The following is a 54886-nucleotide window of genomic DNA, read 5'->3' as shown; positions in this document are numbered from 1 at the left end:
TTGTGATTTAGATTAAGTAACGTATGTAACACCCAAAAGTGCTAAAGCCAAAAAGGGTTCGAGTATACTCACAGTGATTGATGAATTGAAGGGAGCACTTGAGAGTAGGGTTAGCCTGAATAGTTCGATAGCATAACGATAAGCAACGCGTAAAACGGAAAAACAAGTGTCGGTGGGTCGGACAGCTGGTCGATCGGACGGTTGTCCGATCGAATGACTTGACCGTTCGGATTGGTATTCCGTTCGGACAGCCTGTCCGGTCGGTCGTAGGCCGATCGGATGGTTGTTCGAGTGGATTGTTTCTTCCTTTGAGAAGGATGTGTTTGCGTATGATGGTTTTGACTTTTGAAGTTTTCATTGTAGCATTTTGAAAACAGTGAAGTATCTTTACCTTTCAGGTCGATCGATCGGACGGCCCGTTCGATCTGTCAGCTAACCGACCGGTTAGGTACTTCAGCAGGCAAGTTCTTAGCAGGGTGTCACCTGATCGGACGGCTGTTCGATCGGGTGGCACTCCTAGTGCATTGAACACGTTGGAAATCGACTAAGTGTTGAAGCATAGTATCTCATGATCCGAATAGTAATTCAAATCGGACGATAGTCCGATCGAACAGCAGTTCGTTCAATACTAGACTTCATGGAGTTGTTCAAGTGTGGGTGTCACACCCCTGATTTCCACGTGTCACCGGTGGGCCCGGTGGGGGTTCCGTGACATAGTTGATATCGTCATAGTCAAACATACAATATATAAATGCACAGCGGAAGCAAAGAAAGATTTATTTCAACTTAATAATATTGTAATATCCAAGTATCACAAAATAGTCGAAATAGATCCACAGGCGGATCCAAACAAAAAGGAAACTTTATTTCAACAGACTTCATGCATCCTAAGCTTGCGAGACTTCTACGGATGCTAAGGAGTGGCCAGCCTATTACGCGTAGTACCTGCACTTAGCCTTTTTGGAAAATACGTCAGTTTACACTGGTAAATACAATTTAACTGACTCATTTTGAAAATGTTTAAAATTGATTTTAAATGCCCGTGGCACAAACCTTTTTATAACTTGGGATAATTATTTGCTTAATAATCTTGTAAAAGAATTACATGTCTGTTATGCGTTCAGTTGCCCGGGTCGTGCCGGGTTAAAGATTAATAGACACACCACTTAATATAATTCCGCCGCGAGACTTCTCTCGACCGATGATTATACTTTATTGAAATGCACTACGGGTGTACGCCTACACCCGTGTGCTAAGGTCGTGGCCATTCTTTGAATGATGCCAAGGATATCCGAGACATGGTCATTAAACCCCCAAAGGCGTTAAACAAACAAAACATCATTTTTAAACAGGTTAACTTGACAACACTTAGCCACCAACTGGTTAAGGTCAATTCCCCGACCAAGCGGTATTTTATATACCGTACCCCAAGCCCGTATAGGGAAAATAAGTTAAACGTATTTACCTGAGCAAAGTATAAATCAAATATAGCGAGTGCACGTAGCTTTTACTGGGCTCCTAGATCTGGAAATTAAGGTTTTAATAACCTATTAGAATCCTAACGGGTCTTAAGCTTAGACCGGTTAGTTTTATATAAAGATTACGGTTTTAAACGCACGATAGGGCGAAGACCGTTTTAGAATGTGGTTTTGACCCAACAAGCTTGCATGCTTGTTTAATATGGGTAACATAATCACATTCTGGATTTTGAGACCGAAAAGATATGGTTTGACCCGTTTCGGCTAAAATGGGTAAACTAGTTACATAAGCCGATCCGAACGCGTAAAGTGCGTAACGAGTAACCATAAGAGTCAAATACAAGTTCCTGAAGTTAATATGCCTAAAATATGTTGTGATATCAGAATGATACCTTCCATTATGCCCCAAATGGTTTTAAACCAAAACTATGCCTCATAAGGGCATTTTGGTCATTTTATAAGGTGTAAAAGAGTTTTAAATAATAACCTGAGTTACAGGTCTGATTAAATTAGTAAATATGCTCAATTTACTAAGTCATAACAGTAGGGTATCTAACATATATGAAATTTATAACTTATAACCATACTATGCTCCGTAGGGGCATTTTGGTAATTTCACATATGCTTAAAGGGTCAAAACTGATCTTCTGAGTTGAAAACATTAGCCTACTGTTAAAATATAAAAATCTTACTGAGTACATCAATAGGTTTTAACCCCATATGCTTAGCAAGGTTCTAGTGCATACTTATGTGCTAAAAACGCTTAAAAAGGCGATTTGGAGCCATTTCCGGTTTTCTGTAAAAAGCTGATATTTTTAATATTCCAGCAGACTCAAAATAATTTATTTAACATAACAAATCAGTAGAAAAAGGTTTGGGGTCAAAAGGATTTATAAAACTCATTTTATGGCTTAAAAGGACAAAACCGGCATAAACCGAATTAATCTTAGAACACTAAGTTATGCTCAGCCTAAAAAAAAAAAAATCTCCAAAAATCCCAAAATATTATTTTATAACAGTAGGTATAAGGTTTTGTATAAAAATTGGGTTTAGATAGGCTATATGCAATTTACGCCATTTAATTACTAAAGAAGCTTTAATTTACGCTAATGAGCATAACTCTTAATCTACACCTCAAACTGATCTCAAATTTTAGGTGCAAGTTTATAAATTAGTAGCTAAGGTGTCTACACTTTTATATTTTCAAAAATCACATTTTAAGGTCAAATGGGCATAATGGTCAACATATAAGCGATTAACGGAAACATGCATGTGAAAAGGATGTCTAATGAACCAATTTGTATAATCTCAGAGAGTTATACTAAACATGTAAATAGGTCCAAAAGAAGCTCTAAGGCAATCCTAAACTTGGCTTAAACGGGTCAGAACTGATAGTCAAAGCAATAGTCAAACTTTGCGACTTTCGGTTCCAAACCGAGCCTAAACTGGAAATTGTCGAGTTGAACATGTTGAGACATGTTCTTACATTAATTACCAAGTTATTTTAATGATCAAACAGGTTGCATGTATCCTACATTGCTAATTACGCATTAATTTGAAAATAAGCATTCTGTTGACTTTTTAAGATGTGCTTTGACTCGACAATTAACATAGTTAGAGTGGGAATCTGGAAATACCCTTTTAAGGGTTTGTTACCCACATAATTACCTACTTATAGGTATTTTTAATTCGAGATATTAGTGAGTAATTATTGACTAATCTCGAAGTCAAACCTTAATTACGACGGTTTGACTTTTAGCTAATTAACTAAGCTAAAACGAATTTAGAAGGGTTAAGGACACTTACAAGAGTCCTAATTAGGATTAGGGACCACTAAGAGGCTTGCTTGCTGTCCAGAGAGCTCCAGAAAATAAGTTGTGAACTTTTGCAAGTGAGTGTTCAAATGGTTACAACTTCAAGTCCCTTATATAGTAATCTTAGATGATTTAGATGACGCCACAAAGGCCTATGCATGTCCCCGGATCATCACATCTGTCCCTAATGCATGAAAACCAATTTGCACAGCCCCTGGTATCCATTTACAGGCCCTTAAGTCGGTTAACAGACCTGCAACTGGCATCTGCAGGTTTTCTGTCGCTGGCATCCTGATGCGGCCCGTGTAAGGTCATAGGGGACCTTTACGCGGGTCGCCTGGACCTGCAGAACCTGCCAAACAAGTTTCAAAGGTTGCATTTTCGGTCCCTGGTCCTTTGTAACGTGGTTTTAAGTCCTTAAATTGCATTTCTAGCCTTCTAACTTGATTTTTAAGGGCCTTGGGACTTTTACTAACTTGGTTAAGTCCTTGACTAACCTTGTAACCACTCATAAGGCCTTAGAATTCAACGTTGACGCTTTTAACCCCTCGTACACGAATTTGATCATAACTTTCTCATACGATAACGAAACTTCATGAAATTTTAACCACATATTCTAGTGAGTATATTTTATCGTTACAAAGCATCGGGTCTGCCCAAAGGTCACTCAGAGGTATACTTTGCACATGTTGACACATTTAGCCCCTGTAGTTTGTAATTCCTCACTTTCTTTCATATTTAGCTTCGTATGATTCATGATTTATTCGTTTGAAGGTATAAACATTGTGTGGGGATATTTTTGAATATATTTATCCATTATTGACACTTTGGACCCTTATATTCACATAGTTTCCCCGTTTGTCAATTTTAGTCCCTCTAAAGTATTCTTTCACACGTTCAGAGCTCATGACACGTGTTCATACATTATTGGACATAAATTTTCAAGGTGTTAAATCCTCACCCCCTTAAAAGAAATCTCGTCCTCGAGATTTAAGGGAAAAATTGAGGGTATTTTTCTTGCATTGTGGACTCTAACTCCCACGTATATTCAGGACCTCTACGGGCATCCCATTTCACTTTGACAATAGGCACAAGCTTCCTTCGAAGCCTTTTTACCTGTCGATCCTCAATCGACACAGGTTTCTCTACAAATTTTAAGCTCTCGTCTATATGCACATCTGTGTGTGGTATGACTAGCGATTCATCAGCTAGACATTTCTTCAGATTGCAGACGTGAAATACGTTATGAATACCATTGAGCTCTTCGGGTAAGTTTAACTTATAAGCCACTGATCCTACACATTCGATGATCTCGAATGGTCCTATATACCTTGGGCTTAACTTACCTTTCTTACCGAATCGCATCACCCCTTTCTAAGGTGATACTTTAAGCAAAACTTTATCGCCAACCTCAAACTTGAGAGGTTTTCGCCTTTTATCCGCATAGCTCTTCTGCCTATCTCGAGCAGCTTTTAGGCGATCGCGGATCTGGACAATCTTGTCCGTTGTCTCGAAGACTATGTCAGGACCTGATAATTGAGTATCCCCTACTTCTGCCCAACAGATGGGCGTTCTGCACTTCCTACCATATAATGCCTCAAAAGGTGCAGCCTGAATGCTGGTATGGTAGCTATTGTTGTAGGAGAATTCGACCAATGGTAGATGCCTGTCCCAACTACCACCTAGATCAATTACACATGCTCGCAGCATGTCTTCCAACGTTTGAATAGTACGCTCACTCTGCCCATCTGTCTGCGGATGGTAAGCTGTACTAAAATTCAGTTGCGTACCCAGAGACTGTTGAAAACTCTTCCAAAAATGAGATGTGTATCTTGTATCCCTGTCAGAGATAATAGATACTGGTACGCCATGCAAGGATACAATCTTATCCACGTACAGTTGGGCTAACATGTCAGAGCTGAAGGTCTCTTTAATGGGTAGGAAATGTGCTGACTTAGTCAGTCTATCAACTATGACCCATATAGTATCATTTCCTTTCTTCATCTTTGGCAACTTGGTGATGAAATCCATCGTCACCATTTCCCATTTCCAAGTGGAAATCTCAGGCTATTGTAGCAAACCTGACGGCTTCTGATGTTCAGCTTTAACTTGAGCACATGTCAAGCATTTAGCTACATAAGCAGCTATAGACTTTTTCAAGCCTATCCACCAATAGTTTGCCTTTAAATCCTGGTACATCTTATCAGCTCCAGGATGAACGGAATACTTGGAATTGTGGGCTTCCTTGAGGATAACATCCCGAAGTCCTCCATATACGGGAACCCATATTCGTCCATTCAATCTCAACATTCCGTCCTTATCGTAGGTCAATTGTTCTTCAGTCACTCCTAATTTTTCCTCAGGATAGTTAGCTTCCAACACAGCTTCCTTTTGTGCAGCTAACAACCTTTCATTCAAATTGTTCTTGATTTTAATGCTCTTGGCATTGATCCTTATCGGCTTCACTCTCTCCTTTCTACTTAAGGCATCAGCGACTACGTTTGCCTTTCCCGGATGGTATCTTATTTCACAGTCATAATCGTTCAGAGTTTCCATCCATCGTCGCTGCCTCATATTTAAATCCTTCTGATTGAACAAGTGCTGAAGACTCTTGTGATCAGAGTAAATCACACACTTAGTCCCATATAGATAATGCCTCCAAAGCTTAAGTGCAAATACAACGACACCCAATTCCAAGTCATGGGTGGTGTAATTCTTCTCGTGTACCTTTAGCTGACGTGAAGCATAGGCAATGACCTTGCGTTTTTGCATTAATACACAACCCATTCCGGTGTGTGATGCATCACAATACACCACAAATTCTTCAATACCTTCAGGTAGAGTCAACACTGGAGCGTTACTCAACTTCTGCTTTAAGGTATCAAAAGATTCTTGCTGCTTAGGCCCCCAATCTAACTTAATATTCTTACGTGTTAACGAAGTTAAGGGCGCAGCAATCCTTGAAAAATTTTCAATAAATCGCCTATAGTATCCTGCCAAACCTAGGAAGCTACGAATCTCTGTGGGCGTCTTTGGCTCTTGCCAGTTCATAATAGCTTCTATCTTTGCGGGATCCACTTGAATTCCACGTTCACTCACAACATGTCCAAGGAACTGGACTTCTCGAAGCCAAAATTCACACTTTGAAAACTTGGCATAGAGCTTCTCTTGATGAAGCAGCTTAAGAATGCATCGAAGATGCTTCTCGTGGTCAGCCTGGCTCTTTGAGTAGATGAGGATGTCATCGATGAAGACGATGACAAATTTATCCAGATAAGGTTTGCATACGCGATTCATGAGATCCATGAACGCGGCAGGTGCGTTAGTGAGCCCAAAAGGCATCACTAGGAACTCGTAATGACCATAACGAGTCCTAAACGCGGTCTTGTGCACATCTTCATCCTTGACCTTCAATTGATGATAGCCTGACCTGAGATCTATTTTGGAAAAGTAGCTTGCTCCTGGTAACTGGTCAAACAGATCGTCGATCCTGGGCAAAGGATATCTTTTCTTGATAGTAACCTTATTAAGCTCACGGTAATCAATGTAAAGACGCATTGATCCATCCTTTTTTCTTGACGAACAAGATTGGTGCTCCCCATGGAGACGAACTAGGTCTAATAAAACCTTTAGCTAGCAAATCATCTAGCTGCGTTCTTAATTCCTTCATCTCTGTTGGTGCTAACCTATAAGGTGCTCTAGCAACAGGTGCAGCTCCGGGGATGATGTCGATTCTGAACTCTACTTGTCTATCTGGTGGCAAACCAGGTAGCTCTTCCGGAAAAACTTCGGGGTATTCAGAAATGATTGGACTATCTTCAATCTTGGGTTTCTGTTCATCAACAGTCACTTGTGCCATATAAATGACACAGCCCTTTCTTAAACATTTAGATGCTTTGAGCATAGACACCTGCTCGGGTAATCCATGCTGAGTGTCTCCCTGAATGGTGAGTGGCTCACCAGATGGAGTCTTGATCACTATCTGCTTCTTGTTGCACATAATCTAGGCTTGGTTATACGATAACCAATCCATACCTATTACTATATCAAAGCCTGCTAGCGTAAAGGGTAACAAGGATAAAGGAAAAGAGTGGTTCCTAACGGATAGGACACATCCATCTAATACAGTCGAAACTGTTTCTTTGATCCATCAGCTAATTCCACTTCATATTTCATACTTAGGGTTTTAACAGGTAATTTCAATAATTCACAGAACTTATTAACTACAAAAGATTTATCCGCCCCAGAATCAAATAATACTCTCGCGAAGACATCATTAATGAGAAAAGTACCTGTTATGACATTGTCATCCTGAATAGCTTCCTTCGCATCCATGCGGAAGACCCTTGCATTGGTCTTCTTTCCCTCTTCAGCCTTCTTCGCAAGTTTCGGGCAGTTAGGCCTAAGATGCCCCTTCTGTAACACCTCGAAATTTTGTGTCCAATAATGTGTTGACACGTGTCATGAGTTTACACGTGGTATTAAATACTAAATAAAGGACTAAAGATAACAAACCTTGAAAGTATGTAAATTCGAGGGTTAAAAATGTCAACGAGGGGTAAATATACTGTATAGTAACCCTAAATGATGCTCGTACCTTCAAAAGGATAAATCATGGGTCGTACGGAATGAAATACGGAAGAAAGTGAGAGATTACAAACTACAGGGGTTAATTGTGTCAACATGTTTAAGTTATACCTCTGAGTGACCCTTTAACATACCCGAGGCTTTGTAACAGTAAATTACGCTCACTAGAATATATGATATAAATCTCACGAAGTTCCGCGTTAAAACGAGAAAGTTATGATCAATTCCGTATGCAAGGGGTTAGAAGCGTCAACAATAAAAGTTAAGGCTTTTCGGATAGTAATTAAACTAACCGGGGACTTAACGGCACGGGTAAAAGTCACGAGGCCCTTATTCGTAAATAATCGAGGCCCAAATCGCAAAGTTACCCCTTCGAAACCGAAAGGTCAGGTCAATGATTACAAAAGATTTGAAAATCTTGGAAATCAAACCTCAGGCGGGCCGCGTTAATGAAACGAGTGAGCAATGCGGGCCGCGCGCCATATAAAGATACGGTTCCTGACATAAGGATTCAGGCGGCCCGCGTGAGCCTAACCTGATCCTTAATGCGGGCCGCGTTGAGGTGCCAGATGCAGAAAACATCACAGATTCATTGTTTGAGCTTGTAACCGACCTTGGATGCATTAATTGAAGCATGGGCGCCCCCTACATGTCCCCTAACACTCAGGGACAGCTGCTGATCATCCATGAGCAATTATAGGTTGAGTTGTAATGATCTTGTGCACCATTTTTCACTATAAAAGGCAATGTAGTGCACCATTGTTCAACACACCTCAAACCTGCTTTCTTGATCATTCCTGAAGCTCAAAAGCATTCTTCTAACATCTCTGGTCGTGCACCAAGCTTCTGTAAGTATGCATAACCCTTCGTGGCTTAGTTTTCCATAGTTTTAGCTTAAAAGTCAATCTGTCGTAATTAACGATTGACTTTACGATAAATCACAAATGGTCCAGTGGTTTGTCGAATCAAAGGTAGTTATATGTTGGTAATCATGTGGGCTTTAAACCCCTAAAAGGGCACCCTCTGATTCCCACTCTAACTAGTCCGAATGTCGAGTCAAACGTGCTTAGAAAAAGTCAACAGAAATGCTATTTTACGATTTTATGCATAATCAGTAATGTAGATGGTGTGTAACCTGTTTTAACACTCATAAAACATGATAACAAGTATATTAACTAGTCTAAGCTTGTTTGATCCGACCATTTACTGTTTTGACCCGGTTCGGAGCCGAAAGTCGCAAAACTTTGACTTTTGCTTTGACTTCAGTTCCGACCCGTTAAAGTATGATTAAGATATGCTATAGGACTCTCTTAGGACCAGGTTACATGATGGTATAACCCTCTGTGACCGGTTCGTTGTTTGTCCGAGTCTTTTACACCTTTCCGTTAAAAGCTTAAAAGTTGACCGTAACGCCCTTTTCAATTTAAAACGAGAATTTCAGACATGTGAAAGGACCATAACCTTAGTTACTGATTTCTAAGCATGTCCCTGAACTTTCACGACAATCCGAGGTCCAGAATAGAAGTTATGCTAAATAGCGCAATTACGAAAACTTTAGTAATTAAATAGCGCAATTAGCATAACGCCTATCTAAACCCAGATTTCGACACCAAACCTTTTACACACTGATGTAATATAATATTTTGGGATTTTTAAAGATTTTTAATTATTTTTAACCTGCTCATAACCTACGGTTATGGCATCGGTTCGGTAATTACCGAATATACCCTTTTCGGACATAACTTGAGTTCTACAAGGTCTTTTGACCCGATTCCAGTTGCTACTAATTTTAAATAATAAATAGAGTATTTTGGACTTTATAAACTGTTCGGAAAACTCAGATTTCCTGTAGAACTCATAAACCTCTTTTTAAATCTTTAAAACGACCGAAATACCCCTACGGGGCATATAATTAACTTAAACTCATTACGGGCATTATGGAAGGTATCCTACTGATACCACAACTTCTTTAAAGCATACTGACTTAGGAAATTTGTGTAGGACTCTTGCGGTTACCCGTTACGCCTTTTGCGCGCACGGTTCGGCTTATGGAACTAGTTTACATAAACTAGCCGAAACGGGTCAAACCTTATTGTTTTGACCTCAAAATCCAGAGTGTGGTTATTATACCCATATAAAACAAGTCTTCAAACTTGTTGGGTCCAAATCACATTCCACTCCCGGTTCTCGCCTTTCACGCGATTAAACCGTAATTATCCTTTGAAACTAACCGGTCTAAGCTACGGCTAAATTAAAGACCCGTTAGGATTCTAATAGGTTATTTTAAACCTCCGTTCTAGAATAGGAGACCAGTAAAAGATATTTGCACTTATTCGATTAAGGATTTATACTTGCAAAGGTAAATACTTTTAACTTATTTTCCGTTATACGGGCTTGGGTTACGGTATATAAAATACCGCTTGATCGGGCATCAAATCTTCCATTGTTTGGTGGTTAATTGAATAATTTGATCGGCTCGTTTAAACAGTTTTGTTTACTTAAACGCCTTTGGGGGGTTAATGACCATGTCCCGGATATCCCTGACAGCATTTTACGAAATGGCCACGACCTAAGCGCGGAGTGTAGGCGTACACTCGTCAGTGCATAAATAGTTGATGTGGTGTGTCTATTGATCTTTAACCCGGTACGTCCGGGCTACTGAACGCTTAAGGAACATGTAATTCATTCACAAGATTATAAATTTAAATAATTCTCCCAAGTTATAAAGAGTTTGTGCCTTGTGCATTCAAATCAATTTTTATTAAACCTTTTACAAAAAGTGTCAGTTGAACGTATTTACCAGTGTAAACTGATGTATTTTCCCAAAAAGATTAAATGCAGGTACTAAGCGTAATTGGCTGGATATTTCTCCTTAGCATCAATAAAGAGTCTCGCAAGCTTAAGATGCCTACGTCTGTTGAACAATACTTATATTATTATTTTTGATCCCCTGTGGATTATATTTCAACGATTGTGATACTTTGATGTTACATTCAATGGTTGGAATATATTTATCTTTATGCTTCCGCTGTGCATTCACATATTGTGTGGTTTGACTATATTGTTGCCAACTACGTCACGGTAATCCCCCACTGGGCCCACCGGTGAGACACGTGGAAATCGGGGTGTGACAGGTTGGTATCAGAGCCAACGTTGAGTGAATTAAACACTAGTCTTTTATGTTTAATCTCAATGACACAATTGCACATATTCGAGTCTAGACAAGAACATAGGACAAATTCGAATTGTTATTCCAGTTTGTCTTTTATTGTTTATTGTGATTTAAAGTTTTGAAAGCAGGAAATATGCCACCAGCAATTAGAAGAGGAAGAGGAGGAAGAGGCAAAGGGACGATCACTACTCACAATGATCACGAGGCCGGACCTTCGAACATGCGAGCTCCTTCCGGTACAAGGAGTGAAGAACCTCAGAGACGTAGAAGAAACCTCTTTGAGCCAGCAAGACATTCTACCTCGCACAGTTCGACACCTTCATACCGTCACTCTTTTGGACCAAATTTGGAAAACGATCCCAGTAACCCTCAACTTTCGTTTATACCTCTCCAGCGATCTGCTTCGCACCGTTCCTATGGAGATCCTACTCCTTTCTTTCAAGGCCGATTTAACCCGGCTGATTATGTCCAAGAGCCAATAGGCTATAACCCTTTAGGGCCTGAAGACCATTTCTCCGAAGATAACGCGGTAGATATGGATGAAGACACGGATCCCATAGAACCTGCAAGAGGTACTCCCAACCATCCTATCGAGATCTCTGATGGGTCATCCTTCCATGGAACACCCTATCAAGGTCCCGACAGCTACCAGGCGAGGTTTGACCAGTGTGATTGGTACTTCACACCCTCTCACCACTTTTCACCTCACCAGCAGCAACAGCAACAGGATCCTTCCGAGGATTCGTGATTTGTGGCAATTACGCCACCACCTCCACCACCACCAGTTCAGCAAGCACCTCCAGATCCGCCAAGGCGTAGGAGATCAGGCGCGCGGATGTCCACCCGAGGAGGGGAATTCCATTTCAGCACCCCTCGCCACTCGAGTGCAAGTCACTTTCCGCCAGTGCCTGAAGAACCACAGTTAGGGGAGCCTTCGGGTCACCCTGCAGAGGTGAATTCTGCACCAGTTGCACTACCTCCGCCACCTTTCGGCTATGACAATCCGATACCAGCGTACGGCGGTTCCACCGCGTACAATCCGTTTGAACAGCCGACTCACACGCACTACAAGTATAACTACGACGCCGATCCATACGTAGTAGCAGCTAATTACAATGCCCTCCATGGAACCTCTTGGAGACCAGATTACTCAGCTCATGGGTATCCAATACCTCCTAGACCTCCGGTTCAACAACCGTCGCAGCAGCCACGTTTTTCTCCACCGGAGCAAGAAGAAATCCTCCACCGTCTAAACCGTGTGGAACGAGACTTCGAACAAGAACGTAAGAGTAATCGTGGATTCCTTAAAGGCCTAGCAAACCTACTAAAAGGAAGGAAGAAACGAGATCGTTAGTCTCCTTATGTACTGTTGTATTTACTATTACAGTCTAGTCCCTGCGTGGACATTTATCGTGTTTAGTCCCTGCGTGGACAATTGCATTTCAGTCCCTGCGTGGACTTATCTTTTAGTCCCTGCGCGGACATCTATCTTTGTATTTTGTCCCTGCGTGGACTTGTTTTCTACAAACCTCTGCGTAGGTATTTACTTATTTAAAAAGTCTCGTTTAGGGCAGCGTGTAATCCTTATTATGATTAATGGAATGTTAAGTTATAAATTTCATTTTGTTATTATTATTATATGAAATAAATCAAAAATCATTCCTTTTAAATTAATCTGCCTAAATAAATAATCTTAATGGTGAAACCTAGCCAGGTGTCATTATAAGACCCGACCAATATGGTAAGACCTGATTAAAAGATTCAGATTTCCAGTTAACCTCTGTAAACATGTTAACGTTCTTGGCAGATGTGGTTCGTTAAAATCGCACGCGTCATTCTTATATGAGAATCCTTCTAAGGATTCCAAGGCCCAAATTAATGATTTGTAAATCATGGGTTAAATCGTCAATGAAGATGATCATTAGTTAAACATCCATTAGCGATGTAGTGCCTACGGGCCAAACCTATTAAATATCCATTAGTGATGTAATGCCTACGGGCCATATTTATTGTCATATAAGACAAAATATAGTTGTAGTCTATGACTCCCTGTCAGAAGAAGTAAAAGGACTACGGTTCAAACCTTCATGCCTCGATTCTCTGTAATCCCGGCTTATATTATAGGACGTCCCTGTGACTAGGCTTGTGCGCCACTAACTATATTATTGTAAATAGGATAAGTTGTATTCAAATCCTAAATAAAGTGAGTAACAAATTAACCCGATATGGTCTATGTTTACCATGGTTAATGAATTGCCATAAAAGACAATTCCATAATACACTCCTAAATAAAACATTGTCATTTTCTTCTATAGCAGATTCGAGATACAATGGCTGAACCAAGTGGAGTTAATAGTCATTCGAAGGAAGATGGAAATGATAACGCCCAGATTCATCTAACGGGCGCGGAATTGAAAGCTCTAGTCGACGGCGCTGTTAAGGCAGCCTTGGATCGACAGTATGAAGAATACACCGAGTCCCGGAGCAGAACCTTATCTACACCACACTCAAAGCCAAAAACCCACTCAAGATCTCACAGCAAACCACCCTCGACTCCGTCTAAGCCTAAAAAGGACGATGATAAGCACTCATCTAATGAAAACAGTGTCTGTCCTAAAGAAAAAGTGTTTACTGATGCATCTCGCGCCAGGGGTTGCACCTACAAGTATTTCGTATCTTGCAAACCCCAAGATTTCACTGGGGAGAAGGGCGCGGTAGATTGTATGACTTGGTTAGACGAGATGGACACCGTTGTGGACATCAGTGGTTGTGCAGAAAGAGATGTGGTGAAGTTTGTTTCGCAGTCATTCAAGGGCGAAGCCCTGGCATGGTGGAGATCATTGGTTCAGGCCTCGGGGAAGACTGTTTTGTACAGCATGACGTGGGAGGAATTTATTACTCTCATCAAGGAAAATTACTGCCCTCAACATGAGGTTGAAAAGATCAAGTCCGACTTCCTATCGTTGGTTATGACAAACCTTGACTGTCAAGCTTACCTCACGAGCTTCAACACAATGTCCCGGTTGGTTCCGTATCTGGTAACCCCGGAACCAAAGAGAATAGCTCGTTTTATCAGTGCTTTAGCCCCCGAGATAAAGGCAAGCGTAAAGGCCTCTCGGCCAGCTACCTTTAGATCTGTAGCTGACATATCTTTGTCCCTCACTCTGGATGCGGTCCGACAAAGATCGCTGAGGAACAAAGAAGCTGAGAAGAGAAAACGTGAAGATGATAATTCACGAAGATCGAGCAAGAAGCACCGTGGAAACGGTGACAACAAGAAGGGGTCTGAGTCAAGGAGAGATGGGCCTCAGTCTGGTGAGAAGCCCAAGTGCAAGATTTGCAAGAAACAACACTTTGGAAAGTGCAGACTCGAATCAAACTCGCAGACTCAGTCAAAGTCATTTGCTTGCGGGATATGCAAGTCCAAAGACCACAAAACCTTGGATTGCAAAAAGCTGAAGGATGCAACCTGCTACAGTTGCAATGAGAAGGGGCACATTAAAACCAACTGCCCTAAATACGCCAAGAAGCCTGAAGAGGCCAAGAAGACCAATGCAAGAGTCTTCAGAATGGATGCGAAAGAAGTTGTGCTAGACGACAACGTGATCACAGGTACTTTCCTTGTAAATGATGTCATTGCAAGAGTACTTTTTGATTCAGGCGCTGATAAGTCTTTCGTAGATCATAAATTTTGCAAATTGCTGAATATGCCTGTCAAAACCTTGAGTATAAACTATGAGGTAGAGTTAGCAGATGGCACCATAGAAACCGTCTCTACTGTATTAGATGGATGTGTGATAGCCATTAAGAACCACTCTTTTCCTCTATCTCTACTTCCCTTTAAATTAGCCGGTTTTGATATAGTATTGGGTATGGACTGGTTAGCTCATAACCAGGCCCAAATCGTCTGCAACAGAAAACAAGTGGTGATAAAGAGTCCGTCTGGTGAATCGCTTACCATTCGGGGAGATACCCAGTATGGACTGCCTGAGCAAGTGACTATGCTCAAGGCTTCAAAATGTTTAAAGAAGGGTTGTGTCATCTACATGGCACAAGTGATTATTGATGAGCCTAAACCTAAGATAGAAGACATCCCCGTCATTTCGGAATACCCAGAAGTTTTCCCTGAAGATCTACCTGGTTTTCCACCAGATAGGCAAGTGGAATTCAGGATTGATATCATCCCTGGAGCAGCACCTATTGCTAGAGCACCTTACAGGTTAGCACCAACCGAAATGAAGGAATTAAGGACACAACTGGATGAACTGCTAGCTAAAGGTTTCATTAAACCTAGTTCGTCTCCTTGGGGAGCACCTGTCTTGTTTGTCAAAAAGAAGGATGGATCGATGCGTCTGTGCATCGATTATCGCGAGCTTAATAAAGTCACGATAAAGAATAGGTATCCTTTACCCAGGATCGACGATTTGTTCGATCAGTTACAAGGGGCAAGTTATTTCTCAAAGATTGACTTAAGGTCAGGCTACCACCAACTGAAGGTCAGGGATGAAGACGTACATAAAACCACATTTAGGACTCGTTATGGTCATTATGAGTTCCTAGTGATGCCTTTTGGGCTCACTAATGCACCGGCCGCATTCATGGATCTCATGAATCGCGTTTGCAAGCCGTACTTAGACAAATTCGTCATCGTTTTCATCGACGATATTCTTATCTACTCAAAGAATCAAGCTGACCATGAGAAACACCTTCGCTGTATTCTCAAACTCCTGCATCATGAGAAACTCTATGCCAAATTCTCTAAGTGTGAATTCTGGCTTCGAGAAGTCCAATTCCTTGGACATATGGTTAGCGAGCGTGGTATCCAAGTGGATCCCGCTAAAGTGGAAGCTGTCATGAATTGGCAAGAGCCAAAGACGCCTACAGAGATTCGTAGTTTCCTGGGGTTAGCAGGATATTACAGGCGCTTCATCGAAAATTTTTCAAGGATTGCTGCGCCCCTAACTTCCTTGACCAAGAAGAAAGTAAAGTTCGTTTGGGGCCCTAAGCAGCAAGAGTCCTTTGATATTCTGAAGCAAAAGTTGAGCAACACTCCTGTACTGACATTGCCTGAAGGTACCGAAGAGTTCGTAGTTTACTGCGATGCATCACACACTGGCATGGGATGTGTGCTTATGCAGAAAGGCAAGGTTATTGCCTATGCTTCAAGACAGTTAAAGGTGCATGAAAAGAATTACACCACCCATGACTTGGAGTTGGGTGCCGTTGTGTTTGCACTAAAACTGTGGAGGCATTATCTGTATGGTATCAAGTTTGTGATCTATTCTGATCATAAGAGCCTACAACATCTGTTTAATCAGAAGGATTTAAACATGAGGCAGCGCCGTTGGATGGAGACTTTAAATGATTATGATTGTGAAATCAGATATCATCCCGGCAAGGCGAATGTAGGCGCTGATGCCTTGAGTCGAAAGGAAAGGGTGAAACCCATTCGAATCAATGCCAAGAGCATTGAAGTGAAGAACAGTTTAATTGAAAGGTTGTTAGCTGCGCAGAGGGAAGCTGTGTTGGAAGCTAACTATCCCAACGAAAAGCTAGGAGTAACTGAGGAGCAGTTATCTCTTGGCAAGGATGGAATTCTAAGATTGAATGGACGAATATGGGTTCCAATTTATGGAGGACTATGAGATGTTATCCTCCAGGAAGCCCATAGTTCCAAATATTTCGTTCATCCTGGAGCGGATAAGATGTACCAGGATCTAAAGGCAAATTATTGGTGGATAGGCTTGAAAAAGTCTGTAGCCGCTTATGTAGCCAAATGCTTGACTTGTGCGCAAGTCAAAGCTGAGCATCGAAAGCCGTCAGGCTTGCTACAACAGCCTGAACTTCCCGAATGGAAGTGGGAAATGGTAACTATGGATTTTATTACCAAGTTACCCAAGACGAGAAAAGGAAATGATACAATATGGGTTATAGTTGATAGACTGACTAAGTCAGCACATTTCTTACCCATCAAGGAGACTTATAGCTCCGACATGTTGGCCCAGTTATACGTTGATAAGATTGTAGCCTTACATGGCATACCTGTGTCTATTATCTCTGACAGAGATACTAGATACACGTCACATTTTTGGAAAAGTTTCCAGCAATCTTTGGGCACACGTTTGAATTTTAGTACGCTTTACCATCCTCAGACAGACGGTCAGAGTGAGCGTACTATTCAGACATTGGAAGACATGCTACGTGCATGTGCGATCGATTTGGGTGGTAGTTGGGATAAGAACCTACCATTAATCGAATTTTCCTACAACAATAGCTACCATACCAGCATTAAGGCTGCGCCCTTCGAGGCATTATACGGTAGAAAGTGTAGATCGCCCGTTTGTTGGGCGGAAATTGGAGATGTCCAATTATCAGGACCAAAGATAGTCTTCGAAACGACGGACAAGATTGTCCAGATTCGAGACCGTCTCAAGGCTGCCCGAGATAGGCAGAAAAGTTACGCAGATCCAAAACGTAAAGATTTTCACTTCGAAGTAGGTGATAAAGTGTTGCTAAAAGTATCACCCTGGAAGGGAGTGATGCGATTCGGTAAGAAAGGCAAATTGAGCCCGAGATATATTGGACCATTCAAAGTAATCGAACGTGTCGGATCGGTTGCCTAAAAGTTAAACTTACCGGAGGAGCTCAGTGGAATTCACAATGTGTTCCACATCTGCAATCTAAAGAAGTGCTTCGCTGATGAATCACTAGTAATACCACATACAGATGTGCACATAGATAAGAGCTTAAAATTTGTGGAAAAACCTGTGTCGATTGAAGATCGACAGGTAAAGAAGCTTCGAAGGAAGCATGTATGATGTGTGTAAAATGCAACATATAAATTACATCAAATAAGGCATAAAACTAACCCTTTTTAAGTACTAATGTTGGAAAAAGAGTGTTTTTGTCTTCCTTTTGTATTTTCAGGATGAAATGAGCTCAAATTCACAAAAGAAGCAAAAAGACAGCTAATTCTAACATAAATACAAGAAAAGGAATAAAAGTAGACTGCCCGAACCCTCAACGGCATCCTCCCAAGCGAAGAAGAGAAAACAGAAGCCTGAACACGCCCCGTGCTCAGCCAGCACGGGGCCGTGCCCAAGAAGCAGCAGAAAAGACAAACCTGTAGAAGCTTCTATTGCCCACCACGGGGCCGTGTCCAGTGAGCACGGGGGCGTGGCGAAAGTACAGCAGGCGCATTAATTGTAATTGCGAATTACAATTAATGAAGAGAGAGAGTGTCAGACGGGCACGGGGGCGTGTCCAGCGGACACGGGGCCGTGCCCAGCCTTCTGTTCAGCCTATAAATAGGAGTGCTTGGTTTCATTCCAATCCATCCCTTGGCACACCACCTCTCTCACACTTCATCCACCACCCACCACCACCATAACACCATCATCCACCACCATCATCCATTGTCCATCGTAGAGTGTGTGAGTCGTCTCGGGATCCAAGATTGATAGTAAGAGTTCTTGACAATCAAGGCCATGTTTGCCTAAGTCTCTTACATCACTTGGTGAAGACAAGTGTTTAGTATAATACTTTTTATTTTTAATCTTTTGCACTTTTTATTTGGTTTTGTATTAATGACTTTAATAACTAGTTGCTTATGTTGAAGGTGATCTTTCCTTATCGTTTGTCCGTGGTGTCTTGGCATTATTTTACTGTCTATGTAAAATAAAAGATTTTCACCATTCATATCTCCACGGTCTATATGGAGGTATGTTGGCTACCTGGTCGGGGGTTAAGGGAACGGTTTGGTAAGGGTCTTGCCCTTGTTCAGCGTTTAGAGGTCCTGCAAGGGACCTGGGTCAAATTTAGTAGGATCTCCTTCAATGCCCATAGGTATTGGATGGCGGGGATCCAAACTCTTTGACCCCTTCATAAGTTAACTACTATTAATACTATAACCCGGCTATTTACGACTGTATCCCTGCTGACTCAGACTACTTAGCCGAGGGTAACGTCACAGCCAAAAGCGGGGCCTACCACAATTTGCATTAATAACTTAATTCATTATCTTCCAATAATCCAACCCTTTAGGATTGTATCCTTGCTGACTCAAACTACTGGGTTGAGGGTAACGTCGCCTTCAAAAGAGGGGCCTACTACAATAACTAAGATAATATCTTAAACAAGTGCAAAAGTGCGAAAATAATCAAAGGTTATACTAATACACGAGTCGGATCCAAGTGATTCATCTTGTCTATCTGTTTTTATTTTATTTTTATTTTTCAGCATTTAGTTAGTTTTTATTTTCTTAGTTTAAAAACATTTTTCTAACTTTTTGATTTGATTAGACGTTGAGGATAAACCGGTACTAAAAGCTCTTGTGTCCTTGGACGACCTCGGTATCTTACCAACACTATACTACGTCCACGATGGGTGCACTTGCCCATATGTGTGTTTAGTGTTAGTAAATATCGTGTTTTATAAATTTAAAACTTGGCTAAAGGTGTAAAAAGGGCTTAATAATATATCTAAATTATATACACACTACACACGCATCAAGTTTTTGGCGCCGTTGCCGGGGACACAAGGATTTTAAGAAAGCTTAAAATCGACGGCCTAATCATTTTTTCAAAACCTTTTTAAAACGCGCGCAATTTTTTCTGCATTTTAGATTAGTTTGCATTTACAGTAGCCTGAACACGGGGCCGTGCTCACTGAACACGCCCCCGTGCTGCATATTTTTAGTTAGATACCCAGATACAGAGTCTGAACACGGGGCCGTGCTCACTGAACACGCCCCCATGCTCAACGTGACCTGTAACTTTTATTAAAACGCCCAGATACAGACCCTGAACACGGGGCCGTGTTCACCCAACACGGGGCCGTGTCCAGCTTCTGTTTCCGTCTTTATTTTTGTTTTCTGGTCCCGAGACTCAGTTGTGGTCTGCTGAGTGATTCTTATGGATCAATACTCAGGAGGTTACAACTGCACCTATGATGAGGATGGTTATAGGGGTAATTATTGCACTAATTGTCGTAACGCACGCTCGGTTCAATATAATAAATCATATCAACCATCCAATTCATACAACTATTATGAGGAGCCCAGGTACGAGCCATCAACTTCATACACATCCTATGAAGACCAAAGGTATGAACCTCCTTCCTCATACTCATATTTTGATGAACCAAGGTATGAGCCTTCATACTCATACTTTGAAGATTCAAGATATGAGCCACCACCTTCATACACTTATTATGAGAAACCATGGCGTGAACAACCCACCTCATATGAGTACTATGAAGAACAAAGTTTCGACCCTTACCCATCATATACTTACAATGAAGAACAATGGTGTGAACCATCTACTTCATATGAGTACTATGAGGAGCCAAGGATCGAACAACCGGATTCAAGCCTTGAGGATCCCAATTCTTTTTCTCTCACCGAAGTGACCAATAGGATATTAGAACACATTAAAACTATCAAACGTTACATGAAAGAATCTCGCGCAAGGGAAGAGGAATCCCGCGCAAGAGAAGAATTAAATTGTAATAATAACATAGAGATAGTTGAAAATGTAAAAATGGAAGAACAAGAAAGTGAAAAACCGACACATGAGTTAAACAATGCAAAAGGTGAGTCCAATAACGTTAAATTACAAGAAGAGTCTAATTTTGAAGAAATTAATCTCTTGTCACCTACTTTCGAAAATCATTGTTTAGTAACCCCTCATGCCAAGTTTTTAAAAGAGTTAAACACTAGTGCTAAAATCAAAGAAGTAGTGAGTGTTAAGTTAACTAATGATCAAACTTCGCTAATAAAAGAAGATCCTTTTGAAATTAACATTACACCGGTTCCATGTTTCTTTCAAAATTCATTTATTAGTAATATCACCATTGATAAAGATCTTTGTGTTAACATAATGCCTAACTATATTTTTGAAAAATTAAGTATTAGTGACTTTACTCCACTTCAAATACCCATTTTTCTATCCGATCGAAAAGTGATAAAATCAATCGGTGTAGTTGAAGATGTTTTGGTTCAAACAAATCAAATGGTAATCCCAACCGACTTTGTCATCCTTGATGACACTCCTCTAGTCTTGGGAAAACCTTTTGTACAAACTCATAAGGCTTTGAAAAACCGGAAATTCAACAATCTACCTCTTCAGTTAGGGGCATTCAAAAGGAGCATAGATCTTGAGCGTTCAATGAAGTATCCTTTTGGCAATAATGACCCCCTAATTGAAGATGAAGCTGAACCACCCGATACGACTAAAGAAGATGACCACTTTGTCGAAGAAGAGATCGCCATAGAACAAACCTTTAAGGTTCTTGATCTAGATGAGCCACAAAATAAGGTGTCTTCTAAAGACCCACCCATTGAGCTCAAAGAACTTCCTAAAGGTTTGGAATATGCTTTTCTAGACAAAGATGGTGGTTTACCTGTAATTATTTCTTCTAAGTTAAGTAACATAGAAAAAGAGAAATTAGTTAATCTACTTAAAAAACACAAAAACGCGATTGCTTGGAAGCTTGTAGATATTAAAGGAATAAGTCCTTCCATGTGCACGCACAAAATTTTAATGAATGATGACTACAAAACAGTAATTCAACCACAACGAAGAGTGAATCCTAATGTTCAAGAAGTGGTTAAAAATGAAGTCATCAAGCTACTTGACGCCGGACTAATCTACCCTATCTCCGATAGTCCGTGGGTAAGTCCCGTCCAAGTAGTCCCAAAGAAAGGAGGTATGACGGTAATAACTAATGAGAAAAACGAATTAATACCAACAAGAACCGTCACAGGATGGAGAGTTTGTATAGACTATAGGCGATTAAATGAAGCAACAAGGAAAGACCACTTTCCTTTGCCTTTCATTGATCAAATGTTAGAACGACTATCCGATCATAAATTTTATTGTTTCTTAGATGGTTTTTCAGGTTACTTTCAAATACCGATAGCACCAGAAGACCAAGAGAAAACAACTTTCACATGCCCCTACGGAACTTTCGCATATCGACGCATGCCATTCGGTCTATGTAATGCACCTGCAACATTCCAACGTTGTATGGTAGCCATTTTCCATGATATGATAGAAAAGACAATGGAAGTCTTCATGGATGACTTTTCCATCTTTGGAGACTCATATGACCAATGCCTCGATAATCTTGAACGAATGCTATCCCGATGTGAGGAAACTAACCTCGCCCTTAACTGGGAAAAATGCCATTTCATGGTAACAGAGGGAATAGTACTCGGTCACAAAATCTCAAGCGAAGGAATGGAAGTTGATCGAGCAAAAATAGAAACTATTTCTCGATTACCTCCACCATCCTCCGTAAGAGAAATCAGAAGTTTCTTAGGGCATGCCGGATTTTATAGAAGGTTTATCAAGGACTTTTCAAAAATTTCAAGACCTCTAACAAAATTACTTGAAAAAGATGCACCTTTCATCTTTGACAAGGAATGCAATCAAGCATTTCTAACCCTCAAAGAAATGCTAGTCAATGCACCTATCATGATAGCGCCCGATTGGAAATTTCCTTTCGAAATCATGTGTGATGCAAGTGACTTTGCCGTTGGAGCAGTCTTGGGACAAAGAAAAGAAAAGCATTTCCACCCAATCTATTATGCTAGTAAAACGCTTAATGATGCACAAGAAAATTATACAACTACAGAAAAAGAATTACTAGCAGTGGTGTTTGCTTTTGATAAATTCCGTTCTTATCTTGTTCTTTCTAAAACTGTAGTCTATACAGACCATGCAGCTATCAGGTACCTCTTCAAGAAACAAGACGCAAAACCCCGTTTGATCAGATGGATTCTACTCCTCCAAGAATTCGACATCGAAATCAAGGACAAAAGAGGAGCAGAAAACACTGCTGCAGATCATCTCTCACGCCTAGAAGACCCAGCTTTGGAAGCGACCAGGGACGAGCAAATCAACGAGAAATTTCCCACCGAGTCCTTGGAGATGATGGAGAGTAGACAAGAGCCATGGTATGCCGACTATGCTAATTATCTGGCTAGCGGTATAGTCACCAGAGGATGGCCGCATCATCAAAGAAAGAAATTCTTTGCTGATGTAAAGCATTACTTTTGGGAAGACTCTTATCTTTTCAAAATATGTGCCGACCAGCTCATCCGAAGGTGTGTCCATGGTAATGAAGCACGAAGAATTCTCCGTCATTGTCATGAAGGTCTATACGGAGGACATCATGGTGCCGCGAGTACCGCACGAAAGGTATTTGATTCAGGGTTTTCTTGGCCAACCATTTACAAGGATGCACAAAACCTTGTAAAGACATGTGATGCTTGCCAAAGATCAGGTAATATTTCTTCCAAAAACGAAATGCCTCAAAATGGCATTCTCGTTTGTGAAATCTTTGATGTGTGGGGACTTGATTTCATGGGACCTTTCCCACCGTCAAAAGGAAACAAATATATACTTGTGGCAGTCGATTATTTGTCTAAATGGGCGGAGGCCGAAGCTCTTCCAACAAATGATGGAAGAGTAGTGGTAAAATTTCTGAAAAAAATATTTTCTCGTTTCGGGACACCAAAAGCTTTGATAAGTGATAGAGGTACTCATTTTTGCAATCATCAACTCGAAAAAATATTAACAAGGTATGGGGTCTATCACCGGGTATCAACAGCGTATCACCCTCAAACAAATGGGCAATCCGAAGTGACTAATCGAGGTTTAAAACGAATGCTTGAAAAAACCGTAGGACTAAATAAAAAGGAATGGGCCGACAAATTAGACGATGCTTTTTGGGCCTTTCGAACTGCTTATAAAACCACTATAGGCACGACCCCATATAAGCTCGTCTATGGAAAAAGTTGTCACTTGCCAATAGAAATAGCTCACAGAGCCTACTGGGCAATAAAAAATGTAAACTTAGACTTAGAAACTGCCGGTAAAAATCGATTCTGTCAAATGAATGAATTAGACAAACTAAGGAATTATGCATATTCTAACTCCGAAATTTATAAGGAAAGAATGAAAAATTTACATGATAAATATATTAAGTCTAATGAATTTCGGGTAGGAGATCAAGTTCTATTGTTTAATTCACGACTTCGATTATTTCCTGGTAAACTAAAATCTAGGTGGTCAGGACCTTTTTCCGTCACCCATGTTTTTTCCTCACGGTGCAGTAGAAATTAAAGCTCGAAATGGGATACCATTTAAAGTTAATGGCGAACGGCTAAAACTCTACCGAGGGTCCATTGAGGATGAGGAAGAGAAGATCTCGCTTCAAACGGTTAACGAATAAACTTAACATCATACCCGACATGTTACGAACAGGCAAGTGTACGTCAAAAACCGGTAAGTCTTCTAACCATTTTCGGAAAAAGGGGCATGCACACGAGCACAAAAAAAAATTAACTTTGCTCGGCACGAGGCCGTGTCCGCTGGACACGGGGCCGTGTCGAGACGACTGTCCGGATAAAACCCTCTTTTCATAACAGTTACCTCATTCCACACGCCCCGTTTCGCCGAAAACTCTCTGGTTCCAGGCGATTTTCAGCAAATTTCCGACGTCACTACCACGTTTAACAACATCAAGGTATGATTCTATCATCTTTAGTAGTTAGATTAATTACTTGCATGTAGTTAAAACATCAAAAATTGGGGAAAAATCTAGGGTTCTTCATGTTCATCCGGATCGAACTTCAAATTTTTGATGCAATCTGTTAGTAGTAGTTTAGATTAGTGTAGTAGAAAGTAAATAAACATGTATTGTTGATAGATTCGTTCGATTTCCTATTAAAACCCCAAACCCTTGTTTTGAACCGAAAAAGACGAAATTGGAAGGGTAAACGGTTTGTTTTGGGAAAAACGACACTTAGGGTTTCATTTTCGGGGGAAACCGCAACTATTGGGCTAAAAATTTTCAGGTTTTCGGAACCGGGACGAAAAATGAAGTTTTTAGGTTACAGACGCCTGGACACGGGGCCGTGTCCACTGAACACGGGGCCGTGTCCAGCCAACTATTTGCAGTTTCTTTAAAAATTTCTTTGTTTCGTACTAACTTTTGGTGTATTCTTTCAGATGTCAAAGTTCACAAGGTTCAACGCAAGCGAACTCGATGCTAGGGCGCGATATGAAATACTCCAAACAAGACCCGAGGAGTACCCTAGGCGAGCATGTACGGACTTGTTAACCATGGTGAACCAACTAGACCGATTCAACAACATCGTGACAGGGCCACTAGCAGTTGCATTGAACACTCGGCTTCGGTCGGTGCATCAATGCACAACGGAGTTTTACAGTACTTTCGCTTTCAATTCGAGGTGTGCCCCATTTGACAATGAAGGGGTCGCATTTCGGTGTGGCGGGACAAAGTACTCAATCTCCATGGCACAGTTTGGATCTATAATAGGACTATACGGTGAAGAGGAATCGGGAAATGAGGAAAACACTGGGGGATTACGAGACTTGGACGAGACCGAACGACAAGCCGCATGGGCTCAAATCGGTGAAGGATTCTACAACCCTAGCAGCACTAAGAGTACCAAACTGAAGGACCCGCTATACCGCTACATTCACAGGCTCCTCACCTACTCGCTGAACCAGCGTCACGACAGTAGTGGCGTTGTGGGGTTGAAAGATTTGGTTGTCCTTCACTGCATCCACAACCGGAAGCCTCTCGATGTTCCATATCTCCTGTTGCGAAACATGCATCTCAATCGCCTTGCTCGAGCTCCAACACCTATCTTCTTTGGGGGATGGGTGTACCGTCTTTTCAAGCACTTCACGAACATTCCAAGGTCCTTTGAAAGAAGTCCGTGGTCGGGACGAGTTGACTACCACATTTGTCGAGCCATGAACTTGCTTTATGAGGCGGAAGACGGGACCGTGAGCTTCCAAAGAACGCAAGGCTATGCATGGAACTCACAGGAGGCCCTAGTTCTTCATGCACCACCTCCCCAATACCAGTACCAACCCCATGGCGATCCGGGTCAATCCTCCTCACAAGGAGGCGGTTTTCCTAACTTTCAAAGTTTACATGATCTTTTGCAGGAAAACCTCATGTGTACCAGGAACACCTACAATCTCGCCAACAACACATACCACCGGGTCGGAGCTATTGAGCGCAACATCAACGATATACAAGATGATATCGGTAGCATCCGGGAGTATAAGGCGGGGCATGGGGGTGGAGGTGAGGATAGCGATGAAGACATGGAGTAGGAGGCTTGAAGGAACAAGGAGCGGGTTGGTGGTGAGCCCACAGGTTTAAGTACCCTTTTCTATCGAACAATTTATGGCCTGCGTGCCACTTGTTGAACAATTTACTTTCCTGAACTACTTTTTATTTCCGTTTTATTTTTCTACTTTATGCTTGGAGACAATTAACTGTGGTAATGTAGTATGTTTTATGTTTGCTTGGTGTGGTATTGAGTGATGAAACAGGTACAATGCAAGGGTTAGAGTGCTAAACCTTAGCACTTACAGGCCCAAAATGGAAAAACCGGGAGACGAAACCTGTTTTTCAGGCTCACAGACTTTCCACACGGGGACGTGTCCAGCCGACACGCCCCCGTGTTCATCTCCCAGACCTGCTGTTTGGTTACTGACCTGCAATTATTTGCCAGACACGGGGCCGTGTCTAACCAACACGCCCCCGTGTTCACCTTCTGTAAGTTTTCGATACTGGCAATTCACCACAGGGTCGTGTCCAGCGAACACGGGGCCGTGTCCAGACTGCCAGTAACATAAATCTTTGCTTTTTAACACCACATTACACATCCAATCAACCTAAAAATTTATTTTTGGGACACATTGAGGACAATGTGTAATTTAAGTGTGGGGGGGAAGCTAACACTTTGAAATTTTGCAAGTCCTAACAACAAGCCTTACACAAAACTCTATTGGAACCGCTAAACACCCCAAATTTTTTCAAAAAAAAAATTTCATTTTTTTTCTTTTTACTTGTCTAAAGTTTAAGTTAGGAAATCCCAAGATTAATAAGGTTATATTTTTATAAAATTTACAACCGAGAGCGTCGTGATAACAAGAACCAACATAAGAAAATTATGAAACGGCATATCAAGTCTAGTTAAAATTCGATTATATATACTTGATCACATTAAAAACCCATTCCCACAAAAGTGAGTTTTGAGCCTTTATAGAGCATACAAATTTACATCTTTAGACTAAATGCTCATTTTTCGTTTCTTGTGTGAATAGCCGCTTGGTTCTTACAACTCTAGAACTTGTCACGACGACTCATTCCCGGTCCTTACCAACTTAAACCCAACTAAGTAAATGATAGAGGCATTAGGACTAACCATTTTTCTTTCTACACCATTATTTTTCAATTTCTTTTAACCACCTACCCAAAATCCCCCTAGTTAACCCCTTTGAGCCTAAACCTTTTGTTTCTTTACCCTAAACCCTTTTTACCCACCAAAAACCCTTTTTATATTTTTTTTCTTTTTCACCCTTTATTTTAGTAACAAGCTCGGTTTTTCGCAAGCTCGTTCTTTCATGTGACTAAAAAAAAATGATGATGAAGTTAAAAACAAACAAAGCTTTGCAAACAAAAGCTTGTTTGGAGAAATACTTCAAAATAAAAAGTCATTAAAAACAAAATGTGTTACGAAACCGACGCTTTTTACGCTTTTCACCCTTTTACTAACCACTAACCCAACCACCCACCTTTAACCCAAGCCTAACCCTTCACCCAAAAAGTCGTCTTGATATTTACAAAGGTATAAAGTTAAAAAGGAGGAGGATTGATTGCTTGGCAAGCCTATGGAAGGCGTAAGTTCCATGCCGCTCTCGAGTGATTCACTAAAAATACACCTTCGGCCGAGTGTTGAGTGATCCCCCGTGAGGTATGTGAACTTGTATATAAATGAAATTTTAAAAAGGCATGTTATGCCCAAGTAAGTAATTTATCCTATGAAACGTTCTAAATAAATCATAACGAATAGGATTGTAAATAAATAAAAATAAAACCCAAAAAGATCTTAGATTCCCGACACTCTATGACAAGCCAAAAACCTTCTCTTCTACCCATTCCATTTGGGAGTGTAAGCCACATTTAAAGAGTTTTGCTTGAGGACAAGCAAAAGTTCAAGTGTGGGGGTATTTGATGTGTGTAAAATGCAACATATAAATTACATCAAATAAGGCATAAAACTAACCCTTTTTAAGTACTAATGTTGGAAAAAGAGTGTTTTTGTCTTCCTTTTGTATTTTCAGGATAAAATGAGCTCAAATTCACAAAAGAAGCAAAAAGACAGCTAATTCTAACATAAATACAAGAAAAGGAATAAAAGTAGACTGCCCGAACCCTCAACGGCATCCACCCAAGCGAAGAAGAGAAAACAGAAGCCTGAACACGCCCCGTGCTCAGCCAGCACGGGGCCGTGCCCAAGAAGCAGCAGAAAAGACAAACCTGTAGAAGCTTCTATTGCCCACCACGGGGTCGTGTCCAGTGAGCACAGGGGCGTGGCGAAAGTACAGCAGGCGCATTAATTGTAATTGCGAATTACAATTAATGAAGAGAGAGAGTGTCAGACGGGCACGGGGGCGTGTCCAGCGGACACGGGGCCGTGCCCAGCCTTCTGTTCAGCCTATAAGTAGGAGTGCTTGGTTTCATTCCAATCCATCCCTTGGCACACCACCTCTCTCACACTTCATCCACCACCCACCACCACCATAACACCATCATCCACCACCATCATCCATTGTCCATCGTAGAGTGTGTGAGTCGTCTCGGGATCCAAGATTGATAGTAAGAGTTCTTGACAATCAAGGCCATGTTTGCCTAAGTCTCTTACATCACTTGGTGAAGACAAGTGTTTAGTATAATACTTTTATTTTTAATCTTTTGCACTTTTTATTTGGTTTTGTATTAATGACTTTAATAACTAGTTGCTTATGTTGAAGGTGATCTTTCCTTATCGTTTGTCCGTGGTGTCTTGGCATTATTTTACTGTCTATATAAAATAAAAGATTTTCACCATTCATATCTCCACGGTCTATATGGAGGTATGTTGGCTACCTGGTGGGGGGTTAAGGGAACGGTTTGGTAAGGGTCTTGCCCTTGTTCAGCGTTTAGAGGTCCTGCAAGGGACCTGGGTCAAATTTAGTAGGATCTCCTTCAATGCCCATAGGTATTGGATGGCGGGGATCCAAACTCTTTGACCCCCTCATAAGTTAACTACTATTAATACTATAACCCGGCTATTTAGGACTGTATCCCTGCTGACTCAGACTACTTAGCCGAGGGTAACGTCACCGCCAAAAGCGGGGCCTACCACAATTTGCATTAATAACTTAATTCATTATCTTCCAATAATCCAACCCTTTAGGATTGTATCCTTGTTGACTCAAACTACTGGGTTGAGGGTAACGTCGCCTTCAAAAGAGGGGCCTACTACAATAACTAAGATAATCTCTTAAACAAGTGCAAAAGTGCGAAAATAATCAAAGGTTATACTAATACACGATTCTGATCCAAGTGATTCATCTTGTCTATCTGTTTTTATTTTATTTTTATTTTTCAGCATTTAGTTAGTTTTTATTTTCTTAGTTTAAAAACATTTTTCTAACTTTTTGATTTGATTAGACGTTGAGGATAAACCGGTACTAAAAGCTCTTGTGTCCTTGGACGACCTCGGTATCTTACCAACACTATACTACGTCCACGATGGGTGCACTTGCCCATATGTGTGTTTAGTGTTAGTAAATATCGTGTTTTATAAATTTAAAACTTGGCTAAATGTGTAAAAAGGGCTTAATAATATATCTAAATTATATACACACTACACACGCATCAATGTACCTATTGTGAAGGTCAAATGGGATGCCCGTAGAGGTCCCGAATTCACGTGGGAGGTTGAATCCACGATGAAAGAAAAATACCCTTATTTGTTTCAGTAAATCTCGGGTCGAGATTTATTTTAAGGGGGTGAGGATGTAACACCTCGAAATTTTGTGTCCAATAATGTGTTGACACGTGTCATGAGTTTACACGTGGTATTAAATACTAAATAAAGGACTAAAGATAACAAACCTTGAAAGTATGTAAATTCGAGGGTTAAAAATGTCAACGAGGGGTAAATATACTGTATAGTAACCCTAAATGATGCTCGTACCTTCAAACGGATAAATCATGGATCGTACGGAACGAAATACGGAAGAAAGTGAGAGATTACAAACTACAGGGGTTAATTGTGTCAACATGTTTAAGTTATACCTCTGAGTGTCCCTTTAACATACCCGAGGCTTTGTAACAGTAAATTACGCTCACTAGAATATATGATATAAATCTCACGAAGTTCCGCGTTAAAACGAGAAAGTTATGATCAATTCCGTATGCAAGGGGTTAGAAGCGTCAACAATAAAAGATAAGGCTTTTCGGATAGTAATTAAACTAACCGGGGACTTAACGGCACGGGTAAAAGTCACGAGGCCCTTATTCGTAAATAATCAAGGCCCAAATAGCAAAGTTACCCCTTCGAAACCGAAAGGTCAGGTCAATGATTACAAAAGATTTGAAAATCTTGAAAATCAAACCTCAGGCGGGCCGCGTTAATGAAACGAGTGAGCTAATGCGGGCCGCGCGCCATTTAAAGATACGGTTCCTGACATAAGGATTCAGACGGCCTGCGTGAGGCTAACCTGATCCTTAATGCGGGCCGCGTTGAGGTGCCAGATGCAGAAAACATCACAGATTCATTGTTTGAGCTTGTAACCGACCTTGGATGCATTAATTGAAGCATGGGCGCCCCCTACATGTCCCCTAACACTCAGGGACAGCTGCTGATCATCCATGAGCAATTATAGGTTGAGTTGTAATGATCTTGTGCACCATTTTTCACTATAAAAGGCAATGTAGTGCACCATTGTTCAACACACCTCAAACCTGCTTTCTTGATCATTCCTGAAGCTCAAAAGCATTCTTCTAACATCTCTGGTCGTGCACCAAGCTTCTGTAAGTATGCATAACCCTTCGTGGCTTAGTTTTCCATAGTTTTAGCTTAAAAGTCAATCTGTCGTAATTAACGATTGACTTTACGATAAATCACAAATGGTCCAGTGGTTTGTCGAATCAAAGGTAGTTATATGTTGGTAATCATGTGGGCTTTGAACCCCTAAAAGGGCACCCTCTGATTCCCACTCTAAGTAGTCCGAATGTCGAGTCAAACGTGCTTAGAAAAAGCCAACAGAAATGCTATTTTACGATTTTATGCATAATCAGTAATGTAGATGGTGTGTAACCTGTTTTAACACTCATAAAACATGATAACAAGTATATTAACTAGTCTAAGCTTGTTTGATCCGACCATTTACTGTTTTGACCCGGTTCGGAGCCGAAAGTCGCAAAACTTTGACTTTTGCTTTGACTTCAGTTCCGACCCGTTAAAGTATGATTTAGATATGCCATAGGACTCTCTTAGGACTAGGTTACATGATGGTATAACCCTCTGTGACCGGTTCGTTGTTTGTCCGAGTCTTATACACCTTTCCGTTAAAAGCTTAAAAGTTGACCGTAACACCCTTTTCAATTTAAAACGAGAATTTCAGACATGTGAAAGGACCATAACCTTAGTTACTGATTTCTAAGCATGTCCCTGAAAATTCACGACAATCCGAGGTCCATAATAGGAGTTATGCTAAATAGCGCAATTACGAAAACTTTAGTAATTAAATAGCGCAATTAGCATAACGCCTATCTAAACCCAGATTTCGACACCAAACCTTTTACACACTGATGTAAAATAATATTTTGGGATTTTTAAAGATTTTTAATTATTTTTAACCTGCTCATAACCTACGGTTATGGCATCGGTTCGGTAATTACCGAATATACCCTTTTCGGACATAACTTGAGTTCTACAAGGTCTTTTGACCTGATTCCAGTTGCTACTGATTTTAAATAATAAATAGAGTATTTTGGACTTTATAAACTGTTCGGAAAACTCAGATTTCCTGTAGAACTCATAAACCTCTTTTTAAATCTTTAAAACGACCGAAATACCCCTACGGGGCATATAATTAACTTAAACTCATTACGGGCATTATGGAAGGTATCCTACTGATACCACAACTTCTTTAAAGCATACTGACTTAGGAAATTTGTGTAGGACTCTTGCGGTTACCCGTTACGTCTTTTGCGCGCACGGTTCAGCTTATGGAACTAGTTTACATAAACTAGCCGAAACGGGTCAAAACTTATTGTTTTGACCTCAAAATCCAGAGTGTGGTTATTATACCCATATAAAAAAAGTCTTCAAACTTGTTGGGTCCAAATCACATTCCACTCCCGGTTCTCGCCTTTCACGCGATTAAACCGTAATTATCCTTTGAAACTAACCGGTCTAAGCTACGGCTAAATTAAAGACCCGTTAGGATTCTAATAGGTTATTTTAAACCTCCGTTCCAGAATAGGAGACCAGTAAAAGATATTTGCACTTATTCGATTAAGGATTTATACTTGCAAAGGTAAATACTTTTAACTTATTTTCCGTTATACGGGCTTGGGTTACGGTATATAAAATACCGCTTGATCGGGCATCAAATCTTCCATCGTTTGGTGGTTAATTGAATAATTTGATCGGCTCGTTTAAACAGTTTTGTTTACTTAAACGCCTTTGGGGGGTTAATGACCATGTCCCGGATATCCCTAGCAGCATTTTACGAAATGGCCATGACCTAAGCGCGGAGTGTAGGCGTACACTCGTCAGTGCATAAATAGTTGATGTGGTGTGTCTATTGATCTTTAACCCGGTACGTCCGGGCTACTGAACGCTTAAGGAACATGTAATTCGTTCACAAGATTATAAATTTAAATAATTCTCCCAAGTTATAAAGAGTTTGTGCCTTGTGCATTCAAATCAATTTTTATTAAACCTTTTACAAAAAGTGTCAGTTGAAAGTATTTACCAGTGTAAACTGACGTATTTTCCCAAAAAGATTAAATGCAGGTACTAAGCGTAATTGGCTGGATATTTCTCCTTAGCATCAATAAAGAGTCTCGCAAGCTTAAGATGCCTACGTCTGTTGAACAATACTTTTACTATTTTTGATCCCCTGTGGATTATATTTCAACGATTGTGATACTTTGATGTTACATTCAATGGTTGGAATATATTTATCTTTATGCTTCCGCTGTGCATTCACATATTGTGTGGTTTGACTATATTGTTGCCAACTACGTCACGGTAATCCCCCACCGGGCCCACCGGTGAGACACGTGGAAATCGGGGTGTGACACCTTCTCGTTACAATTAAAGCATGTGGCATCCTTAAGTTTCTTACATTCTATTGCCTTGTGATCTGGGAACTTGCAAATTCCACATGCTTTTGGCTGGGATTGTGATCTTGACTCATGCCTGCATTTTCCAAAGTGGTGCTTGTTACAAACCTTGCACCGGGGTTTATCACTCGACTGTTGATCACCCTTCTTAGATTCCGACCCTTTCTTGTGGTCGTTATTCCCCTTGCGCTTCTTGTCTGAGCGCCGCGAACCATCATCTTCGCGTTTTCTCTTCTCGGCATCCGCAGCTCTTAGCGATCTCTGTCTAACTGCGTCCAGCGTGAGGGACAGAGATATGTCAGCTACCGATCAAAATGTAGTGGGCCGAGAGGCTTTGACACTCGCTTTGATTTCTGGGGCCAGACCCCCAATGAAACGGGCTATCCTTTTTGGTTCAAGTGTCACTAGGTAAGGAACTAGCCTTGACAGAGTATTGAAACTCGTGAGATAAGCCTGGCAATCCAGGTTCTTCATGACCAATGACAAAAAATCAGATTCTATCTTTTCCACCTCGTGTTGGGGACAGTAGTTCTCCTTGATGAGAGCAACAAACTGATCCCATGACATGTTATACAACGGAACCTTTCCAGTAGCCTGTATTAATGACCTCCACCAGGCCAAGGCTTCTCCCTTAAACGACTGGGATACAAACTTTACAATATCCCTTTCGGCACAACCACTGATGTCCACAACAGTGTCCATCTCATCCAGCCAAGCCAAGTCATACGTGCAACGTTTGGCACGTGGGGCATCATCAAGCCCAATTTTCTTAGAATGACCACTGTTTTCATTTGAAGAATGTCTATCATCATCCTTCTTAGTCTCATCCTTCTTAGACTTGGGTTGGACAGAGGGTGGCTTGTTGTGAGATTTCGAGTGAGTCTTAGACTTATTATGCGGTGTAGACAGGGTCCTACTATGGGTCCCACTGTACTCACTGTACTGTCGTTCTAAAGCCTTTGTAACCGCATCATCAACAAGCGCTTTCAGCTCTGCGCCAGTTAACTGTATCTTTGCATTCTCGTGATTCTCCACCGGACGACTGTTCACCTCGTCCGACCTAGCCATGTAGCTTCAATTGCTATATAAAGAGATAATAGGCAAGGTTTTATTTAGAAGCTAATACAGTATTTTATATTCTATTAACCATGGTTTTGAATAACCATTGCTGGTTAATTTGTTAATCAATTATTTATGCAGGACCTGTATTAAAATCCTATATTATAATTAAACATAATATAATAGTTTAGTCACAATGACAGTGTTGATTTATAACCCGGATTCTCACAGAATCGAGGTATTAGGGTCTGAATTAGGGGTGTGCAAAAAAATCCGAATCCGAAACCGAATCCGAAATATCCGAAATTCCGAATCCGAATTATCCGAATTTTCGGATATCCGAAAATTCGGATATCCGAATTTCGGATATCCGAAAATTCGGATTCGGATACCAATTCTGAAAAGTTTCGGATATTTCGGATATCCGAAATTCTAAATATACTATTTTTTTAATTATTATATATAAATACCCATTTTCCTTATTTCCTTGTAAACCCTAAATCTCATTCTTCTCTACAGAACGCCACCCCACTCCATGACTGAATCGAACTCAATCCTCACATTATCGATCTGATTCTACACTGCATCTATGTTATTTCCCTATAAACTTCGTCGATCTAGTCTCTAATCTCCATGAATCTGTCGATCTAGGGTTTACTTTACACGTTTGGTTCGCGATATTCACTGCACATAATCAGGTATGAAGCCTCTTTAATCTTCTTTACATGATTTGTATACACCATTGAAAGTATTCTAAGTTAAATCACATTTTATTATTTAATCTTATGAACTCAGAGTTAAATTTTATTAATTATACTAATATGTTTTAATCCATGAATATGTCGATCTAGGATTTGTGTCGATCTAGGGTTTGTATCCACTAAATGCTCCTCCACTAACATCATTAACTGAACATATAATGAAACAAAAAATAAGGCCAGAGATTCTAATTTGAACCTATTTTTTGTAATGCTCTTAACGATTTTTTTAAGCAATATTAGTTTGTTACATTGTTAGCTTGTTATAATCTTGGTTTTTGTTCATTACAGCCACACACCAGGTCTAGCAGTTTAATTCTTCACGAGCAGCCACAGTTACTGAATTAAAACCTACAGGTAAACATTTACAGCTGCTTTGTGATATATTTGTTACAGAATGTTGTTTGGCTTCAACTGGTAATTAGTTAATTACATCAGCTTACCTTTTTGGACACTCCTAATAATAGTAATAATGATTCGCTTATGAGATTGTATTTAATTTGTTACAGATTGTTTCCAATGGACACTCCTAATGCAAGCAACTCCGACTGTGAGCTAGTGTCTGAAAATGAAGTGGTTTCTAAGGCTAAAGGAAAGAAAACGCAAAGGAAGAAACAAGATGGAAAACCCCCAAGTGCACCCCAAAGTGCTCAAACTGTAAGTGAAACTCGATCAACACGTGTGTCGAAAAAAAGATCATCTTGGTGGGATCATTTTATTGATAGTGATACGGCTGATAAAGCCTTTATTATATATCATTTTATTGTATTTTTTTTACATGGAGAGCATTTTAATATGTTTTTTTTCTCTATTATGTCATAGTTATGAAGGAGTTAGCCTTGGAACAACCCACCATTATCACTGATGAAACGGTTGATGAAAGTTATGAAACATCCGAAACGGCATAAGGTATCGGTTTGTTTTAATAAACTTAGTGATATATGTTAAAAGCAACTTATTGTTTGAAATGGTTTGTTGGTTTTTGATTTTAACAGGTTGTCATGGTTTTTGAGCATGCTTGCTACTTGGAAAGTTTGAATATGGTTCACTAGTTAGTAAAGCAATTCTTTTTCATATTAATATTTCAATTCCTTTAAGCACTTGTTCTTATTACTTTTCTTTTTTATTTGCATTCAGGTTTTTTGTTAGATTGGAAGTTGGGAGATGGATTGGATTTTGGGCTATCTTAATTGGAAGATTATGTCTTTAATTTCGAACTACGAATTGTCTTTATTTGCCTTTTTTTGAACATCTTAGATTCTTAGTATTTGGTTTGTATTAAGACTTTAACTTGACTAGACTTGAATTTGGGTGATAGTTTGTTACTGCTGGGTGATGTACTGATGTAGCATTAACTACTAAGACTTGAATTTGATTTTTTTTTGTTTTAAAATTCGGATATCCGTTTCACTATCCGAACGGATATCCGAAAATTCGGATATCCGAAATTCGGATATCCGAATTTTCGGATACGGATTCGGATAGTGATATTGAGTATCCGAAATTTTCGGATATCCGAAATTCGGATATCCGAATTTTCGGATATCCGGTTTTGAACACCCCTAGTCTGAATCACAGTTCCTTACCCTTTATAGACAGTGAGTTGCAGACTTCTACTGTCTCTTAGTCCGAGAGGACATTAATTCATTACCCGTAGGCACTTCATCCCCAATGGATGGTTATTTATTTTCAGGGAATTTTAAATTAACCCAATTTTTTTTAAAGATGGCCTATGTGATTTATATTGCATCACAATTTGCCCAATATGCTAACATAACTACAGATGTTAACATAAATTTTGGAATCTTTTAGACAGGTTCTACCATCTTGGCCATGTCTATAATGACACGTGGCTAGGTTTTACCCCTAAGATTCTCTTAATTTTAAACGCAGGTCAATCCTAAGTTGAGACGTTAATTATGGATCTGAATCTAATTATGGAGATACCATCTTGGCCTTGTCTTAAAATGACACATGGCTAGGTCTTGTCCCTTTTTAGATTTTGCCATTTTATATTAATGGTAGATCTTCTTTATTAGGAATGTTATTTTCATTTTACTTTTTATTTTAAGTTTATGCATGTACTTATTAATAATAAACAATCATGAAAATTTAAATTCAATCATTCCATTAATAAAGATTAAACAGTACAATACTTGCCCTAAACGGGACTTCTACAAAATAACATGCCCACGCAGGGGCGAAAAATAAACAACAAACCCACGCAAGGGTTAACTAAAAGACATGCCCACGCAGGGGCAGAATACTGAAAGACAAGCCCACGCAGGGGCTGAGTACAGAAACAACAAGTCCACGCAGGGACTGATTACAACTAAACAAATAAATAACAAGGTCTTTAATAACCCCTTCTCTTGGACTTTCCCTTGAGCAAGTCTGACAGGCCTTTGAAGAAGCCTCGGTTGCTTTCGCGGTCTTCACGAACCACTTGTTCGACTCGGTTCAACCGGTCGAGAACCTCCTGCTGGCGCTCCGGCGGGATTAGTTGTGGCTGCGGCGGCTGGTACAAAGGTTGAGGAGGTGGTGGACGCTGGTACCCATAATTCGGGTAACCAGTGGTCCAAAGACCACCATAGGGTCCCTCTGGATGACGGGCATTGTAGTCCCACGCTTCCTGATATGGGTCTACGTTGGCATAGTCGAACTGGGTATGAGCCGGCTGCTCAAAAGGGTTGTACGCCGCTGAGCCGACGTAAGCATGTATTGGGTTGTCAAAACCCAATGGAGGTGCCATAGGCACTGAGTTGACCTCTGGAATGGGGTTTGATGGACCCCCCATTTGCGGTTCTTCTTCTTCTTCCTAGAGTGGCGGATAGTGACTGCCACTCGATGGTTGGGGAGTGCTGATGCGGACTCCCCCTCGCACGGACATCCGTGCGTTTGACCTTCTCCGCCTCGGCGGCTCCGGAGGCGGTTGTTGCTCCACTGGTGGTGGTGGTGGCGGAGTGACTGCCACGAAACGAGAATCCTGAGAAGGATCCTGTTGCTGTTGCTACTGCTGCTGATACGGAGACGAGTGGTGAGAGGGGGTAAAATACCAGTCAATGTTCCAGAATCTCTCCTCGTAGCTGTCCGGACTGCGATAAGGCGATCCGTGAAATGAAGACCCATCTGAGATCTCTATGGGGTGGTTTGGTGTTCCGGATGTTGGTTCCACGGGGTCCGTGTCTTCATCCATATCGTCAGCATGGTCTCCTGAGAAATGATCCTCAGGTCCTAGTGGGTTGAATCCCACGGGTTCTGGAAAGATGTTGGCCGGGTTGAACCGGCTTTGGAAGACTTGGGTTGGGTCATCATATGAATGGTGGGAATTGGAGCTCTGCAATGGTATGAAAGAGGGTGGTTGATTATTGGGCTCATTCTCTGATTGGGGCCCAAAGGAATGCAAGTATGAAGGCGAGGAGCTGAGGGAGACTGATCGCCTCCCGGGCTCAACATAGAGCCTCCACGGCTCTTGTGGGCTCGTACTCATCGTGATGGAAGGTGTTCGCCGGTGTGAGTGCCCGGCTTCATGATCGTGGCTCGTGAAAGGAGCCTTTCCCCGTCCGTATCTCATTCGTGGTGGCATGATTAAACCTGTCAACAAAACGATGCAACAACATATATATATAAAATAAAATAAAGACAAAATGAAATAAAACAAAGCAGAGTTTGTCCTATGTTCTTTGTCTAGACTCGGAACTCGAGGAATGTGCATTTATTTGACTGAGATTAAACACAAAAGGCTAGTGTTTAATTCACTCAGCGTTGGCTCTGATACCAACCTGTCACACCCCTGATTTCCACGTGTCACCGGTGGGCCCGGTGGGGGTTCCGTGACGTAGTTGATATCGTCATAATCAAACATACAATATATAAATGCACAGCGGAAGCAAAGAAAGATTTATTTCAACTTCATAATATTGTAATATCCAAGTATCACAAAATAGTCGAAATAGATCCACAGGCGGATCCAAACAAAAAGGAAACTTTATTTCAACAGACTTCATGCATCCTAAGCTTGCGAGACTTCTACGGATGTTAAGGAGTGGCCAGCCTATTACGCGTAGTACCTGCACTTAGCCTTTTTGGAAAATACGTCAGTTTACACTGGTAAATACAATTTAACTAACTCATTTTGAAAATGTTTAAAATTGATTTTAAATGCCCGTGGCACAAAACTTTTTATAACTTGGTGATACGTGGTTGAAAACCGATGCTTGTAATTGTTTAATTTGATGTTTTTACACAAGTTTTAGTTTCGAATTGCCTACTCTTGATTAGATTTGTGTTTTGCAGGTCTACCGGAGTTTAAGGAGCTTTTCGGAAGCTTTACGGGTCACCGGAGTGAAAACTGGACCACCGGAACGCGAAACGGGTCAACCGGGAGTAAGGGAAGCGAAAAATAGAAAGTGCAGTTTCTGGGCACCGTCGCCGACGCCCAAAAGGGCCGTCGCCGACGGTTGGTGCAATTTCCCGTAGCAACATTTGGCCGTAGACAGCAAACTAGGCCGTCGGCCAAACATAGAAAAGCAGGCACCGTCGCCACCGGGGCTTCAGGCCGTCGGCGACGGCTCGTCAAAATCAGAAACGCGCAACTTGGGGTTTTGAAGTGCTGGATCGATTCTTATTGGTTGTTGGTCATCAATTCGGGAGTTACATCATATTTTGAAGTTTTGAATATCATCTTTGGGCTAATCTCACCAACTATCACCTACCATTCAATCATCTTCATCTCTACAATCCGGAATCATCAAGAATCGTGACCACCAATCATCAAACCCTAGTTCATCCAATTATTCACCACTTCACCATCATCATTCCATAAACCCTAATTCTCCATCATTCCTCCATCCAATCAAGCTTCAAGATGAATCCTTCCGCGTTCCAAACATCCGGTGATCAAGCTTCGTCAACCATGAGCGGCTAATCATCTCAGTTTCACCCCGGTGTAGGTAGTTGTTAATTCTAAGGTTTCGAATTGTTCTTGTTTTAACTTAGTGACTATTTGTATTTGATTTTTGAAACTCTTGATAATAGTGTTACATTTGTTGCGAATTCGTGAATTGTCGAGCGATGTTAAAAGCTATGACTTCGCGAAACGGTGATATGTAATTGTGCATTATCATTGTTAGGATTTACTTGTGTTGATTACAAAGTGTCTTTTTGTCCATTCTTCGGGGCGTTGATAGTTAGTAGCACCTAAGTCACGGTACACTAAATCCGTTAATCGAATGCATTTGAGTTGAAACTAAAACTTGTAGAAATCCTAGATTAATAATTACCGAAACCGGGTGTGATTCCTTTTATTTATTATTGTTCTAGTAATCATTTTCTTGCAATCATTAATTAGTATTTGTCAATCATTCTCATCAATCCATTTAGTTAAAAAAAATCATATCTTTCAATTAAACGAAAACCCAAAAATACTTTAGCAAGCTTCATAAATTGTGACAATTGTTTATAATTCATTCGAATCCATACACAAACCACATACTCTTCGTGGATCGACCCCTTACTACCACTAACACATTGTTAAGGGTAATTTGGGCTTATAAATATTATCTGTGACCGGAGCGCGACACTCAGATCAAATTTTGGCGCCGTTGCCGGGGAGTGCGTGCGCTTTGTGTTTGGATATTGTTTGAATTTGCGTGATTAACTGTTTAATTTGTTTAGCTTTCTTTTTGTATTGTCTTTTTCTTTGTTACGCGGGGTGTGTTACTTGTGCAGGTTACAGGTAGTGCATGCGTACACGAAATTCCGGGAGGACTTCACCTCTAGTCTACGAACCGGAAATCGAAAGACTCGCAAGAAGGAACCTAGCAAGCCGGTTAGAAGCAACTCTTGCTTCTAATCAAACCAACCAAACACCACCACTCACACCGACCATTGAAACCGATTCAATGGCAAACCACAACTCCAACCAAGACTTCAATCTCAACCAAAACCTTAATCCAAATCAATTCCAATCCCGAGGAACCTTTTATCCCGCTCAAAACACCCAACCTATACCTCAAGAACAACCGGGTGGTAACACCAACACAAGACCACCCACTCCACCTTTCCGAAACCAAAATACCAACAACACCCAACGAACACCTCAACAACAACCCCTTCACCGACAAGCATCGTTACCTATCAACCTTGATGATCGGAATGTCAACTCCGATCGTAGAGGTAACCGTGATCGTGGCAATCCCGCAAATGAAGACCCGTTTTTCAACATCGACGATTTAAGGAATGCAATCCCCGATGATGAACCGTATAGTGTTCCCGGTTATCAATCGCCGGAACACGTAAGCATTCATACGGAAAATTCGGACGATGGGGGGTATTACGATGATCGAGCTAATGATGATGAAGATTGGGGCTACGTGAATAGGGGAAACGTCTACAATGCTAGAAGGTATGATGATGAGGAATTTGGTTACCAAAACGCCAATTATGTTGGGGAAGATGAATACGGTTACGGAGGTGGAAGAAACGATGGTTATGGGAACAACCGTCAACCATGAGCGGCTAATCATCTCGGTTTCACCCCGGTGTAGGTAGTTGTTAATTCTAAGGTTTCGAATTGTTCTTGTTTTAACTTAGTGACAATTTGTATTTGATTTTTGAAACTCTTGATAATAGTGTTACATTTGTTGCGAATTCGTGAATTGTCGAGCGATGTTAAAAGCTATGACTTCGCGAAACGGTGATATGTAATTGTGCATTATCATTGTTAGGATTTACTTGTGTTGATTACAAAGTGTCTTTTTGTCCGTTCTTCGGGGCGTTGATAGTTAGTAGCACCTAAGTCACGGTACACTAAATCCGTTAATCGAATGCATTTGAGTTGAAACTAAAACTTGTAGAAATCCTAGATTAATAATTACCGAAACCGGGTGTGATTCCTTTTATTTATTATTGTTCTAGTAATCATTTTCTTGCAATCATTAATTAGTATTTGTCAATCATTCTCATCAATCCATTTAGTTAAAAAAAATCATATCTTTCAATTAAACGAAAACCCAAAAATACTTTAGCAAGCTTCATAAATTGTGACAATTGTTTATAATTCATTCGAATCCATACACAAACCACATACTCTTCGTGGATCGACCCCTTACTACCACTAACACATTGTTAAGGGTAATTTGGGCTTATAAATATTATCTTTGACCGGAGCGCGACACTCCGATCAAATTTTGGTGCCGTTGCTGGGGAATGATGGGTTTGTGTATGGATTCGAATGAATTAAGGGATGTTTGATCTAGGATTTCTACAAGTTTTAGTTTCAACTCAAATGCATTCGATTAACGGATTTAGTGTACCGTGACTTAGGTGCTACTAACTATCAACGCCCCGAAGAACGGACAAAAAGACACTTTGTAATCAACACAAGTAAATCCTAACAATGATAATGCACAATTACATATCACCGTTTCGCGAAGTCATAGCTTTTAACATCGCTCGACAATTCACGAATTCGCAACAAATGTAACACTATTATCAAGAGTTTCAAAAATCAAATACAAATTGTCACTAAGTTAAAACAAGAACAATTCGAAACCTTAGAATTAACAACTACCCACGTGAAAGTGAAAAACAGATTTGCTTGAGGGCAAGCAAAAGACAAGTGTGGGGATGTGATACGTGGTTGAAAACCGGTGCTTGTAATTGTTTAATTTGATGTTTTTACACAAGTTTTAGTTTCGAATTGCCTACTCTTGATTAGATTTGTGTTTTGCAGGTCTACTGGAGTTTAAGGAGCTTTTCGGAAGCTTTACGGGTCACCGGAGTGAAAACTGGACCACCGGAACGCGAAACGGGTCAACCGGGAGTAAGGGAAGCGAAAAATAGAAAGTGCAGTTTCTGGGCACCGTCGCCGACGCCCAGAAGGGCCGTCGCCAACGGTTGGTGCAATTTCCCGTAGCAACATTTGGCCGTAGACAGCAAACTAGGCCGTCGGCCAAACATAGAAAAGCAGGCACCGTCGCCGACGGGGCTTCAGGCCGTCGGCGACGGCTCGTCAAAATCAGAAACGCGCAACTTGGGGTTTTGAAGTGCTGGATCGATTCTTATTGGTTGTTGGTCATCAATTCGGGAGTTACATCATATTTTGAAGTTTTGAATATCATCTTGGGGCTAATCTCACCAACTATCACCTACCATTCAATCATCTTCATCTCTACAATCCGGAATCATCAAGAATCGTGACCACCAATCATCAAACCCTAGTTCATCCAATTATTCACCACTTCACCATCATCATTCCATAAACCCTAATTCTCCATCATTCCTCCATCCAATCAAGCTTCAAGATGAATCCTTCCGCGTTCCAAACATCCGGTGATCAAGCTTCGTCAACCATGAGCGGCTAATCATCTCGGTTTCACCCCGGTGTAGGTAGTTGTTAATTCTAAGGTTTCGAATTGTTCTTGTTTTAACTTAGTGACAATTTGTATTTGATTTTTGAAACTCTTGATAATAGTGTTACATTTGTTGCGAATTCGTGAATTGTCGAGCGATGTTAAAAGCTATGACTTCGCGAAACGGTGATATGTAATTGTGCATTATCATTGTTAGGATTTACTTGTGTTGATTACAAAGTGTCTTTTTGTCCGTTCTTCGGGGCGTTGATAGTTAGTAGCACCTAAGTCACGGTACACTAAATCCGTTAATCGAATGCATTTGAGTTGAAACTAAAACTTGTAGAAATCCTAGATTAATAATTACCAAAACCGGGTGTGATTCCTTTTATTTATTATTGTTCTAGTAATCATTTTCTTGCAGTCATTAATTAGTATTTGTCAATCATTCTCATCAATCCATTTAGTTAAAAAAAATCATATCTTTCAATTAAACGAAAACCCAAAAATACTTTAGCAAGTTTCATAAATTGTGACAATTGTTTATAATTCATTCGAATCCATACACAAACCACATACTCTTCGTGGATCGACCCCTTACTACCACTAACACAACCAACAGAACCGGAATGATGGGTTTTACAACAACAATAACAACAACAACAATGTAAACCCTAACCGGATTCCTCGTTTCGTGGGAGGTGGTAACCCGAGGGAAAATCGAAGAGAGGATCGAAGAGGTGAAAGACGGGATAATCGAAGACCGGTCGACCAAGAAGTTAATGGTCCACAACGTCGTCAACAACCTCCACGGGGAGTAAATGACCGTTTCCGCCCGATAGTGACCGAGAATAATTCCCCGATAGTATGCGAAAGGAGGATGTTTGATTGTAAACCGCATTACATCAACATACTTCCTCACTTCAATGGGAGGTCCAATGATGAGCCGTACACACATTTAACGGAGTTCTCTTCCATTTGTGATACTATTGGGGGGCATAATTTCGCACTAGAGGAAGTGAAGCTTCGGTTATTTCAATTTTCGTTAAAAGACAAGGCAAAACAGTGGTTCCTTACACTTCCGGCCAATAGTATTCGAACTTGGGAACAAATGCAACAAGCATTTTTGGACGAATACTATTCTATGGCAAAGACCGACGATGCGAGAGATGAAATTCGGTCATTTCGTCAACTTTCGAGTGAGCCTTTACATGAAGCATTTACCCGATTCAAAGAGCTAATGAGGAGATGCCCACATCACGAAATAGAAAAATGGGAGTTGGTGAAATGCTTTGTACGGGGTTTGGATGATGCAACTTGGAATCGTCTTGAGACAACAAGTAATGGTACACTCTTGAGCAATCATGAGGATGATGATTGGGAATTTTTGGAAAGGATGAGCAAACGATCCAAGGAAAAAGAATCGGCCGATAGAGCAAAAAGACATCCAGTTTCCCGGTCACTTCCCGATCTCGATTCCAAAGACCGGATTTCCACCTTAGAACGGGAAATAGCTCAACTGAAAAAGAAGAAAGAGGTGAACGCGGTTCAGTTTGCGGTTTGTGAAGAATGTGGAGATATTGGGCATGCGACCAAGCAATGTTCAATGGGGACGAGTGGTTACCCCGAAGAAGTCAATCAAGTGTATGGAGATAGAAAACAATATGATATGAACTCCAACACTTACCATCCGGGTTTGAGAAATCACCCCAACTTTCGGTATGGCAACGCTTCGAATCAAATGAACCCGAATTTCCAATCGGGTAATCAAGGAGGAAGCGGGTCATCTTACCAAAACCGTCAAGGTGGTAACCAAGGAGGTTACCAACGAAATTACAACCAAGGGTACCAAGGTGGGTACCAAAAGAATTACAATAATCAAGGCGGTAACGGGAATGGGTCGAACAATCAAACCGGTGGCGATGACTTGAGTGCCAAGATGGATGCTTTGTTAAACATGCAAAAGGAGACTCACAGTGATGTTAAAGAGATAAAGAAGGCAAATGAGATTCAAGACAAAGCACACGAGGCATTGGCGAAACAAGTGGGTCAACTAGCGGAAGAAGTGGCCCAAATAAAGGGAGGCATGGGGAAGCTTCGAAGTGACACCACCATAAACCCTAAGCATCAAGGGTCGAGCTCGAGGAACACATGTGAGGTACCAATTAATAAAGTTACTTTACGTAGTGGTCGAGTTGTTGATAATGGTGTCAAAACACCACCACCCCAATTTGTTGAAGGGGTGGTGGAAGATGCTAGTGATGAGGAGCTTGAGGATGGTCAAACGGGTCAAAATAAAAATGAATTGAAAAAGAATAATGTTACTCCCGTTGTGACCATCCCCGTCCCCAAGGCTAAGGAAAAGGGTGTGGAGGCTAATACCGCCCCTTATCCCGAAGCATTGAAGGGACCGATGAAAAAGGTTGTAAACAAAAGAGGTCCACAACAAGAAGAGTTGTTGGAAATTTTCAAACAAGTCAAAATTAATTTACCTCTTTTGGATGCAATTAAACAAGTACCGTCGTATGCTAAGTACTTGAAAGATTTGTGTACCCAAAAACGCACTCACAAATTTCCAAAAAAATTAGATTTAACCGAAAACGTGAGTTCGATTCTTTCGGGTGCACTTCCACCTAAGCTCCAAGATCCGGGTGCGCCTATCATTTCAATTCAAGTGGGCGATTTTAAAATCAACCAGGCACTTCTAGATCTTGGTGCTAGTGTAAGCATTCTACCGGGTAGTTTGTATGACCAATACGAGTTTGGTCCACTTCAATCGTCAAACACCACCGTGGTGTTAGCCGATTTGACACCCAAACTACCCCGTGGAATTGTTTCGGATGTGATAGTGAAAATCGAGGATTTTTACTATCCGGTGGACTTTCTTGTGCTTGATTATGTGGCCAAGGACCCAACCAAACAACCTACGGTGATTTTGGGTCGACCGTTCTTAGCAACTGCAAATGCTCAAATTGATTGTAGAACGGGAACGGTTGACATGACATTTGGAAACCGGAGGTTGAGGTTGCATGTTTTTTCTGGACTTATGAACCCTCCAGTTGATGATGAATGCTATATGGCAGACATTGTTGACACGTGTATACCTCTTTGCGACACAGTCGTTTATGGGGAAAACACAATGGAGGATTGTTATATGTTTGACAGGTCACAGGTGGAGGTGGAACAAAGCATGGACGAGGAAGTGAGGAGTTTGGAGGTGCTTGCGGTTAGAGAAGGAAAACCGACATGGACGCACCAAGTTGAAAGCTTACCGGAGAGCATTGATACTAAATTGAAGTCGTCTTTAGTGGAGCCTCCGGAAGTGGAGTTGAAAGCATTGCCGAAGCATCTCAAGTATGCTTATGTTGGAGAAGGCAATACTCTCCCGGTTATCATTGCATCAAATTTAACCGGGGAGCAAGAGAAAAAGTTGATGGAAGTGTTGGTCACCAATCGGGCGGCGATTGGATGGACCATTGCGGATTTGAAGGGTATTAGTCCCTCGGTGGTGATGCACAAAATCATCACGGAAGAGAATGTGACTCCCGTTCGAGATGCACAAAGGCGGTTAAATCCGAACATGCGGGAGGTCGTGAAGAAAGAAGTGTTGAAGTGGCTTGATGCGGGTATCATTTACCCGATCTCGGATAGCCAATGGGTGAGCCCAACACAGACGGTTCCCAAGAAAGCCGGTATACAAGTCGTCAAAAATGACGCAGGTGAAGAGGTAGCTACCCGGCCGGTAACCGGGTGGCGAATTTGTATTGATTATAGGAAGTTGAATACCGCAACTTCCAAAGATCATTTTCCTTTACCTTTTATTGATCAAATAGTTGAGAAATTGTCGGGGCAAAAATTTTATTGCTTCTTAGATGGTTATTCCGGTTATAACCAAATTGCCATCCATCCGGAAGATCAATCAAAGACTACATTTACATGTCCTTACGGTACCTTAGCATTTAGGCGGATGCCGTTTGGATTATGTAATGCTCCCGCCACCTTCCAAAGGTGCATGATGAGTATCTTCTCCGATATGGTGGGAAAGTCTTTGGAAATCTTTATGGATGATTTCTCAATTTTTGGATCATCATTTGAGACTTGTTTGAACCAATTAGATAAAGTATTAAAAAGATGTGTTGAAACTAGTTTGGTCCTAAGTTGGGAAAAGAGCCATTTTATGGTTCAAGAGGGAATTGTGTTGGGGCACGTGGTGTCGAGTCGTGGGATAGAGGTTGATCGTGCTAAGGTACAAGTCATATCTACTTTACCATATCCCACGACTGTTAAAGGTGTTAGGTCATTTTTAGGTCATGCGGGGTTTTATCGGCGGTTTATTAAGGGTTTTAGTGATATAACAAAGCCTTTATGTAATTTGTTATTAAAAGACCAACCGTTTGATTTCAATGAAAATTGCCAAAATGCTTTTAACAATTTAAAAGAGAAGTTAGTGGAGGCCCCAATCTTGCAATCGCCAAATTGGTCTTTACCTTTTGAGATTATGTGCGATGCAAGTGATTATGCGGTGGGGGCCGTGTTGGGACAACGGGTTGACAAGAAACCCGTTGCCATATACTACGCAAGTAAGACTCTTTCGGATGCACAATTGAACTACACAACCACCGAAAAAGAGCTACTTGCGGTGGTATATGCATTGGATAAATTTCGGTCTTATATATGGGGTAGTAAAGTGATTATTTACTCTGATCACACTGCAGTTAGGTACCTCATGGAGAAGAAAGATGCAAAGCCGAGGTTAATCCGATGGGTGTTGTTGCTCCAAGAGTTTGATTTGGAGATACGGGACAAGAAGGGTATTGAGAATGTGGTAGCGGACCACTTGTCCCGGTTGATGGTTGAAGATGATCCGAAAGCCTTAGAAATCAACGAGTCTTTCCCGGATGAGCATATAATGAAATTAGATAAATTGCCATGGTATGCTAACATTGTCAATTATCTTGTTACAGGTGATATGCCGGCACATTGGGATAGACGGAAAAGGCAACACTTCATGTCCCAAATCAAGTACTATCGGTTGGAAGAACCGCATTTGTGGAAGGAGTGTGCGGATCAAGTTATAAGAAGATGCATTGATGATGAAGAGATTCCGAGCGTGCTGCAACATCTACACTCGTTTGCATGTGGTGGTCACTTTAGTGGTCACAAAACGGGTCACAAAGTGTTGAATAGTGGCCTTTATTGGCCTACTATTTTCAAAGATGCAAACGAGTTTGCCAAAAATTGCATAGAGTGTCAAAAATTAGGGGGTATTTCAAAAAGGGATGAAATGCCCATGCAACCAATCCTTGTAGTCGATGTTTTCGATGTATGGGGTATTGATTTCATGGGCCCGTTCCCCAACTCCTATGGCAATTTGTATATCTTGGTGGCCGTTGACTATGGGTCAAAATGGGTCGAAGCAATAGCCACCAAGACAAATGACCATTCCGTAGTATGTAATTTTGTCCAAACTAATATTTTCTCAAGGTTTGGGATCCCTCGTGTCATTATAAGTGATGGAGGATCCCACTTTAAAAATTTTCGGTTTGGGAAACTTCTAAAGCGGTTTGGTGTTGACCATAGGATTGCTACCCCCTATCACCCGCAAACAAGCGGGCAAGTTGAGGTGTCAAATAGGCAAATCAAACAGATTTTGCAAAAGACCGTGCGGGCGGACCGTAAGGATTGGTCAATTAAATTGAACGATGCTTTATGGGCCTACCGAACGGCACATAAAACACCCATAGGCACTACACCTTACCGGTTGGTCTACGGTAAAAACTGCCATTTACCGGTTGAACTTGTGCACAAATCGTTATGGGCTATTAAAGAGGTTAATGTGCAATATGATGATGCAGGTAAGGAACGGAAGCTCAAGTTGTGTGAATTGGAGGAGCTAAGGGAGATGGCATATGAATACGCATCTCAATACAAGGACGGAATGAAGAGAGCGCATGATGCCAAGTTGAGAAAGAAAGAATTCGAGGTGGGTCAAAAGGTGTGGCTCTACAATTCGAAGCTCAAATTCTTTCCCGGGAAGCTCCGGAGCAAATGGATGGGACCCTATGTTATCACCCGGGTCGGACAATTGGGTGATGTTACTATCGAGGACCCGAAGGACGGGGTAAGGCAAACGGTAAATGGTCATCGGCTAAAACCGTTTCTTGAGGGTAACGAGAAAGGGGATGAAAAGGAATCGGTAAGCTTCGTGGTAAGTTTCCCGGTTTACGAGGTCGAATGAAAAGGACCGGTAACACTTTGTGTAAAGTTATGTACAATCTTTTAATTGTTTGTGTGTTCTAGATATAATCGTTTTCGTTTGATACTAATCTCTCTTGATTGTGTGAAGTCCGGACATTCCGAACGGGTCATGAAGACACAAGGTATGTGTTTAGGCTTTGTTATGTGTATTGAGGACAATACACGAATTTTTAGGGGGTGGTAGGGCCGTGACGGTTATTGCATTTAAAAATTTTAACTTATACAAATTCACAAAAAGATTTTTAATAATTTTTAGGATTTTTTAGTGTACATAGGCCCTTTATTAAAAAGTCATAATTTTCCTCCTATTTTTTATAAAAAAAAAATTCATAATTGCAAAATCTAAGCACCGTCGCCGACGGTGGATCTCGGCGTCGCCCACGATGCCCGGAATTGTCCGTCGCCCAAAAAAGGCCGTAGGCAGCAACTTAGGCCGTCGCGTGCCTGGCCACATTCACATACCGTCGCCGACAGTCACCACATCCGTCGCCGACGGTGCCTCCAACATCAGCCGACACTGATTTCTTGTTGACACTTAGAATCGAACCCAAACCTTTCCTTAACCTTCATAACTCATCCCAAAAATCGTTTTTAACCTCCCTTGTTACTTAAAAACCATACCATATCATTCCTACATCCATTCAACTCCAACCTAAGCAGATCCATACGTTTCATCTCTCTCTCCACTTCACCTTTTTCCCCAACTTCTCTCTAGAACCCTAATTCTTCTCTTCTCCATAACTTTCTCAATCCTTAACCAAATCACTTGCTTTTTGAGCCTATTTTGAGTGATTTTCAGAGGAGAACAAAACCCCCATAACCAATTTCACCAATTCTTGCTCGATTGCAAGATTTCTGGACGTGTGTTTTAGGGTTTTGAAGAGTGTTCATCCAAGTTCTTGTTTTACACTTTTCTTTAGTTATCCTTGTCAATCTTCACTAAAGGTATGAACTTTCACTCAATTTGTGCATGATTTTCATATGTGTTGTGATTTCTTCCGAAATTTTAAACTTATTGTTTAAGAGTATGTTGTTTATCATAATGTAGGATGTGTGAGCATAAATTCAAGGGTGTTTGCTTGATTTGGGTTGGATTTGAGCATGCTTAGTTTTAGTGATGTGATTACACTAAGATTTTAGCATGATTGAACATAGTAGTGATGTTGAACATTCTTGAACCATGATTTTTTATTGAAAAATCTTAGGAGTAAACGTGTTAGTCAATATAGATGATAAAATGAGCGACTTTGGAAGTTTAAAAAGGCGAATTTACATCTAAAATTGGATTAAAGTTCAACATTGCATACCATGTTCAAAGTTTGAGATTGTTGAAGGTTGGAATGTACTAATTGTTGTTATCTTTGTCTTGTGATTGTAGCCATGTTTCGTGGGAGCAAGAAGGCAAAGACCTCCGGTCAAGGGTCATCTTCGGGAGCCGGTTCGGGCTCCGGGGTATATCAAAGACGTTGGGAACAACTTAGCAACGTAGAAGAGGGTGATGGGCAACTTGAAAGACAAGATTGGGCTTGGGAAGAGGCTAAGAACATTGGGTCGGCTTCGGCATGGAAGGAAGAGAAAACAAAGGCTCTTTCTAGATACAATAATAAGAGGTTGGAAGCCAAGATGTGGAAGATGAAAATGGTTACGGGCATTTCAAAACCCGTACCCGACAGGGCGGTTTGTGAACGTACGGTGGATGTTGAAGAGTTTAGGAAGATTGGTATAGTGCAAAGGTTCGAGAAACTCGGTTGGGAGCGAGTGATTGATTGGTGTGATGACATCACCAATCGGGTATACTTGGGGGCAGTTTGTGAGTGGCTATCCACTCTTCGTTTTGAACACTCCGATAGACCAGCTCATAGATGGAAGTTGATTGGGAACATTGGGAAAAATCAAATGGTTATGTCCTTCGAGCACATGAATGCTATAGCGAGGTTTGACTCGCTTGGGGTCGACGCGTATGATTATTATGGGTATGATCAGTTTTTGGACAACAAGAGAAATGATGCTGACCCAGTGACTCTCTTGGAGGATACATTACCCGGTTCTGGGGGTGCAGGTAACGCAAGGGCAGATATGTCTCTGATGGGAAAGATATTGCAAGGTATCTCGTTGGAGAACATTATGGTACGGTTTGGAGACCGTGGAACGGTGAAGGCACCCGACTGTCGGGTGGTGCATGCATTGTTATATGGGACGCCCAAGCTCTCGTGGCGTCAAATTGTTATGATTAACACATGGGATACACGGGAATCGTTTAAACACAAAATGATTCCTTACCCGAGATTGATCAGCGCCATGATTCTCCAACAAAATGCATTACCTCAAGACTCACTATGGGTATCCAAACCCATTGATCAATTCAACTTCGCCTCTATGAGGCGACATTGGAACATAACCGTGAAAGCTTTTGGGCATTTGCACACGGTTGAAGATGAGCAAGGGGATAGTTATCGGTTCAACGACAAAGAGGGTGATGAAGAAGGTGAGGAAGAAGGGGGTGATGAGGAGATGCCCGATGTTGAGGAGGACATTGATCCTTCCGGTCCACGAGGACCGAGGCGTAGGTACCGGAAAAAGCATAGGGAAATCTCTGCCAATGTGGCAGATTTTGTGAATCAAAGACAAATACCGCCGTATCGGTTGTGGAACCGTGGGGATCAAGCGATCTACGACAATGTGTCGGCGGGTATTGGTGAAGCAAGAGAGTACCATGCTAGTCGGAAAGAATGGGAAGAGGCGCAAGGGGCGTACTCACAACAACAATGGGGTTTTCAATCATCTTTCCGCGAGAGAGTGGAAAAGCAGTTGGAGGAACAGCAGCTGCAATATGCGTTGCAACAATCTCAAATGGAACGCATGATACAGCTGCAAGAAGAGGAAAGGGCCAGCAGACAAGCATGGGAGGAAGCGGATGCTAGGCGCCGGAATGCACAGGCAGAGTTGGACCAACGCCGATGGGGGGCAATGGCTTTCTCCAACCAGATGGCGATTAATAATTTCAAGGTGCTCCATGACCAAGAACGCCATCAACGAGATTATCAAGCCGGGCTTCCATATGCTGAACATTCGGTGTGGACCGATTACCCCAACCTTCCTCACCCGCAAGGGCCATCCGAGCCAACCCCTCATTGGCCTGAAGCAGTCGGTTCGAGTTTCGTTCCCATGCCGTACCAACCGCCACCCCAACAAGAGTCAAGCCCGCTGGATAACTATAGGGATATGGTTGAGGCCCTTACTGGTTATCCGTACCAGCCAAACCCGCCAGTGAACCCTAATGAGAGATATCAGCGGTAGAGGCGAGGTACGTTTTTCTCATTTTGATTATTTAAATTATTGCCTAGTTAAATGAACTTTGTGGGTGTGTTCCCTATATAACCCTCACGAGACCTCTCGTCCTCCCAAGCTATTGGGAGGTTTAAAAGGGCTTGTTGCATAAGCTAAATGCAACCGTGATTCCTACGAAAGTGAGTTACGCTTGTTGTTGTTGTAAAATATTTTCCACATAAAATCGAAGTGAGATAATGCATGGCTTGGTAATGTGTTCATAAAAATGGTAGAACTAAGTAACTAACAAATTTTGATGGTTGTGAGAAGCATGCTTCTACACAAGGATTAGAATTTGTAGGTATAACGGGTTCGCGGGACAACCACTTTTATGAAGAGACGAAGGATATGAGCATCAAGCGATAAAAATCAGGTGCATGTGTTTCTTTTTACTTTGATTGGTAGTTTAGAATAAGTGGATTGTAATGTGTATTTTAATTTCCGGGGTGAAAAGTTGGGAAGGTTAGTCGTGTCACATCCCTTGTGCGTTGCTAAAACTCTAGTTCTTACACATTGAGGACAATATGTACTTCAAGTGTGGGGATGGGGGAGTAGTAAAAATTTTCGATTTTGACCCGTTCATTTAAACACTACACATTGAGGACAATGTTTACCTCAAGTGTGGGGATGGGGGAAAATTTCAAAAAAAATTTTCAAAAATGTCTTGTTTTCAAAGCAATCTCAAAAGCACAAGTAACCAAGTCAACGAGGGATGTCACAACCCATTTGGTCTTTTGTCATGGTCAAGTTCAAATTAATAAGCATAACGGGTATTTAGCGGGTGGTTATTTGGGAATAATTCGCCTAAGGAACTAGCAATGTATGCATATCACATATCATACCCTTATACGTGAGGTTTGAGCCACTTATATATCATAGATTCACATTTACATGTTTCTTTGTTTGAGTGGGCCGTTGGTCGCGTATTGTAGAACTTGCAACTTTTGATACGTTTGAGACTATAGACCAAATACAAGCACGAGAATGATTAAGGCATTAGGTAAACCTTTTTCTCTTTAAACCATTTTTCTATCCTTACCCGAACAAACTCCTTAGTTGCCCATTTTGAGCCTAAACCTTCCGTTTGACTACCCTATAGCCCATAAACCTTAAACCTTTTCTTTTTAAACCCGTGTGATGAAAATTCGATTATAGGAGCTTAAGTTTGTATAGTTGTTATGATTCGTTCAAAAAAAAAAGTGTGAAAAAGAATTGAAAATTGTTGAAGAAAAACACAAAAAGAAGCGTTAGTAGTTATCGAATAAAAGGGTGAAAGATTATTGCCCATAGTGGATGTTTATAGTTTACTTTTGTTTAGGATAGTCTTTTGTAATAAAAATTCGAATTTTCATCACTCTAGCCACTTTAAAAATATCCTATTTCCTACCCTTCGCCTAGCCCCGTTACAACCCCTCAAAGACCTTTTGACTTGTGCTTAGTATTTGTGTTCGATAGTGGAGAATGATTGAGTTGCAAGCCTATGCGGGTACGTGTTCTAATCGGTTTTGAGCGATTAATTGTTGAAATGCTAATACATTATACATGTTAGCAAATTTTAAGCCGAGTGGAGAGCACATTGTGAGGGATATGCATGAGTTGTTAGTTTTACGGGCGGGTTAATCTTGGGTAACCATTTGTGTATCTAAAAGCACGTTACCATTAAATACATTGAATATTGTAAAGAGTTTGAATTTTAGCATGACATTAGACCTTAACCTTTGTCTCGGGGATGGGATGTATATTCGTTGTTCGACCCACGTGAAAGTGAAAAACAGATTTGCTTGAGGGCAAGCAAAAGACAAGTGTGGGGATGTGATACGTGGTTGAAAACCGG

The 54886-nt window shown here is 41.1% G+C and overlaps 1 long non-coding RNA gene across 1 annotated transcript; it reads left to right on the top strand.

Moving 5' to 3' along the window:
• The first annotated feature begins 34850 nt into the window (after positions 1-34850).
• Positions 34851-36453, top strand: LOC110917500. Its single transcript, XR_002580605.2, has 6 exons — positions 34851-35053; positions 35405-35470; positions 35623-35770; positions 35936-36022; positions 36109-36164; positions 36251-36453. It is a non-coding gene; the product is annotated as an uncharacterized LOC110917500 (long non-coding RNA).
• The last annotated feature ends 18433 nt before the right edge of the window (positions 36454-54886 follow it).

This window comes from Helianthus annuus, chromosome 16 (assembly GCF_002127325.2).
Source record: "Helianthus annuus cultivar XRQ/B chromosome 16, HanXRQr2.0-SUNRISE, whole genome shotgun sequence".
NCBI classification, from domain to species: Eukaryota; Viridiplantae; Streptophyta; class Magnoliopsida; order Asterales; family Asteraceae; genus Helianthus; species Helianthus annuus.
The sequence above is the reverse complement of the archived record's forward strand: the minus strand, read 5'-3'. Positions and strand labels throughout refer to the sequence as shown.